Genomic DNA, 72,089 nt, shown 5'->3' with positions numbered 1-72,089 from the left:
ACACTAAGAGTATAACAAATAACAAAAGCTCTCCTGACATTGTCCCATTCTGAAAGAAATGATGTGCTTATATCCCCAAAGGCAGGGGGTTACCCAGAATTGTGTCTAGAGAGAGGAATAATATTTATGGAATTAACCAAAAAATTAGTTATAAATTTTTAAAATTTTTAGCTATGAATTCTTGTTAAAAAATTGGTAGCTCAGTGGTAACAGAGCATTTGCTTCATGATGAAGAAATCATGGTTTCGAACCATGCTAATGTACTTTATTTAGGGTGTAAATGTAGTTAGTGAGGTGAATGCTCCATCGTCATATTTAGCATTCAAAAGAGAAAGTTGCTGGTCTTTCAGATGAGACCTTTAAACACCACATGCATGCGTCTAAATGTGTCGCACTTCATATTACTGAAATATTCTCTACAGGTATTATACTAAAATCAAACAAACACATATAATCATATACATGTTAACAATCTTAATTTTAGAAATTTCTTCTTCTGACAAAATGATGCGCAAGCATATAAATGGAAGCTATGCCACTATATGTCATGACACTGTACAGCTTGATCAGTTTATACATCACATAAACAATCACAGATGTAAACAATCAAGAAAAACTCAGTACACAACATCATCCCTTAATTTTGTATTGTAGCTGAAGATCATTCTTCCAAGATCGAAATGCAGCTTGGGAATGATTAGCGAGGGTTGAATTATTCTTAAAAAGTAGATTGAAAGCAAAAGGTAACTGCCAAAGTTACCAGGAGACAATAATCCATACATCGTTCGAATTTCCTCCACTGCCACCTAAAGTGCACGTGTAAACCACGCGTGTGACACCACAGCCTGACAGGCTACATTGTAAACAAGTAAAACGCATTCAGAGTAATAGTTTTACATATGATATTCTGTTTGGTTTATAGTCTTAGTAGTTACATACCTATGCGGTACGCCTGTACCATGTACGTACTGCAAGCAGTGCGGCGTAATGTACATTTGCATCCTCAGGGATTTCAACCCGGACAAAGTGGAACATGCCAATCCGAATACATATACATCTTTCTTTTTTATTTTTGCATTTTTATTTATTTATCTATTTATTATTTATGTCATGGCGTTGGAAAAAACTTCAAAGTAGGGAGACAGATGTAAAGGGGTATACGTTCCAATCATCCAAAAAATGCGCGTGTGGGGGGTGGGGTAGGGGGGTTGATTCCTAAGGACCTGGCGCAAATCTTTTTGTGAAATTCTATCCAAAATCAATATGAATTCTTAGTATACAGAGTACATTAACTGCAAAGATTATATTTCAAAAAGAAAAAAAAAAACCAAACAGTTCACGCAGATTTATCACTTTTATCATCGAAATTTTCAGTAACTCGGGTACATTTAATCAGTCTATGTAATAAAAAAACCCATTGATAATATGCAAAAAAATTCTTTCAACCGTGTTTACTTACCTCAGATGGGCCAACTTCTTTCCCTGGAAAACTCCATTATGATGATATCACAAATGACGTCATTTAAAACAGAGCATGCGCACTTCGAAAGTGTGTAAGCCATGCTCGCAAGGAAAAAAGATGGACGAGTGCTAAATCTTTACACACCTGTTACACACATCTCATAAATCCTGTTAAGTAAACACTTCAGGATTTTGATGGTAGATGACATATTTGATGATTTTATGCTGATTTTTATAAAAATCCAACTGAACACCACCATTTCCGTGTTCCTTTGGCTGACCCCGTGTTGATTTACACGTGTGCCTTCTTATTCACTGGTTCAATTGACAGGGCTTACAAACACACACACACATACACACCCCCCACACATATATATATAAGCATGCAAATAGAAATGAACTCTTAAATTAACATAACTACACATTGAATTTCAAATTATTTGGATAAACACCCCGGGCAGGGGTGGAAGTGAGTATCCAAATAAAGTGAAAATTGTTATTCAATAAATACATATATATATATATATATATATATATATATATATATATATATATATATATATATATAAACTTATTACATATATATTCCTATACTTTCCATGACTTGATAATATGCATTTTTTAAAAACCATATATTTCATTAAATCTGTAGCAATGTTAAATTCAAAATATAATTTGTATTTAATAAGTGTTCATAATTTATTTCACACGCATCCTGAATTTAAAAACAAGAGGTCCACAGGTCATATCAGTCGCTTGATTATACTGGTTAAAAGTATCATTAGTCCTGAAGGCCTGTGGAATTTAAAAATAATTTCCTGTTCTGAGTATCTTAAGATAAATTCTAATGTTCATCAACAGTATGAAACAGGGTGTGTTCTTAAATCTTTAATGCCCTTAAAGGGATTGGTTCACGTTTTTCCAAAAATATTTTTCGTTTTTAATGTTAAAAATATAACTCATTTAATGTTGGCAACTAAAATTTGGACTGTTTAAATGCAAGGATAAGAGCAGTATCTTTAAGCTTTGATTTTGTGTTGTGTAAACAAAGACTCGAATCTTTTTATGTAAATAAACAAACCAGTGAAACCTGAATTTTGTAATTTAAAGCATCTTCATTTTGTAAAATCATAAATTCTAACTTTGAAATGACACATTTTACCTAAAGTATAATTGAAATGAAATATATCTAATAAACTTGGATAAATATCCATTTATTTTGAAAACTTCGTAAACAATAACACACATTAATCTTTGTTTTCAAAACAAATACTAAACTCTTTATAATGAGCTTCTGTCATGATTAATTAACCTTTAATTTCTCAATATATGAGAGACTATAGATTTTGATCATTTAAAGTGGAAAACAAAATTTGGGGGGAAATTTTGAATCTGTCCCTTTAACATTGCATACATTGATGAACATGTAGCTTTACATTAAAAATATTTGGTGACAGATGGAGAGAAAATATAAAAATGTCTGCCTCTGTAACAGAGAAGCCTCAGAAGGCATATTTTTGACAATAAATAGTTCTTTGGATCTTAAATTAAAAATTTATGTAAATCTGTCATAATTTCAATGTTTCTGAAAATAATCAGAATTTACAAATTTATACATCTCAATGTACTTTTGTTTCAGATCATGGATACGAAATTCATTTTAAATGAAACGGAGAAAAAAGTAATGGAGGAGTTTTATACTCCTCCATTACTTTCTTTGAATGATGCAGCAACAATCGAAAATTATAAAAGAACATCAATAGGGCCAGTGGAAATCCTGGAAGTATGTATTTTGCATATTTCATGCCAATAAATCCCTTATCTGCCATCTTGCAGTGAATTTAAATACAATGACATTATATTCCTTATGATAATGGCTATACTGTTTAACTTCTGTTTTTAATATAATAATAGTTTTTAAAATGTTTATTCCTATGATAAAGAGGTTGACAGACCTCATCTGTTATCCGAGTAATAGATAAAAGCATCATTACTCCTACGGACTATGAAATATTGAGAAAAAAGATTCTTGTTCTGAATATCCAAGTTAAAATTATAGTGATTATAAGAAAAGATTAGTTAATGCCCTTGAAAGTACCTACATGTATATTGATGAAAGGCTTTACATAATATATATAACATAAACATAATATGAAGAAGTTAAAAATGTAAACATACAATGGACATCTCACGACAGATGCAGATTGATTCTGATTGTTTTCTGAGTTTACTCAGATGAGTTAAAAATTAACAGATGACTAAACAGAAATTGACATTAAACAAAGTGCTCACATGAGATAAAATCAGAATAACTACCTATCTTGTATTTTAAAATCAGCAAAGAAAACGGGGTTGGGCCGTTACAACCAGTGGTTTTAACCGTTCCAGTAATACCCAAGTGGTTCATACTGATCAATTGTGATTTAAACTTGTTAATTTTCCTATTTTTGTACATTTCCTGCAGAGATGAAGATAAGTCTTTTCATTATATGGATCAATTGTTGATTAATATTTTTCATTACATTCACAAGTTTAAGCTATCTGATCCATAAAACCCCTAATTATTTTTTCAATAATTGATTGTTTTGTAATGCAAAATTTAGTATTAAATGAAAGATAATTAACATACAGTGATTCACCAAAGGAATTTCCAAAATCGACATGACATATAAGAAATATCTGTTATATAGAGATTAATGTTTTCATAACAATAACATTTCCTCAACTGGATGTTTATTATACATTGGTTTCTCTAATATCCATGATTAATCTATACATATTTATGAATTAGCAGTTTTTTTAAAACTGTTGATATTTAAATTTTGTCATTTCAACAACTTTTTATCTATTCTTATTCTGTTTCACGAAAATGTGTGATTTATACTTCTGTTTTTGTATGTCTGACATATCTTTAAGAAGGTGGTAACATATACATTTTCTTTGGTTATTAATTGAATTAAACTATATTAAGTGGAAATTAATAAGGTTTTTACACTTTTAACCATTAATATTGATAAGTCACATGAGGATGGAGCTACCTTAAATGTTTATTTAACAGTTAAAATGAAGATGTTAAACAATTGTAAGGTAGTTGTAAAACTAAGGAATCTGAACAAAAATCATTACATCTTCTTCAATTAAACATTCATTTACATTATTAATTTTAAATTATGACTTATAAGTATATATCATAAACTAATAGTGCATGTTATGAATTACAGTATTTACCATAATGGCCACTTAAACATTTAAAATAACTAATAATAAAAATAGACTATATACTAATATTAACCAGTATTGACCGCTTTTAACCAGTAATGACCATCAGCCTAGTCAATACTCATATTGACCACTTTTTTGAAACTCTGAAAGGAAAACCTGTTTTCTCACTAATTGATTTATTGTTGACCCTGTAAAAGGACATAACTCATGGTTAATTAAATGTTGATACATGTATTCATTCATTGGACAATAAAAATTTACAATGCTGTGATAAAAATGTCATATTTTTTTTATTTCACAGATTGGAGAACTGCAAACAAAAAACATGGTTAGGAGAGCAGTTCAGATTGGCCATGGTGGGAGAACTGCTCTCCTAACATTATGGGGGAAACCTGCGCAAAATTTGGACATACAGTTGAACAAAACGTACAACGTATTCGCAATAAAGCCCGGAAATGATTTTAATTATCAACGGTCTTATAATTCAACCATATCAATAACTTTCCAGGTAATTAAATAAATCTTTTCAGACAAATAGAAATACAAATAAATTGAGGATTTTAAACATTAGATATAAGGACATTTAACCATTTTCAGTTTTATTTCGGAGGTCTCCGTGGCCATGTGGTTAAAGCATTGCGCTTAAAATCACACGATCTCTTGTCTTTATTGGTGCAGGTTTAAATCCTGCATACGTAGGTAAGTGAGAAAGTATTTTAGTTTACTTTCGGAAGGTCAGTGGTCTTTTCCCAGGTATATTATATCTGGGTTCTCTCTTCCATGAATAAAAACTGGGCGCCACTAGATTAATAAAATGAAATTGTTGAGTGTGGTGAAAAATATCAATCAATTTTGTTTATTTATTTTACAGGAAATATCAGAAGAAGAATGTGCAGAGCTCCAATTTAGTGGCGAGATAGAGTCAGTCTCGTTTGAAAAGTAATTATCACACACACATATATCTTAGTATTTATAAATTTTCTAATTTTTATATATATATATATATAGTGAAATAAGTTTAGTACCAAAGGAAAGATTGTGAAACAAGAAAATGAAAGCCTTATCATTTACAGAGTTATGGCCTATAGCTATAAAGTTTATTCTTTCAGATAAACATACACACACAAACCAAAATGTATACAACTCTAAATTTTAATTATGGGGATAAGAAAATTCTGAATTACATCTTTGAAGTAAACATTGACATAACTGATTTCATTTAAGGCCAATTCAACTTAATTAGTAGATTATCATCCAGGGTCAGCAAAACGTATGGGGCGGGCGAGAGGATTTAATTTTTTATATTTTTATTTTGTGAGAAAAGTATTAAAGAGAAACGAGTGTTTTTTTTTCCAACAGATCTGCATCTTTAATGTCAGATGGATATTAATCTATGCTATTTTCATACACTAATTCCAGGTTAAGCTTTCATTTAAGGATATAACAGAAACATAAATATAAATAAGATTTACGTCTATGAGAACGCGAGAAATTAAGAAAACCATATAAATCTATTTTCTTCACGTGGCTTTTCACGTTCCAATGTAAACAAGAAGTGTAAATACCAGAATCGGACATGAAACTATTCCGGAAATCGCAAGTTTTGCAAAATAAAAAAATTCGGGGCGGGCCAATTTTTGAGGGGCGGGCAGGGATGATAATCTATCAATTAAGTTGAATTGGCCTAATAAGGTGCATATACATGTAATAAATTCTAAATTCTGAAGGTTTCTTTCCAGTAACTTGGTAGAGATTGATGGGGATCTTTTAAAAATATCAAAAGAAAATATAGAGAAACTATTCCCAGAAAATATTTTTATATCTGGAATCAAAATGGAAGGAAAAAGGAAAAGAGACAAAATTGTTGAAATGTAAGTAATATTTAAGTCATCTGAATCACCCAGGTATGCTTCAAATTCATATTTTCGTTTGAGATAATACACCTGTGCAAAAAAATTTCATATTGAGACCATATGGGATATCATACTCATTTGCCTGTTTCATAAGGTTCATAGGCCTATTCTGTAGTAAAAGCAATTTGAATTCCATTAAAATGTGTTTTGAACATTAATCCTTAAGAATCATATTATGGTTAACTACATATCAATTATATTTGTGAATTTTAACTCTTTTTATCAACTTTTTAATAAGATTATAAATTTTATAAAATCTTTTTTAGACAGCCAATAAAGGCTCAGAAATCCATCAAAAAAAGTAAGTACCAGGGGTATATTAATTGCATATTTTTTGTATATTTTTAAAAATGTACATCATAAATGAAATATTATTTTGGTATTTCACTGGTTTTCCTGTAAATCATGATTGCTTACACACACACACACACACACACGTGTGTGTTTGTGTATTATATATGTTATATATATATATATATATATATAAATTTTAAATTTTGGTAAACATCTACATTTTCAGTTTCTTTCATTCATATTTTTTTTTAGGTGCATAACAAGGCAGTAACTGTCAGTGATTGGGATAAGCACGTGCCCTGCGCCATAGTTGCATTTTAAATATGTTTTTCCCAATTTGAAATCTAGGGAAATTAAGCCATTTAAAAAAAAGGTTACCGTATATTGCTGACAAAGAGTAAATACGTTTTTTTTTTCTTCAGTTTTATTCTCTAAACCACTGCATATGCAAAAGCTTTTGTAAAGAATATGTAAAACAATAGAGGCATCCATATTATAGCAGATATGCAGCGAAGTATATGTTTACAGGTACACATTAAGACATATTGTTGACAATTTAATTTGACCGCCATTATATGTAGGGTCAGGCTAATAACAGGAAGTGGCCAACAGTATAGGGTTTTACTAAAATCCGAAAAATACAAAAAGGAGAGACATTCTGGAAACTTGATTATTATAATATTTACAAGATTATGAGTAAAAATGCTGGTGAATTTATAATTTATTATTTTCTTTATGAAATTAGACAATAAGTATTTCTTAGAAAAAATAAATAATATCTATACAAGGTGTGTCTAGTATTAATAATGATAAATAACTTAATAAATAAATCAACATACTCTTGTTGTAGTGATAACATTTGCAAAATGTGACAATGAAAACAAAAATGTGTTGTGATCAACAGAAATTTTTTGGGTAGTTCTGGAAAGTGGAAACATATTTTTTTTTTAGCCTAACTTCATATTTTACTTATTGTTTGCCCCTTTGTCATCATTTAATAATTTGCTTCTTGCTCGTGATTTTTGTTTTTGCGTATATCGTTCATAATGTCATACAAGCACATGTAAATATTCATATTAAATTTTGTGTGATTCATGTATTATCATATATCGTGCCTTTTCTTGTGTAATTCACTGAATTTAGAATTATTCCAGTTGAACCTTTTTTTTCTCTCTATTTTTCAGAATTATCTTTGTTCACTTGCTATTTATTGTCAAAACTATTTTCAGGATTATTTTTGTTCACTTGCTATTTATTGTCACCTTTAGTTAACATATATATGAGAGACGAATTAATATGTATAAGTTTAACTGCATATATGCACTTGTTTTTTAATCTGAAATTCTACAATTCATCATGTTTTTTGTTCAAAATACAGTTAAACTAATGTAAGATAATTATGCTGAGACAGATTTACTCACAAACATATGTACAGTATATTTGAACTTCTTATTTTAAGAGTCCTCCATTATTTTTCATCATTTTTTTAGCATAGATGTACATATAACGCATTGATATGGTTAAATTAAGCACATGGATGCATAATTACATTTTTTTTTATACTAGAAAGAATTCTTGAGGATTTGATTGCTGAATACAGAAACAACATATGATATTGGGCCTATTTGGATACATACTCGATGGTACGGTAAGATAACATACAATTAGGCTACCCTGAGTGCCAAGGTCTAGGAAGTTTATGAAAACCTGGAACCTATAAGATCTATTTATTTATAAATGCGATAGTAAAGAAATATAGTTGATCATCAGCACATTACGGGGAATGGATTTAGTGCCTGTCTTGTTCGTGTATGTTTTTCAAGCAAATTTGAAATGCATACTATATATATACTATATAGATTTAATATAAATTCGTTTACCAGTTTGTTTCACACTACGTCGTGCGTCTGCCAGCTCTGCTTTCCCCTTCATTTGTATATTGTGCCATTTCTTCTCAACCTCCTCCATCGTTCGCTTGGTGGAGGAAGAGGCATTGATGGCATCTGATTTTCCTCCAAATCTCCCGTTTCTTTAACGTCGTAACCCCCGTTCCGAATTTAGCTCGAAGGATACTTTTATGTTCTTCTACACACTTGCTTAAAAAACAAGCATTCATCTGCTGTCCAATTCGGTTTTCTTTTCTTAGTTGTCTGTAATGACACCTTCTCTTTCTGCCATATTTTCAAGGATCAATGCAGATACAGACGATAAAATCGGATATAACGTCATATAAAACGACATTTGATTTTTGGTCTATTTATTTTATTAACCTTGCATAACACAAAAAATTATAGCATTTCATCATTTATTAGCGATACAAGAGACTTATCAAGAAAATGTTCAACTCCATGCAATCTGTGTTTACGGTAAAGTGAAAGCGGAAATGACGTTTGACATAGCAACAATATACTTAAGCAGATTGCGATGTACTTACCACTCAACAGGTATTTATAAAGTTGTAAAATGAAAGAAGGGGCAAGTTCACTTACTAGTAACAAGTTTGACATTTTTTCCATTAAAGAATGTGACAGGGAATACATTTTATCCCTCTGCGACTTGAATTTGTAGGGGATGTAGCTACTTGCTTGTATAAGTATACCTGTGTTTTATCAAGCTTATTACTACACTGTACCCATGTTATGAATAAGGGGAAATTTGGAGGCTATAGGGGGCCCCCTAATCATAATAATAGAAAATTATAATACAATATGTTTTTTTTTTTAAAAAGACACTTTTTTTGTAATTTCTATTCCAATGTTTTGTAGGGGAATCTACCAACTTAGGAGTGGGGAAACGTTTTACCAGTAAATGGGGCAATATTCCTTCCCTGTCAAAAGGGGAAAGGACCAGTCTTACAAAGAGTCTTCATAATGATAACTCCCATGATGACTACATTATAAAGTTCTAAGTCAATTTCAGAACTAGATATATGCATGCACTCGCAATTCAGATTTCATACAGTTATACAATGTATAAGGTCAACAGAGATTTTGGAGTTGAAAGGTCACAGTCATGAATGGGTTTAATAATAAAGTGATGCCATAGAAGGCACATGTTGTACTATTTTATCTCAGAGAGGAAAAAACCTCAAAGTAAAAATATCATTATTGAAAGTTTATGGTTAGAAATGATGGCATTTATAGATTGGAAGTTATAAACAAAGCAGATAAACATTTTGTGTCAGATGGAGAAAGAAGCTTAGTGTTTGGGCCACAGATGATCCATAGTTAATAATGAAATGTAACAGTATTGTGGTTTCAATAAAAAAAAAAAGACATTTTGTCTTTCAACCCCGTATTTCCTACATGAAATGAAAAATACTTATTCTTCACAAGATTTAAAGGTCAAGGTCATATAAATTGATGGCTTTGGAAGATTCCATACCAATCTATCCCGAAAGCACCAGGCCGTCAGATAAAACTGATGAAAATCAATTTAGACCGATTGAATTTTCACCTGTCCAACACTTTTATCATTAATATTGATCATCGACTATTTGTCCGGGAGTGCTACTCTTAAAGGGAAAGGCAACCCTAACCACATTGTTGCCTTTATGAATAAAGTATTACTTACTGTTATCGTAAATGACAGTCTTTAACAACAAAAGTCCTTGCTTAACAATTAAATCAATATTAATCTATCTTACATTTCAAATTACCCACCGTTAAGAGAGCGACCATTGAAGTTTAATTTAATACGTCACACCGTCGGTTCCGTTTTATTTCATTAGCAGCACTGTAAACATGACAATTCACGAACAGTTAAAGGACACCTCGCATGTTTTTAAACTTTTTATTTTTTTCAGCAAAATTAATTCATTTCATGCCTAAAACTACTTTACATGTGTTTTAAATGAAACAGTTTGCGTAGTTTTCTAGTTTGAAAGCGATGAAATTCAAATCTTGCGATATGCATATTTTCTTCGATATTTTACGCGCCATTATCTGTGACGTCATATGCGACCTCGAGCGTGATTTGAAAACAGTTGTTAGGCATTTCATAAACAGATTAGATTTAATTGACAAACAAACAATTATCACTTTATCGGCTTGTAAGTAACACTGTATTAGGGTGTTTTGTGCCGTTTAAGGGTGTACTTGCTGTCAGTAGAGAGGATTTGGACTGTGTTTTTTTCAATTTCACATCTCCCCTTCGCATTCGTGTAATTAACTGCTTGAAGGCATCCATCTCTTTACAATGTATTCGTAAAATCTACCACATGCACATCTTTGATCTCATCAAAACCGGAATCGACGGTGTGACGTTAAAAATTATTGACTTTTGTGGTCGTGAATAAAAAAGAGTTTCGCATCATGGCAGCCTCAATAGATGGCGGGAATTTCATTTTTTTTTTAACGTTTTAAAATTAGTACTGAAGCTTATCTATTAAGGCCGTATATCAAAAGAATAGTATGACAAATCTTTATCAAATAATTAATCCTATCATTTATCATGTAATTTTTTCCCTTTAAGGACAAGAACTCAGTGTTACACCATAAAGAGGGTTATCCTCACCATATCAATAAACATGTCCTCAAATTAATTAAACAATACAAAATATGGAAATACATGTATACGTAAAACTAACTTTTATATAAATGAAGAATTTCCACCCGAGATAGTGGCAGAAAGAAAAGCGCTGGTGCGTACATGTATCATGAAAGAAAAACGCTGGTGCGTATCATCAAAGAAAAGCGTGAGGAAAGTCACCACGTTCAACTGGTTTACAACAAACTTTATATTCATATTGTGTTGTACCGTCCAATTATACCCGCAACCGCCGCGGTGGCCGAGAGATTAGAGCGTTCGCCCCGCATGCGGAAGGCCGGGGTTTGAATCCCGGCCGCGACAGACCTAAGTCATTAAAATAGGTAGTGACAGTTCCATCGCCAAACGCTCGGCATCAGGGCCGGGATTCATAAAGATTCTAAGAAAATTCTTAGATCTCATACTTAAGTTTTTTTCTTAGCTAAGAATTTTTTTACTACTTAAGTATTAATTAATATAAATGTTAAGCATAATTCTTAAGTTTCAATCTTAGAAAAATGAAACACTTAAGTAGAAATTCTATGGCAACGCGAACGATTTCCCGGAATTTTTATCACACTCTCCAGCAAAAAAGGTAAAAAGTTGAGGACAGTTATGTCAACAACAACATTATGGAGTCTAAGCAGACGAAAAGAAAGCCTAAATGGAATTCTGATGAAACGCTTGCCTTGGCTTCGTTAGTAGAAGAGAACAAGCATATCCTGAGGGGGAAATTAGGGCTCACTTTAACCTCCGAGATGAAGCACCGCACTTGGCAAAGTATTGCTGAAAGACTAGCCGCGATGGGGGTGGGTCCAGCTAGGACAGCGGTGGAAGTGGAGAAGAAGTGGCACAACGTCTTCTCCAAATCTTAATCTGAAATCTCAGATCACAGAAGAGTTGTGACTGGGACAGGTTGGTTATTATTGATAGAACTTAGATACTTAAATTGTCTATATATATAAATATCTTCATGATCTTGTGGTCATGGAATGCATCGATCTTTGCAAATGTTATGCAAAATGGCACAGGACAAAATAACCTGACATGCCTTCTCGGGTGACAAGCGGATTTCACCATGTAGTACATGAAATCGCCTCTTCAGTTGTCCGATCCCCCTTTCCACCACAGATCTTGTTTTCTTGTGAGCTCTATAAATCAGTATGGTAAAATCTTCTTGATTGGTTTGGTTATTTTTAAAAAATAAATGGTTGTACACATAATAAATCACATAAATACAACAATCAAGTTATATATGTTAATATTGATATCATTATGTGTAGAGAGAGAAGGGGGGGGGATGTTTTAAGTATGACCAATTGTTATTTGAGAAGCATAATATCTTGGATGCGATTTACAAAAAAAAAATCATTCAGAAGACTTCTATAGTAAATCCCCATTGTAGGCATTAATTGTTAATAGTAAATTAAACAAACAAAAAAAAACACTGTGCCGGGAATGACAAAATTTTCATTAAAGCATTATGTTTCATATGAATTATTGTAGAAAAAAAATCTTCCACCCGCCCCAATAGTCAATGCTCATCTATTTTCAAATTGTTAAAAAAAAAAAAAGAAAAAAAAAAAGAAAATTCCCCACATCTCGTTATGCTATATGTTTATATCGAAATAATTTCTAAGTTTGAATTTTAAGTTTTAAAAAAATATTGGATATCAATATATATTCTGGTACTGTGTTACCTGAGTATGTAATAGTCAGGTGCATGTGACATGTACCACCCTCCCCCTTTTATTTACAAAATAATTAATAATGTACCCTTTATTTACATGTCAGTGAAATATAGCAATCAAAGTAGGTATATATTTTATTATTTTATAGATTACATGCAAGAAAAGGAATTTAAATTCGAAGAATTGCAATAATCAAAAACAGTCAAAGCTGAAATTGCACAGTCTAAAGAATTGACAGCTGTTTACATCACATTTATGTGACATTATATTCTGAATTTGACGTTACCTAACTAATATTATCCATATCCATGATGCAGTGTCTGCATTTGATTTCAATTCATGAAAGTGCCAGTATATACATTTTATAATTTATATGTTGAAACATTTTTACATTCTTATTTTGTCAATCCCACAAAGTTTGTGAACTTAAGAAATTCTGAAAACTTAAGTCTGCTATAGACTACACTTACTTTTAAGAATTGTTTAAGAATTTTCTAAGAATTAAGTTGTTTTATGAATACAACTTAAGATAAAAACTCATTCTTAGTGTTACTTAAGTATTTTATATTGATTTAAGGAATTTCTTATACTTTAGCATAACTTAAACATCTTTATGAATCCCGGCCCAGATGTGAATGTCACGGATCCTCGGAGATGACCTTAAATACGGATGTCCCGTGTCACAGTAGGTGTGGCACGCTAAAGAACCCTCACTGCTCAATGGCCGTAAGCGCCAAGCATAGGCCTAAATTTAAGCCCTTCACCGGTCATCGTGACGTCTCCATATGACTGAAAAATTCTCGAGCGAGACGTTAAGGAGGTATGCTACACCAGAGAAATTTGATGTAGATGAAAAGTGGAGGATATGTACAACAATATTTTGAAATTGAAAATTTTCAAATTTACTTTATTTTGTCAAAAAATACAGTTTTAGTAGAAGGTAATCTGAAAAAAATTTAAAACCCCTGCTGGACTCGAACCTGCGACCTACAGTTCAGCAGTCGGTATTCAAACCTACTGAGCTACTCGGCTAGGTATTTTAATGGAAAAGGAAAAGACAAATATTGCTGATATCGATTTTTTCATCCATGTTTTTAAAGGAAGTCAGCCATTATGACGATGTAGAGTACTACCTTAAGTAAGATGCAATCAATCAATCCAATGATACCCGCAGGCCGAGATTTGGAATTTGTCTGGGATAAACTTCGTGTGTGTTCATGAAACATTAATCGACACATTTATGATAAAATTAAGATCCCTGATTATACCTTGTAATGAAGTTCTTTTGGATTTTGTGTAGGCAATAGAGAAGATGATAAATCGTAAAATAAATAAAAAGAAAATTTATTTAGCAATAAGATAAGAAATATAGAGATGTTTGAAAAACAAAGAAATCACAATTTCACATTCACACACCCATACTCTCTCACCGAGAAAGAAAATATAAATTGGTATAATAAACCTGGCAATATTGACAATCAATATTACGTATAACTGTCAAGACAATTCAATAGTTAATACAACAAATATGTCATTCCAGGCTGAAAATATAACTGGTAATAAATGTATTACATAATGGTTCAAATAGTAGCAAATTCCGCTAACTACAGAAAAGGTTAAACAGTAGTAAATTACGTTTTGTACAAATTTCTTAAATTCCTTTTTGATAAAATGTTAATTTACTGAAACTCAATATGAAAGTTTGGCTTCTCAGCACAATTCAATTTAACGCCACGTCACACTTGGCACAACCAGGCCTCCATACAGCGCGAACAACCCCTCCGCTTCCAGTCCCGGACTCACAGGTCTCTCACTGAACAACGATACTGGGTAACGCCGACTTCAAACCAATGGCAACACTAGGCTCACAAAATAATTGCAGAGTCCACCACGTGGAACACCCATGTACATACAGCACTGTCTCACGTGTTCCGATTCCCACGCCGAGCACCTACTGAAATGCTTAGAGTACTGCCTGATATGGCCCAGATAACTTCTTAAATCCCCTCTGCACTGAAATAGCAATAACTTAACCTAAAACCCATACACAAAGTGACTTGGGTAACAACAAAATAGAAAACACAATACACGAGAAAATTAACCCGAAACCTCGCAAATATTTTCAAACAAAAATAGCTTACCGGCTGGAGAAAACCTATGCCCACACAGTAAAATGTTTGTCTCTCTGGCTACCCATTACCCATACTAACTTCTGGAATTCGCCAAGAAAAGACCCCTGCTGGACAGCATGAAAACGTGGCCGCACGCTTGACAAACAGCCGGTACTCTGACTGACCAAACCGGTATGCTAAAAATAGCCTTATCGACCAACACTCACACTACGGAAACACCTTACAAGCATAAACAACTATTTACAGACAACACCACAAAAACTAACTAAATGAAAATTAACTTCATCACATACCTGCACTTTTTAAAGAAAGTTGGGGTATATTGTTACCCTGTTCCGTCCGTCCGTCCGTCTGTCACACTTTCTTTATCCTCAAATTCCTTCTCCGTCTTAAGAAGTAACCAAATGACCTTTTGCAAGATGATTGGTGTCCTGTAGATGTGCAACAAGGTTTCGAAATTTTCATTTTCACCCTGGGGAAAAAATGGGGGTCAAAAAGACAATTTTTTTTTATGTATACATGTTTTCCAGAATTCCTCTTAAAATTAACACAATAGCAAAATCATTTGTTGGAAGATGAGTGATGGTGTCCTGTAGATGTGCAATAAGCTTTCAGAATTTTCATTTTTACCCTGGGGCCCAAATGGGAGTCGAAAAACGACATTTTTTTCTAAAAAAAAGACCCTGCTTCCCTGAACTCCTCTTACATTTTATGCAGTACTCAAATGATCTTTTGGAAGTTCAATGGTGGTGTCCTGTAGATGTGCAATAAGCTTTCGGAATTTTCATTTTCACCCTAGGGCCCAAATGTTAGTCGAAAAACCACATTTTTTCTAAAAGAAAAAAAATCTTGCTTCGCCGAATTCCTATCCCATTTACATATTACCCAAATGATCTTTAGGAAGATAAGTGGTGGAGTCTTATAGATGTGCACTAAGGTTTCAGAAATGGGAGTCGAAAAACGACGTTTTTTTCTGAAAAACAAATCCTGGTTCCCAGAACTCCTCGAACATTTAAATTATGGGGTATTTAAATGATCTTTTGGAAGGTAATTGGTGGTGTCCTGTAAATGTTCCAAGAAAATTTTGGAACCTCTGTATTGGCCCGGTGGGAGGGTAAGGGGGGGGGGGCTAATAAATGGCATTTTCTGTCATAAAGCTTGTTATTTGATCCAAGGAGTAGTCATATGATATTCTTCAATGACCTTGAAAAGTGTGTCAAGGTCAAACACCCCAGGTTGGAGTGTTAACCTTGAAAGTGGTGTCAAGGTCAAATATCAAAGGGAAAGAAATCATCCACCTTTCAACAGCTGTTTAGACCAAGTACTAGAGACACAGACAGGTGACCGACAATCTACGCATTCCTTTGAGAAAGTCTCCACAGAAAAGCTCAGTCAACGTCAAGGATGACTGCATGCTACCCTTTCGACAGAAACCTGACACAGTGTACAATATCACTCGCATAGATCACTCAAGTGCACATGATCATGGGAAATCACTGTTGACTTAGTCTCACTGTGCACAAGTTATTTCCATTAAAATAGCGAAACAGACCTTGTACAATGAAGATCGGTGTAATTGAACTGAGTGCCAATTTACAAATTTATGGTGCCAATTTACAAATTTATGCCCAACAACAGTAGGGCCCTAGTAGTGATTTTTCAGCAATATTCTACACAATTCTCAACTTCTACCCAAATTTTTTTAATCTTTGTTTATGACATGCCAATTTCCATTTTCTCCTACATCAACTCAAACTGAGCCTCCTTAAATACATCACCCCCCCCCCCAAATTAAAACATGCATTCACACATAAAGATATATAGTTTTAGTATCTAATTAAAGTCATGTTCATTTGACAATACTTCTCATTACCAGCTCGTTGGAGTTATCGCGCTTTGATGACTCTTGTGCGTCATTGGTAAGAAAATGCACAAATCTCGCGAGCAAGTGCGAGATTACGGGGACATAAACGAAACGTTCAGAGCACCCCCCCCCCTCCCTTTTTTTAAGAGTTAAGATACATAGTGTATTTAAATAAAATTACCATTAGTCAAACTGCATTTTTCAAATATTCTAACACTATCTTATTAAAGATGTTACGTGTTTTTTAAACTCCACCACACCTATTTTAAAAATTCCAAACAACGATGTTCTCTGGACATACAAGTCCATCAATATTTTGTAATTTTCAAATTACCATAGATGCAGTTTGGAAACGTATTAGGTGTGTTAATTCGTGTTATAAACGTCTTTAAAAAATGCAGTTTGGGATACAGGGGGGGGGGGGTGTTGGTTTACGTGTACGATTACAAAGTCCACGCCATATGAACCTGTCCTAATTGTATGATAAAATAGAATGTCTTCATAGTCTGACAGAATAACTTCAAAAATATATTCATCACATTAATTACAAGAAAAGTTCTTGTGTTGGATGTGCATGTCGGTTTTCCCCTTCACAGTTCTTCTTGCGATTGACGCTTTATATCGGTCAGGTTTGGCAAGAGTAGCTTCTCTTCCTCACATAGTTTAATAAGTTCGTCTGTTTTCTTGTAAGAATAATCAATTCCTAAATTTGACATTAAAATTTTAATCAGTGTTGTGGTTTGCAGTCGGTTATTATTACGTAAGTAGTAAGGGGGACAGTACACAGTCAGTATACAGTCAAGATGACGTCATGGGTTTTTCCCCACATAGGTCATTGAGGTCAGGGGTGAGTACACAGTCAAGGGGGAGTATACAGTCAAGGGGGAGTATACAGTCAAGGGGGAGTATACAGTCAAAGGGGAGTATACAGTCAGAGGGGGAGTCCACAGTCAAAGGGGAGTATACAGTCAAGGGGAAGTCTACAGTCAAGAGGTAGTCTCACTTACGTCATAAGGGAGTCTTTTTAAAAAATATGAATAAATACCCTGTAAATCTCAGTTGCGTTGGCATAACGATGGCAACTCAGGAAAAGCAGTACAAATGGAAAATTTTGGCCTGGAGTGCTTTAAGAAAAAATGAAAAGAAATGGACTTTACAAGAAAGTCAATGGTTTGACAGAAAAGAAGATTGCATTGTTGATTTTAAGGAAAAAATGAGAAATGGTTATGACATTGCAGACAGCTGGGGATCTGAAGAATACATATTGAAACGTAGAATTATGCCGAAAAAATACTTTCCACAGACCTTGAGAGAATCGGATTTTTACAGTTCAAGATGACATCATAGGGTATTGAAAACCCCGCCCACAGAGGTCATACGTTATGTATATATATAAATGGGAATACGGTGGTTTAGCAAAATCATTTTGATCAAAGATGGCTGAACAAGTGGTAATGATGGAACTTCTAACAAGTGATTGTGGAAATGATTGCAAAGGGATGTTAAAAGAGAAGTTGAAGAAAAAAATCGGGATTGTAGTACCTAGCTTTTTTGCAGTTGTTCTTATTATTTCTTTGTGCATCGCTGTCAGTGTTTTACACGAGAAGAAAAAACCTAATCAGGTAGACTGTGTTTTACGCCCTACTTTGGAAAAAGATGTTATTAAAACATGTTCATACGTGGATCGGTACCCACTCTCGAACGAAGTATATGCAATGATATGCATCAACGACACCATACAGATTGACATACGACGATTTCATGCTGGAAAACCGGGGAACAAAGGAATTACCTTGAGTAAAACACAGTGGCAGTACCTTAAAACATCTGTCGATCATATGGATGAATCTATTTTAAAAGCACAGAATCGTATATAAAGTGATGCATGAATAAAATGTTGAATTGTCAAAGCTTGAAACTATGGGCAAGACTGTGACATTTTCAGACAAGAAAACGATTATCTATATTCCCTATGAAGATCGAAAGGGGGAATGGATGACCATGGCTTTGGACAGATATCGTTTTCAAAGAAGAATACATCATGCATCAAAAGTTTTAAATCCTATACTGGAGAAAAATGTACAAATAATGCGTACTCAATTTCATACACAAAACTTGGAAACCCATAATGTTAAAGATCTGTAATGTCAAAATCTACAGCCAGTGTTTTCTACAGTCAAATTGAAGTCTACAGTCACTGACGTCGTGGGGTAGTATACAGTCAGAGGGTAGTCTACAGTCAGAGGGGAGTCTACAGTCAAGGCGGAGTCTACAGTCACGAACCACGTGATTAAATGATGTATAAATTTGATCGATTTGAATGATTTTCACCAGTCCTGAACAAGTCTCAGAGAGGATACGGGTTAACTTCATTTTTTTTATTGTGAGAGTTTTGATGTGGACAGAGATGGAGGATAAACATCAAAACCTTATTAAGGCAAACTACACTATATTGGTGAAGAAGATGATGGCAATTCGAGTCGCGGAACATTTGTATGCTTCAAACATAATTACCGACGAAATGAGGCAACGCATAGAAGCCGAGAAAACCAGTTACGACCAAAGCAGAAAACTGATTAGTATCATTTTACGTCGAGGATCGAGGGCTTTTGTGGGATTCCGAATGGCCTTAATGAAAGCCAATCAAGCTGATTTATCGAGACTCTTGATGAATAATGACGATGATACGAAGTCTGAATACGAAAAGAAATTAGCTATGGCAAGATCTTTAGTCATTCCTACCAAAGAAAGAGGAGATTCCGGAAACCAATCAAAGAAAGCTACACACCCTCAGTCTCAGGAGCCAAGATGTAGGATAAGTCTGGATGACTTTAATGACCTGTTCCTCACCGTCATGCCTTACAAGGGAACGGTTTACGTTCACATTCGCCATCTCGCAGAATCCCATGGTCGTCTCATTGCCACAAAGAAAGGAGTCACCTTTCCTTTGGCTCGTTGGTTAAAATTTGAATCCCTTCTTCCAGATATCCAAGACTACATAGACAACATTGGAAAGGAGAATGGAGAAGTGCAGTGGCATATTGGCGGAGGCGTGTTCGTCTCATTGTCACCCGGCTACCCTACAGTGGATATAAGACACTTTTGGAAGCCCGACGATGCCCCAGAACCCATACCGACAAAGAAGGGTGTCACTTTGAACGGAAACAAACTAGCCAGACTTAGAGATGCCCTTGAAGAAATGCATGAATCTGTTCCAGAGCTCAAAGACACCGAACTCTGTATGTTCAGCGAATCTCATCAAAATCAACTTGGAATGTTAGACTGTCCCGAATGTACCCCGTTCGGTTACGATGCCCAAGACAATATGTCCAAGGAATGCAATGTGGGAGATTTACAGGACGTGAAATCGATTGAGAGTGATCTTGATTGACCTAATGACCATGAACACTGAATTCAAAATTAATGATGAGAATAATTATATATACACATGTTTGTTTTTCATTCGAAATCTAATAAAAATGAATAGTAATTAGTTGCCTGTCTTAATTGGTTTGTTACTTGAATATAAAAGGTGATAATCAAAGATGGATCATCATTGGAACGCAGTATGTCAAACTACACGGATTACTTGAAGGATCTCTACTACACTCCCGGTAAACCGGGAGCATTTGCTGGTCCCGAAAAATTGTATCAAGCCGTTAAACAGGAAGGCAAATACAAGATTGGCAGAAGGAGAATAAGACAATTTTTAAACAACGAAGACTCATATAGTCTTTATAAGCCTATTCGTAAGACGTTTCCGCGCTCTAAAGTAATAGTGAACACAATCGACTCTATGTGGGATGGTGACTTAGCCGACGTCAGTAATATTGCATCTCACAACGACGGTTACAAATTCTTATTGGTTTTAATTGACATATTTAGTCGATATTTATTTATAGTCCCCTTGACAAATAAACATCATCAAAACATCATCGATGGTTTAAAATCAGTTTTTCAAACTGGACGAAAACCACACACCCTTAGAACAGACAAAGGTAGCGAATTCAAAAATCGTTGGGTAAAGACGTTTCTGAAAAAAGAAGGAATTAACGTGATATACACACAAAATGAAACCAAAGCAAATTATGCGGAGAGAGTGATTCGTACCATGAAGAACCTTATGTATCGCTATTTCATGAAAAACAAAACTTACCGATTTGTGAATGTGTTGCAAGACTTGGTGAAAAGTTACAACAACAGACCTCACAGATCTTTGGGTGGCAATGCTCCCCTTACTGTCAACCAGGGAAATGCTGATGAAATAAGACTCGATGCTTATCTTGCGGGAACAAAACCAAAATCGGATCTGAGAAAAAAGAATGGTAACCAGCATACATCCAAGAAAACAATGAAAAAAAGAGTAAAACCATTTTTCAAGTTAAAAGTTGGAGATAATGTCAGGATATCACAGCTTAAACACCCTTTTCAAAGAGACTATCAACAGAAATGGACAGAAGAATTTTTCAAAGTCGTTAAAAGATACAAAAGGGGTCAAATACCTGTATACAAAGTACAAGATTTGGCAGACGATCCTATAGAAGGCACCTTCTACCAATCTGAGCTTCAAAAAGTTGTCAAGTCTGAAGATGTTGCCTATAGAGTTGAAAAAATTCTTAAAAGGAGGCGTCGTGGAAAAACCAAAGAAGTATTTGTAAAATGGGAAGGATGGCCTAAGAAATTCAATTCTTGGATTCCAGAAAGCTCTCTGGAAAAGCAATAAAAGTCACTAATTTCTACAAGATGTGTTCATTCAAAATGAGCGTTCGGATGGTGTTGACGTCTACGGACAGTTCTGATTATTTTGACAATAAACCAAATTGTTATCGAGTTCAATTGAATAAACAGATTCAATTCGACGGATATTGGACTGTTGCCCTGACAGAATTTTCCTCAGAAAGCTGGATTACATCCAAAAAAGAATCTGAGTTGTTTGTGTGTTGTGATATTTGTGAAGAAACTCTTATTGGTGGAAAAGAAGCACCTCTCCTAAGACGCATATACCTGGGGAAGAAACCAGAAAATATCACTTACCCACTACCGTATTACATTCCAGTAAAAATCGGCCAATTGCAGCAGATTGGCATATATATAACAGACAGAGAAGGAAACTTAGTGTCATTCTTAGACGGACCGGTGACCGTAACACTTCATTTCAAGAAGTTTCCTTACGTTCTGTGAAGATGAATAGCCAAACTTACGTCAGTGATCCCAGAATGTGGGAAATCTTTTACAAGAACATGGCAGAGAAAAAGTTCAACCCTTATAGATACAAGCCTAAACAAATTGGAAGAGGTGTGAAAAGTTATAAGTCTTATGTCATTCCATTGAGACCTCACTCACAATTAGAATCAGTACAACAAACCAGCACTCAAATGACCCCAGTGACTGCGGTGGAGGAAAGAGCTAAGATCGAACATGCCAAGGATGTCAAAGAGGGTGTTCCATTCGTCAAGGTGCAGGGGAGTATAAAAAGGCCACGTTCTCAATCGTCTGTCATTCCTTCCAAGAAATCGAAACGAACAACATCTCAAAGGAAGAAGTCGTCTAAGCCTGCAAAACAACGAAAAAAGTCAGGAAAAACGACACAGAAGACAATTAAGAAAAAGCGAGGAGCACCAGGCAAGAAAACACAATCGAGAAAGAAGAAAGAGTTTAAGATTGACAGTTACAGGAGTATCTTTAAACAGTAGAAATGGCCTTTTTAAGCAGTGATAATAAAGACATAGCTCAACCTATGGAACTGTCTCTTTTTGCGTCTCCAACAAATCAGGTAGCGGTCGAAAAAGTGTACTTTACAGAAGCAAGACCGATTTCTAGCATAGGAGTATCCGATACACCAATCGAAATCGTAGTATCTGGTTCGGGGGCAGAATACATTGATTTAAAAAGGAGTAAATTGTATGTGAAAGCCCGAATTTTGAAAGCAGATGGAACGGCGCTGGCAGAAAATGAAAAAACGGGCATTGTAAATTTACCACTTCAAAGTATGTTTTCCCAGATGGATGTCTACTTGAACAACAAATTAGTTTCTTTCAACACAAACAACTATCCGTGGAAGGCCTATTTCAAGACAATTTTATTCAGCGGGAGAGACGAACTTAGTTCACAGAAACAATCCGAGCTGTTTTTTAAAGAAGAGGGAAACCTGAGTGACGCCAATGCATACAATGGGGGGAATGCTGGACTGGTCCTGCGGTATGGATACACTCAGCAAAGTGCAGTCTTTGAGTTGGAAGGAAACCTGATGGAAGATGTCTTTGATATAGATAAATATTTGATAAACGGGGTAGACATTTACATCAAACTCTTTAGATCCAGTGCCCCGTTTGTCATTATGTCGGCTGAATCTTCACCAGCTTTCAAATTAGAGTTACTGGACGTTGTGTACAAAGTAGCCAAAGTGCGAGTAGACCCCGGCGTTCTACTGAACCATAGTAAACAGATAGAAGCAACCCCCGTGAAGTATACTATCATGCGAAATGAATTGAAAATGAATACTATTCCTAAAGGATCCACAGAGTTTTACTGGGACAACATTTTTCCTCAAGCGGTCCCCGATCGCATCGTGGTGGCCTTGGTGGACCAGAAAGCCGTCAATGGGGACTACACCGCTAACCCCTTTAACTTTGAGCATATGGGGTTAACAGACGTCGGAATATACGTTAACGGAGAAAGTGTACCCGGTAGACCGCTCAAAACAGACTTCTCAGCGGGACTGTATTCAGCAGCTTACGCTCGTTTGTTTGAAGCCTCGGGAAAATGGAACAATGATGCCGGACTGATCATCACTCGTGATAATTTTGGAAGTGGATATTCGCTGTTTGTTTTCACTATTGATTCCTGTGGATTTGGAGAAGAGTATTTAAATCTGATTCGTCGGGGAAACACCAGACTGGAACTGAAATTTAAACAAGCAACAACTAAAGCTGCTAACGCAATTGTATTTGCTACCTTTTCATCTCTACTGGAAGTCGACAAATCACGTGATATCAACTACATTCAACCATGAATTCGACACAGTTGCTAAATATGGTGAAAACGGACCCCTGCTTAAGATGCTATGTGAAAGGTGTATTTGCTAGTAACACATTACCCCAAATCGTTACAAGGTATCCGAGTGCCTTCATCGTCAATACACAACCTTTACCAATGCCTGGAGAACATTGGGTGGCAATAATCGTGCGAAGTCCATCCCAAGCAGAGTTTTTCGACAGCCTTGGGAAATCACCAACTCATTACAATCAAGACATTCAAAACTTTTTGAGGATGAGCAGTGTACAATGTAATTTCAAGTCTATACGACTACAGCCTCGTAATTCCGATTTGTGTGGACTTTATGTATTAGTATTTTTAATTGCAAGATTGTGTTTCAAAAACTCGATAAATGATGTGTATGCTTTATTTTCTAAAGACATTCAATCCAATGATGATTTTGTGAAACGTTTTATGTATGATTATTCTGTCATTAAAATTAATCATGAAACATAGATAGAGAAGTTATTTTTATACTGTCATTGAATAAGTTTGTTAATATATATATATGTGCGCGTAGCATTACGCTGGACTTCAGTATGAGGAAGCCTGGCTACCGAGGAACATGGCAACAGAGAACATAAACGATTGGTGGAACACTCGTTCCTTGCTTCCGTTTTCGGCACCTTCCACTATTCTGATATGTGGAAGTACACAAAGCGGTAAAACGCATTTTACTAAAACACTTTTACAAAACGCCAATGGCATGTTCTCTATGCCTGTTGATAGAATAATTTATGCTTATTCTGAACATCAACCCATGTTTGAGGAAATGAAGCAGACGATACCAAACCTTTCATTACATCAAGGAATGCCTTCAAAAGAAGACATAGAGCAGTACACAGAGGGTGTCAGTCACACTATAGTGGTACTGGATGATCTCATGTTACAAGTTGCGCAATCACAAGATTGTGTGCATCTATTCACGGTGACATCTCATCATAGAAACGTGACCACCGTGATGTTGTCTCAGAACTTATACCCGCCGGGAAAATACGCCAGGACCATTTCACTGAATTGTCTTAATGTCATTTTGTTTAAGAATTACCGCGATTCCCGACAGATCATCACCTTTGGATCTCAGATCTTACCAGGACAAGTTCCTTTTTTCAAAGCAGCCTATGAATCTGCGACTCGACCCAATTTCGGTTACTTACATGTTTGCCTGGAACCTACACAGAACAGAGAGTATCAGTTAAGAACACGCATTCTTCCGGGAGAAGAGATGATTATTTACCAACCTCTATAAATAAGTATGATTTGATGTGTTCGCCTCATTATTCAAAGATGAAGCAAACGGTGAAGAAACACGAGGCTTTTTTAAAGTTTCTTGTCTGTGCAGACAATGCCCAGCAAAAAGTAATCGTTAAAGCCTTGAACAGTGAACAGTACGATGTGCTCAGTGAAATAGCACTTAATATTTACACCGGAACTTATCCTCTGACTAAAAAGTATATAAACCAACTGAAACCTTATGAATCATGCATTCGATCCTTGGGGTCCAGAGAAGTCAGCAACCGAGAGAAACGTCGCATACTATTGAAAAACATTCCTTTAGTGCCGCTTCTACTTAAACCCATTGTTCAACATTTCAAAGGAAAATGGCAAAGGAAATGATACTTGTACCGAAACTGAAATATGAACGTTTACTTCAAAAATTAGAACCTGCTGATACGTCATCCCGAGAAGTCGACCGAACTTCGAAGCAATCCTCAGAAGGTCAAGAACAAACTGCCAGTGACTTAGTGGATAAAACTAATTTGTTACAAACTGGAACAGGTTACGTCGCTAAGAAGATGAAGGTTGGGAAACCTCCTGGAATTTCCAATGTTCGGCGGAAGAAGAAAAACGTACCCTGGCTCACATATTGACAGTGTAATAACAACGAATAATGTCTTTTATCATTTTATTTGTGTATTTATCATTCAATAAAAAAAACAAAAACGTCAAAATATTTCGTTTTATAATCAAAATCCAAATGGCAACGTGTCTAAATTAGGAAGAATTCTCCTTTTAGTGTAAACCATCTTATAATTTTTAGTTTCAACCCTATTTAACAATTTTCGCTTTCTGCTGTCTCTCGATATTTTACAAGGGTTGACAATTTCAATTTGTCGGTCGTGTGAGGTACAGATTATCGACTTGATAGCCTGGAAATTGATAAGTTTCGAGTTGGCCCAGTTAAGTGTAAACCCTCTAACTTTGCATTCTTCTTTTCCCGACAGTGTGCGGTAAGCGTAGTTTTTAGGACCCCCAGAAACGAATTCGACAATGTACCCGTCTTGTGGAGAGATTTCATTAGTCAATTCTCCCAGGTGATTACCTATGGGGAGATAATTCAAGTTGTCCGACTTTTTTGTCTTGAAGATGACACTGTCTGTATCGAAATACAAGACGTTCTCGTTTAATTTGTCGAGAACGCCATACAATTTCAGTCGAGCCCACATGGTGGTAAAAGAGGCCAAGAATATATTAGTTTTATTGTCGAATGACGCGAATAGGGGGTTGTTACTCCATTCTAATTGAAGAATGTCTCTCGAAACAATGTGAAAGTTGTGTGGTACTTTTGTAGGATCTGAGAGCATTTGAAAAAATTTTTCGGCTTCCGATTCGTGAATGAACACGGATTGTTGCATGCCCAACCTCTGACCAAATTTCCCCCAAAAGCTATTCAGACAAAGTTTCGCTAAACATCGCAAACCGGGATTTTTTTTAATTTTTTCATACTCTAATTGGATACCTTCGTTTTCTTTGTATTCCCTAATGTATTTTCTTTTGGTCTCTTCCGTGTCGCATTCGGCCGGAAATCCGGAAGCCTCCTGTTTTATTTTTAAAAACATGTTCACATACTGAGCGAATAATCCCCCCTCACACGACTCGGCAAAATGATAAACTTCATAGATTTTCAAGATTTCGTACCCTTTTGACGTTGCCATTTGAATTTCAGGAGTACACCACGTGCCCGTGATGGATCTCTCTTCAACAGAGCATGTACATTCATTTTGATTTTCACTGTCTGCACACGTTTTACAAAGTGGGAACTTCAATTTTCCATTCGAATTGTATGGAAGTACGGGATGATAAAGTTTTCTAGGGGGGAGAATTTTTATTTTAGCCAGTCCAAAATATTGCGACAAGTCCTGAAAATCGTCCGTTATGATGGTCGGATGGCCGACGGGATACCGACAATACTTGTTGGTCCAGGGATAGAGACTGGTAAAATCGAAATATTGGATTGTTTCGTCTTCTGCAGCTTTATAATGCAGTTTGATGGCATTGGTGCGACCACCGAAAAAACTGTCACGTGGGTCGAGTCTGTCTTGGAGATCTAGGGTGGACACGAATTGTTGCAAAGCTACATTCTTCTCCAATTGAAATTTAAATTGATGCTCCCACACAATGACCAATTTGTATCCCAGATTTTTCAATTCCTTTTCTCTGTGTTTGGTCATGTCGTACAATTCTTTGATGGTCTGATTGGTAGACGGGTGTTTGATGGTATTCCTATCGTCTGGGAAACAGTTGGGACAACCGTGGAATACACAACCTGTACCAAAATGAACAATATCAATCCTCAATACATTCGTAATTAAGTCCAGGTACGCCGCCGCCGCCGCCCCCCCCCCCTCCAGTTTAGGGGGAAAACGGGGGGGCAGAGGTTAAAATAATAAGCTCTTACCATAGAATTCATAAATGGTTCCGTTTCCGCCAGGAATCTTGACAAACCCGTCACATCTGTAATTGGTCCCTGGCACTTGGAATTCACCACCGTTGAGAGCGTGGGAAATGACAATGGGGTTACCCCGCTGACGACTTTTTTCCATCAACCACTCCAGCCACTGGATGGAAATTTTGCTGTAATTGTCGCGCTTCGTGTATCCTTGAGATGGTACTACTGCCACGGGACTTTTGAAATGTCGTTTTCCTATCTGTACATTGTCGTCCTTTCTTAAATCGACGAGAGACGTCCAAGAATCACCGAGATGGACCCCCTCTAAACTCTTATGATGACGAATGTCGTACAAATCCGATTCACCATCTTTGGTGATTTCTATTTTACTTTTTCCCTTCAAAAAGAGCGACTTGAATATCCCCATGCAGACACTTGCAATGGTGACAAAATCAAAGGGGTCGACTCCACCCGAGCTCGTTTACTTGATGATTCCGTTTGCTTGAACCGTTTCCTCTGTTAGAGTTGTCACCTTGATCACCAAGTTTCTAAATTCTAGACACCCCCGCCTCAATATATCAACGTCCGAGCGACAATATTGCAACATTTCTTCTCGAAAGTTAAAGGTTTCGTCTCGTTTCGTTGCATGCCATTCGGCAAGCTTTTTCCGCTCCCCGGCCGACATGAAATCGTATCCGTAGTACTTCAACTCTGGATACGGCCCCACGTAGTTTTGATTGGCTTTAGTATTAAATAAATGGGGAAAGTATCCCTTACAGAGTTCCTGTAGACCGAAGGCATCTGGTATTTTGGCAAGCTTCATGGGCAGGAAATTGAGGGAATCCACAAAAGTCAAATTTAATTTGTGCGCAATGTGCATGTACATGATTTTAGAACCGTTGTAAATGATCTTGCTAGGTCGAATAGAGTGACGGTCTATGAGCACTTCTAAAACCGGATACAAGTCGAAACTTTTGGCATTGTGGGCAATCAAGATCGAATTTTTACAATGTTCACTGGTGACGAAAGCACAGAACTGCTCGGCGGCGTTGTCGCCAGAAAACACCACTTCCCTTTTTCCACAAGTGTCGGGACAAGGGGGGTTCACATATTCACCTTTATGGGTTCGGGAGCATTGCTCACACCGTGTTCCGCAGTAACTACAGGAGGCGCCCTCCACCAGTTCCCTTTTCTCACATATGTGACAGGTGGTCTGCAGCACGGCAAAGTTGACTTTGTGTTGTTGTAGACCACAGGACGGATCACGACAGTTCTGACAGAGTCTACAGTCTACGCACTGGCGTTCTTTTTTGACACATTGGTCGCATCTGATGCAAGACGGTCGATACCCTTGCTCGCAATGAAAGATGTCCTCTTGACGCGTCTCAAAATCGTAGAAAATAAATTTTTTGTCTCTTTTTTCTAAATCACATCCACACGGTTTTTGATAACAATGATGTTCTCCTATTTGATATTCTAGACAGTTAGGGCACTGCCATTCTTGACAAACGTGCAAGTCGGGAGAGCGTTTACAGCAATGTAGAATGACCCTACATTTTTTACATTGGTGAAACAGTTCGCAAGGAGGAGGATAACTCTCTTTCTTGACGACTCTTTGTTTTTTATGACGTTTAAAACACGCCACGGAACGACAGACCCGTCCACAGGTTCGACAACCTATTTGGACATTTGTTTCTGGACAGTGGTCATGTAAGCAAACCTCACACGAGGTGGTACACGTGTGTTTGGATTTATCATTATACGGTTTTAAACAAGTATGGCAAAAATACGATGCCTTAAAAAAGCCTTGTATGCTGGCAATCCCGTGCCAGTGTTTTTCAGTTTCTGTGTCCACGTGATATAAATACAGACGTGGCTTGTCCTCGTCCTCCGTCACCCTGACAAATTTATTCCCTACTCTTGAGGACACAACGTTGATACAGACACCAAGTAAGGTTTCGAATGGTTCGATGTCGTTCAAACCTAAATATCTGTCAGTAGGAACTCCGGCTCTTTCACACAGCCACATCGCCAACTCCGTTTGCATTTTTTTTCTCGAGGTTTTCAAGATATTGTTGTAATAGGATCGAGTAACAGTACGGTGCTTGATGATATGGTCGAACATTGTTCCGGCATCTTTCCCCACTAAATTTGTCCACGTAACGGCATCTACTTTTTCACACGTTTTCAGGTAACAGAGACCAATGGAAATGGCCATACATACGTTGTTATCATTTTGTACGTGAAAAAGCGATCTCTTTCTTTCTACGCTATTTTTAGGACCAAAGAGAGACGTGATGGGTAATTTTCTAGGGTTACCTCCCCCTTTGGGCAAATCGATGGACCCTATGGTGATCAACAGATTTTCGTCCACGGACAAGCTTTCATTCGAATTAAGTACTTTGGTGATCTCGGACAGGACGACATCTGCATTCAGATTTTCCCAGGATTGTAGCGGCACGACGATCGGATTGTTTAAACTCGAATGACTGATGACCACCCTTCCCAGATCCGCATCGTGACCCCGGGCCTCTGACAACAGGTCGTCGAACATATCGTGCAACTTGTTATGTATATCTAACAATTTATCCCCCTTCCACTGCTCGTTAAATTTGACCTTAAACGTGGTGTCGCGGGCCAAGTTTTTCTTAAATGTTCGAGTGTCTCTCTTCCAAATGAAATAGGGTTTTTCTAATGGGTCTTCAGACTCTTCCCCACCCCCAACCTGCCCACTTGTAGAAGGTTGATTACCATCTTCGAGAGATGGTCGGATTTTTTTGGTAGGAGATTCCATATCAGACAGAACCTCTTGCCACAAGTTGTCGATGTGCTTTTCCCATTGGAGTTCATGTAATCGGTCCTTAACCTCAACATCATCGTCTAAACCATTTGCCGTTGCAAATAACCGCACAGAGTCCGGATCCTCCAAGGAATCCAAGATTTCTTTTAATAAGCTACCATCCATCATCTTCTAAATGAATAAAAGTATACATTTACTGGACACTTATACTTATTTTCAAAATTAATGCTGAAGTGTAGTAAGAAGTTGAATAGGTTCAATCTCTAAGAAAAGAAAGAGAGCATGCTATTTCACATTTTTTTTAACTCAATCTCCCCACTTTCATCCGATATTCAAGTAAAAATCAATTCCAAACTTTTGAAAAACCTTTTAATTGGTAATATGAGGTAGATTTAAAACAAATCATTTGTATAATCATATATAAAAAGTAAAATTAAACATCGCTAAAATCACATTTTTTGTTGCATCTAAAAAATATATATGGGTTAAACAACCAGACTTTTTTGTGTCAGGCGTTTTTATAAATCACACAAGTTAATAATTAATAACAAAAATACTTGTCAACAAACATGAAATGCTTTGTAGACAAAAATACATCAAACATGAAATGTTTTGTTGACAAAAATACATAAACCAGTAATCTCAGAATTTTTCAAAAATAAAATAACACGTCATATAATTAAAAAAAATTGTCTAAACTACAGAAAAAATACATCTTCATTTTTTCCAGCATTTTGAAAACACTCATTTGGTAAATCATCAGATATAATGGGAGTGATTTCCCTTTCCTTTTCTTCAAGGAAAAATAAAAAAACAACAAGGTAGTGTAAAATAACTATTAAATGGTTGTATACAAAAAAGACTTCCAACAGTTATTCTGGTACACTAAATTGGAATTAGACCTGTCACATAATTTTTTTTCTAAAATCATTTGCAAATACGCTTTTCAAAAACTGCAAGATATCTATTCCCTTCATAACAAGTATCACTTCATCAAATATGAAATGATTTGCTTTTACAAAAAACCTAAAAACAGTCCTCCCACAATTCTAAAATGAAATTACACCTCTGTCACTTCAGTACAACTGCAGAAAAAATGACATCTACATTTTTTTCCACAACAGTTTAAAAACACTCACTTGATAAATCATACAATACAAATATGGGAGTGATTTCCCTTTCCTTTTCTTCAAGGAAAAATAAAAATCTCCACTTTCACCAATCTCTATTTCAGTCAACAAGGTAGTGTATGTAAAATACCTATTAAATGGTTGTATACAAAGAAGACTTCCAACAGTTACCGGTATTCTGGTACACTAAATTGGAATTAGACCTGTCACATGATTTTTTTTCTAAAATCATTTGCAAATACGCTTTTCAAAAACTGCAAGATATATATTACCTTCATAATAAGTATTACTTCATCAAACATGAAATGATTTGCTTTAACAAAAAACCTAAAAACAGTCCTCCCACAATTCTAAAATGAAATTACACCGCTGTCACTTCAGTACAACTGCAGAAAAATAACATCTACATACATTTTTTTCCACAACAGTTTAAAAACACTCTTTTGATAAATCATACAATACAAATATGGGAACACTTTTTCCTTTCCTTGAAGGAAAAATTTGAAAAAAAATCAGCTGTGTCAAACTCCAATATCAGTTCATTAAAATAACTAAAATAATTTTTTAGCAGTTTGGAATCTTGTGTGAGATGAAACAGGTGATTCAATTAGTGTTTTAGTGCTAGTTGTGGAGGTATCCGTTGTCAGAGTTGTTTCCAGTGAAAGTGTAGGACTAAGGTTTGAGGAGGAGGTTGGTGTCGATGCCGCCTGAGGTGGGGTATGTGGATGGTTAAGAGGAATGTTCTCTGGTGCATTAGGGGGGTTCTCTGGTGCATTAGGGGGATTATTCCTGCATTCACATGGGCAACGGAGCAATTTCTTCTTAATACATTGTTTAACAGCAACTACAATAACTCCCATGGTTGTAATAAGAGCCCACGTTAAGAAACCTTCAAATATAAAATATAATTGGTGTCAACATAAAGTCTAATAATGATGCAATTTTTTCTTTTCTTAATACATATCCAAACATAATCAAAGAATGTACAATGATTCTTAAATTTACTGGATTATATTTCAAATTACAACTCAAATTACTAAAGTGATGTTAAGGTAAAGTGATGCTGTATCTAAAGTTAAATTCTAATAATCAGTACCTTGACCCAAAAAATAAAATAAAATAAAAAAACATTGAAATAATATTTTGATTAAAAACCTGATGCATCAAATACTGTATCATAGTCATTGTCTGAAGATACAGCCTACAGTCTGTTTAATTCAATTTCAGATGCTGAGGGAAGTTTCTTCCTTTTATGATTAAAGATTTTCCGTTCTTAAATATTTGTTTTCTAAACAATGTCTTGTTCTCTTTAGATTTATACACAAGTTTAAATTGTTTCTTTGATGGAAATACAAACACTTACTAAAGTACAAATACACATTCCTATGTTAATGCACAAGCGTATGATAATATGCTGACCTGTTGCTGTTTGTACATCAAACAGTTGGTCATCGTCCTCATCATCATCATGTTTATGGGATCCTAAAATAAAACAATTTTTTCTTTGAATATACTTGTAATATATATTTAGTATACATAATTATCAATTTTCCGTTACACACTGGTACATTTAACACATCATCATCATCATACTCATGGAATAATTTTTTTCTTCATTTTTGAATTTTTTTAAATATTTTATATAAATAATTATTGATTTTTCACTAAGCACTGACCTGCAACAATTTTAGAACCAAGATTTAGGGAGTTGTAGGTCCTGCTTGGTGGTGGTGGTGATGGCAACTTCTGGGTCTCAGCTGTTGTTATTATCGGTGGCGGTGATGGCAACTTCTGGGTCTCAGCTGTTGTTATTATCGGTGGCGGTGATGGCAACTTGTGGGCCTCAGCTGTAGTTGTTAACGGTGGTGGTGATGACAACTTCTGTGTCTCAGCTGTTTTTGGTATCGGTGGCGGTGATGGCAACTTCTGGGCTTCAGCTGTTGTTGTTATCGGTGGCGGTGAGGACACATTCGATTCTGTAAAAAAAAATAGTAACTTGCAATGTCTGCTTATTGTCGGTAATAGTCATATTTTGCTTGCATTGAAGAAGTCAATTAAATAATGTTTATATTCTATGTTTTATGGGGTGAGCTTTGTATGAATTGGTAATAGCCTTCTCCTCATAAAGATGATTATGGAAGTGTAAATAACTTGTTTACTTTTTTTTTTTTAAAAAGTGGGATAAGAAAAGACAACAATTTCAATACATGTACACAACCTCATAAAATAAAATATCATTTTTAAATCAAATATATTTTAAAAATTAAGTGATGATCCTTTTGTATCAACGCTTTCTCCATACCATCTTATTGACCTATTACCATTGCATTCGGAACACCTCGTATTTCATTCAACGGTTACATTTCCGGTAAGAGTTATCTTTCTTGTTTATGTAGTGATTATGAATCCGCCACTTTTTTTAATATAACCCCCCCCCCCTTTTTTCTTCTGTTGCCATAACAATCTGATTTGTATGATGTAAAATATATGTACGCTAAGCATGTACATTATCTTTCTTTATCATTATGTATATGTATATTTACACTTCAAGTTCCATATTACTGGTAATATCATATGGCCGATGTATAACATGAACACAGTCATATTCTAATCATATTGTAGTATGTACACCAAATAAAATTTTACTTACGTGGGCACCTGTTGAAATTTCGGTCTCTTATTACTGGCCAATTTGTTACCACCCTGTCGGTCACAAGCTGGACTTCACAGTTGAAAACCCGTATTTCACGTACAGTGTCTATATAGGCGGAGCGCATCATCCGAACACAGCGGCTCCCAGATTTAGTACAATCATAAATTCCTTCAATGGGCCAGCACAGTTTCTTACAATTATCTGAAGCACCATTAATCAGGAATATCCACATCAAACATAACCATAGGTCTAACGGTCTCGCCATCATGCCGTGATGGGTGCGCGGGTAAATCCTGCACGGGTTTTTGATCACATGACCTCCCTCCATCTCCTCTCTCTCTCTCTCTCTCTCTCTCTCTTAACAAAATCAGAAAAGGGGGGTATAAGCCTAACACCTTGATCTGTAAATGTAATAGAAGCAAAAAAAAAAAAAAAAAAAAAATCCAAAAAACTCGGATAGAGAAAATTGATTTAATTTATAAATAACATCCTTTATTACAAAGTTGTTGACTGATTTGTCCAAAGATTTAAGTAAATCACATTTAGCCCTCGTTTACTACATTTAATGTTATATATAAAATGTCAGTTTTGTATATCAGTGTCAGACTTGCGGTAGGTGAACCTCACTGATAAAATTTAAACAGCAATTTAATCGAATGGTTAATTACATAGCAAATGCGAGGTTAACGCTTTATCTTCTTTGAAATGAATAATTTACATCATAACCTGCTAGACTAGTATACTTTACGATCACGAGTTAAAAATCACTCTTTTTTAACATAACTTAAATAGAGAACAAGTCATAATCATAATATGCTGTAACACCCCTGCGCTGATGTTGCAAGATAGATTGATAGCGCTAAGATTAATATCATGATTAAATCAAAAGGACACATTGAATAAAGAATACAAAGAACTAGATACTGTACATATTCTCTTACATAGTTGAATAAAGATGCTACATTGGATTGAAACGAGGTGACATGAATTCCTTTTTTTTCTTACAATACCTGTGTTTACAGGTGTAGAAAAAAAATAGAGCAACCATGAATTAATTAACATAATTTCACCTCATTAGAGACCTTCCAGGTATGCGCATATCACTCCTGTCAGGGGTGTCGCGCAGATATGTCACGACACAGCGGTATTTTTAAAAAGGGAATATAATTCAGTTACTGGAGTAGAGCACCTGCGTCATTATCGTGATGTATTTTTTTCTTTGACCCGTCAAACTCGTACCCACGGAGAAGGCGCGGATTGGGTGGTAAACTGTCCCAACCCACTTAATTTTGTTTGTATTATTTCCTCATTTCCTCACCGAATTTTTCATTCAAGACATATAAATACAACGGAGTTTTGCATTACGTTATCACCTTGAGAAAATGGCAGAAGAATATCTACAGTTTCTGTAAGTAATTTTTTTATTTAAACTTTTCAAAATTAATTAAATAAACTTAGGGAAATAACAGCTAATTCGTTTTAAAGAACAACATATCTTACATGCTAACTTTTAAGGAATCTTTTATTCATATTTTATTCTCACTTCATAAAACAAAGAATTTAGATTTTAATAAAACTATGTTTTCCCCCTAAAATCTTGATATTTTTTTTATTATTAATGCAATATTAATGATTAAAAACTATTTTACCGTAAAAATCTTGGTCCACATACAATCTAGTAGCATATCATGACATTAGTAATGGTATTTTATACGTATTATTATATATTTTTCTTTATATTTCCACAAATTCATTCAATTAAAATAACATATGAAAACAATTATAGTTCGTCGTTTTTTTCCTATGCTGTTTTGCTGTCTTGTCTAGTCATTAACATATTTTTAAATGTTCCTTAAAAATAATTTTGGTATAAATTTACATTATCACAGTGACGCAACCAAATCCACAGATTCGTTTTCGGAGTTTGAGGAGATGTGGTTACAAATGGGGGAGGACTTAGAAAAGTCAGCATTCGGACCTCCGTAAGCAATGTTGTTAACTCTGGTCAAATCAGTTTTCATGCCATTTAAGAGTTATCCCTCTTTTCATATTTTAGTAAAAGGCCAGTGTTCAAGCATCTAATTTTACATTTTTAATTGAAGTTACATTCCAACCCCTCCCTCTCCAAGCTACCATACAACATTTAGGACAATTGCTAAAGAAGATGAGTCATTAAAAAGGTAAAGATTGGATTTTTGTGTACTATGAAATGTACCAAAATGTTTTGTATGTATATTTAGTATAACTATTTTATATGTATTTACCGAATACTCGTTCAGAAAAGGTAGGTTTAAATAATGTCTAGAATTTAGTTTGAACATATTAGAAAGTGTTTTCACCCTCTCTTTGTCTCTTTAGACCCTCAAGTCCTACACCAGAAAACCAGGTTGACAGCAGTAGTTCTGATGCAGGCAGATTCAGTCACGTGGAAGACTCCATTCTGACTAATCTGAGGTGATGAATATTGCAAAACTTTTTATGTAATAATAACAATTCATGTTCATAATTGAATTATAACATTTAAAGTATTATCAAATTATTTGCTCATGCTTATGTTTTTTTTTGTTTGTTTTTTTTTTTGTTTTTTTTTTTTGTTTTTTACAAAAGGGTAAACATAAATTCTTAAAACAAAACTGCAAATCATAAGTTTGTATGATGTACATTGAATTGCAACATGGTAACTGACACCCTGTATGGTAAATTTCTTAAACAGGAGAACAAACCCTGTAAAATTACAACAGCTGGAAAACAGAATGAGGGAACCAGGCCTAGGACAAGTCACGGTCTCAGATTTTAAAGAACAGTTTGAAATTGTACAGAGTCTGATGACCAGAGTTGAAAACGATTGTGCGCAAATGAAGATAATCATGAACTTCATTGAAGACACCTTGATTAAAAAAAGAGCTGTGTAAAAAGGGTCAAGTTCACGACCTTGTAGTTCGGTTTGAAGTTTGTGTAAATGTATGCGACTTTTGTCTTAAACCGTTGAAATCAGTGGTCTAAGAAAAGTCTTAAGAACTTCTGAGGATTGTTCACACATTAAAATTATCAAGAACTCTGTGGAAGAAAAAACGAGTAAGGGAATTCCAACAACAGTGACTGTGAATATAATGAAATAATATTTAACCCTTTTAAAGGAAATAGAAATATTTGTGAAAAAGTATATTGTAGTAACACAGATTTATGTACCTATAGTGTTTGAGTTTATCTTTTGTGTGTACATGTGCTTGACACTTATACAAATAAATTAATGTCTTGTTTTATGATAGTGTTGAGACATTGGAAAACTTTTTTTAAAAGAAAAAACCATAATGATGTGTAAATGCATAATCTTTTCATGTGATAGAAAATATTATTAAACTTTTACTTACTTATTCAGTTGACTTGTATCTTAAGATTGTGAACAGAATATAAAAATTGACGTTTTTATAGCAGAGAAAAAGTCACGAAAGTGTGATTTATAGCAACATCCTTTAACTGTTGCTATGAGAACTAAGGTCTGATAGTAGATATTTATAAAAGCATCCTTCAACTGTTGCTATGCGAACTTAGGTGACCTTGATAGTAGATATTTATAAAAGCATCCTTCAACTGTTGCTATGCGAACTGAGGTGACCCTGATAGTAGATATCTATAAAAGCATCCTTCAGCTGTTGCTATGCGAACTAAGGTGACCCTGACAATAGATATTTATGGTATCATCCTTCGACTGTTGCTATGTGAATTAATCCTTTAAGTGTTGCTAATCACCTCCTCACCTACCCTTGACTGTGGACTCACCCTTGGACTGTGGACTCCCCCTCTGACTGTAGACTCCCCTTTGACTGTATACTCCCCCTTGACTGTATACTCCCCCTTGACTGTATACTCCCCCTTGACTGTATACTCCCCCTTGACTGTGTACTCACCCCTGACCTCAATGACCTATGTGGGGAAAAACCCATGACGTCATCTTGACTGTATACTGACTGTGTACTGTCCCCCTTACTACTTACGTATGCCTAAGTAACGTGTTTACATTATGTTGTCCCGGTAGTAGGACTTTACGCGCCTTTAATTTGAAGAGTTCCATTAATGGAAATTATAAGTATTGTAAACTAAAAATGATAATGATACTTAATGATATACATAGACTTCAGGTGGCCGTTTCACTAAACGATCGTAGATCGTAAACGTAGACTTAAATGTGAACGTAGCACGCAAGACCGTTTCACTAAAAGTTACGATTTGCGATTTACGATCAATATTGATCGTAACCCTACGAGTGGTCTAAGGCTATCGTAAATGCTCCTACATGCACGTAAATGAGCAATATGGACGCCATGCTGGCCCGCCTGAGATCATTTCGTGGTAGTATTTAGCCTACCTGACTGAGTTTGTTTATACTTTGTAGGAAGAAAACAATCACGATGACTTGCAGTCTGCTTTTGCACAAAAATATTGTACAGTCCGAGCCCGAATCTTAAATCAACATTAGAGTTGTCCTTCTTTGTTACGCGTCAGTCTCACAGAGGTCAAGCCCGTTTTGGGTCCGGGCTCTGTGATACCACAGATATAGTAAATTCATTGTGATAAAGAGTTCGGGTCCAAAACGGGCCTAGCCCCTGTGACCAGTCTGCTAAAGTAAATGTAAAGGCAATGAATTCATATTTTAAAAAGTGAGGAGGGGGGTGTGTAGTCCATATATCAAACTTTGCATGTAATGATAACGAGAACAGTTGCTAGAAAAGTAATTTGGGGAGGGGGTATAGCTACATGTGCCTGCATCACCGTTAGTGTATATGTATATTTAACATTAGGCAAAATTCAAGTAATTCTCATAGACATGTTCAGAAATTAAGTTTTTTTTAGAATCAGTTCATTTAAACCCAAGACGTTGCGATTCGACTTACTCAGTTATTATTTTCTCGTCAGATCAATACATTTGATGCAACTGACTAACTGCATAATACATGAACATTCGCATGATAAACATTACAAATTTTAAGGAAAGTATGATAACATGATTTGGTAATGGGAGAGGGGTTAAAATCCCAATTTTGCAAGTGGAACGTTTCTGTAGTTTTATGAAGGTCGTTAGAAATTAAACATACAAACCTAGACCTATATGTATATACAGAAAAGGGATGGGTCATTATCGGATCCTTGGGGTTCCGAACCCTTGTTATAAAGTGCAATCCCGTGGGGATCCAGGATAGAATAGGTCCTCAGTACCTCTTGCTTGTCGTAAGAGGCGACTAAATGGGGTGGTCCTTCGGATGAGACTACATAAGTAGTATAACCCGGCTCGATGGGTGGTTCAACTGAGTGCACTTTTGAGGTCAAAAGGTCAAGTTTTAGAACGCACTGGAGAGCGGCCGAGGTAGGGCGTTGCTAAGGCGGGGCGTGCCTAGCGCGTGCTGTGCAGGGCTAGGTTGGTATGAACTAGAGAGGAGATAGGAGCGGGTGTTATGACGCAACAATGGGTCGATAGTGCTATGACGCAACAATGGGTCGATAGTGGTATGACGCAACAATGGGGTAGAATCGATAACACTAAAGTCGAGATCGCTATGACGACGAGGCCTGAGCCGTGTGTGAATCCTTTAAAATCCACAATGAATAATAAACGCATGATGTGAAGTTTACACATTTATTAAATAAACAATTTGAATAACAATTGAACACAATTTTATACAGTTAAACATTAAAATTGTCAGAATAAAGTCCACACCAGTTTTATCACACATTCATTCCTTATTCTTTCGGCTCAGCTTTCTCTTCTTTTTAGGGGGTTCTCCTTCACTCATCTCTTTGCTCGTTTTCTTAGGGGGTGGTGGGTTCCACTTCTCCGATGGGGTGTACTCTCTTATGACCGGAGGTTTTGTGCCGGGTACCTCGCCAATCATAGCCATCAATTCGTCTTCATCTCTCGGGCAGTCGCTGATCCAGTGGCCTAATTTCCCACACTTGTAACAAGGGTCCTTTTCTACAGTTTTCTTGACTTTCTGAGGGCAATCTGGTGACCAATGTCCCGTTTCTCCACATGTGAAACAGGGGTTAGTGGCTGGGTCCTTCCTTCTTCTGGTGGTGATGTCCTTACGGGTTGCTGCTAATTCCTCGATTTTTTTCACCAGCACCGCGGTGTGATTGGCGATTTCATCAGCCATCACGTTGATCCGGTTGACAATACCGTCCAGTGTGGTCGTGATGATGGCGAAATCGGCCCTGCTCATGCGGGAATCTTCTCCACCGAAGGGGGGTTTATTGTATAAGCCCATCTCCAGTCCCGTAGCATCCTGTGAATCGGGAAAATAGAAGCCTAATCCCGGGTCTGTCAGATTCTGGCTAGGGAGGTAATCCGAGGTCTGGGCCATCTTCTCTTGTTGAGCAATGTAGTCTGAAGGCGTGAGATTGAAGCTCGTGGTCTGGTTCGACGGGGAGAGATTGAAGCTCGAGGTCTGGGGCATCTTCACTTGTTGACCAACGTAGTCTGGAGACTTGAGATAGAAGTTCGAGGTCTTCCCCAGTTCAGTCTTCTGATCGTCAGTCTTAGCTTTCTTCAGTTCAATGTAGTCTTTCTGTGGCGCTATCTGCTTCTGTACCAGCTGATCTATTTTCTTCTGAGCTTTGTCCACAAATTCTAGTTGTTTCTGAGCCATGTCTTCTGGAAGGTGATTGAAGATCGAATGAGGACTGACACTTGGGCTCCGCTTTTATAGCCAGCAAAATGTCTAGACTATTCTGTCTCGTGGGGAGCACGTGGTTGCAGCATCTTTTCTGGAAAAACCGGTTTCATTTAGAACATCTCGCGACCAGCGCGTGCTAGTGCACTAATTGAACTTGAAAAACCGGTTTCATCTAGAACATCTCGCGACCAGCGCGTGCTAGTGCACATTGCTACACATTGACTTTAGTGGAATGGAACTTATATTGGTGTTTAAAATAGCCCTGAAAAGGGCTGTTTTGTGTGTGTGTGTTTTTAATAATCTCTTAAGCCAAATTCGTAGGGATAATCTACATCATAAAAGTTATAACTGTGATCTGGTGAGGTAATGGCGTTTTCTATTTTTTGAGCTCTGCTACCTCGGAAATTCATCACGTTGATTGTTTCCAGCCAATAAATGTTTGCACAAAAAAGCTGCCGCCATGCACCACCTCTGTTACGACGTTTTTTCAAACGCATGAATCCCGACACTTTTCTGGTTCCGTTAGACAGCGTGTAAAACTGGGCAATCATAAACTGTATTACAGTATTGTCGCGGTAGCAATCTTCCAAATCGATCAGAATGGCATGTTCCGTTTCCCTCTCTTGTAAGACATATTCAAAACACCAATTTTTAGATCTTCTCCTACGATTTCTCATTCGACGCATCTCTTTCAATTCTTCCCATACGTTGTCGTCCATGACTAACAGTGTAATGGTCGAGAATGTTAGCGCGTGCTACTGTACAACAGGTTATTGCATCATCGGAAAAACCGGTTTCATCTAGAACATCTCGCGACCGGCGCGTGCGAGTGCACTAATTGAACTTGAAAAACTCTATTGTATCAAATCTAGAATATTCTCTGCACTCCACGACCTTTTCCCTATAAATACGAATGTTTTCTTAACTTATTTATTCACTATGGGTGGAACTTCCAACACTAGGTTAGACGGTCATACTTGTATTATAGATTTTGTCAAGATTGTTGAAAATTCGTCTTGGTATAAATCTGCTAAAGCCTATGTACAATCGGTGATACACGAGTTGGGGAATCTTGACAGTTTTCAGAGGATTGGTAGATCGTTAGTTAAAGACACGAATCCCGGGCGATTGATCATGATCTATTTGTATGCTGAGGAACTGAAGAAAATCATCCCCGATCAAATCCGAGACATTGAGATCATTCTACGAGAATGTTTACAAGAAGGATTCATGGAAATAATCCGTTTTAACTAGTTTTCCTTCATTATCGAATCATGGCTGGAAGTGACAACATCGTAGAAAAAGCGGATACTTGTATTCATTTTAGTCATTTACAAATCATGGCTGAAAGTGACAACATCGCAGAAAAAGCGCATAACCATGCATTAGAATGGGTCGAGAAAATGCAAGACGATGTGGTGTTTCAATTCGCTAAAAAATTTCTGATAGCGGGAGTGTTTCCATTGACTCTGGACCAATATACAGATCTACGGAACCAAGTGTACATCAATCTCTATAACGATGCGGGGTTGATGTTAATTTATGTCGTGGGGGAAGAATTCAAGAAACGCATGCCAGAAAAAACCGCCGAGATTGAAAGTATCACCAAGGACTGGCTTCGAGAAGTATACATAAAGTGTGAAGAACTTAATTCATTTCATTTATGAAATCATGACTGCCAGGGATAACATTGAAAAAACATTTGTCCTACAGTGTATTGAGGAAATAGAAAACTTGCCAGATTTTCAAAAATTGAAATCCTATCTTCGTGCGGTATTATTTCCAATCACTTTAGACGAATATTGGTGGATATGCAGACATTTGCTCGAGAACCGTATCAACACCGAGTCATTGGTGTTGATTCATTTAGTAGCCGAGGAGTTAAAGAGAACAAAGCCGCACATCAGTGGCGTGATCGAGACCCTTCGAGTGCGGTATCTTCATCACATGTACAACAAAATACAAGAAAATGTGTAACTTTTAATCTGGACAATAATGAAGTGTATCTGTTACCCGAAGAAGACCGGAAAAGTATCTGGATGACAGTAGCCGCTGATCGATATCGATTTCAACGCAGGATTCGAGAAATGGAAAAATTGTTGGACCCAATTTTAAAAAGACATGTGTATTGGTGTTGTGTATGGGAGTTATGTATTTGAAATATGTGACATGAATAAAATTGTTTACACGAAAGCTGTGTTTAGTTGAGTCTCTCAGAGAAGGGTTTATTTGTTGAGGAATCCAGAAAATCCTAAAGGTAGAGTGAAAATCGAATCAAATAAGGTGTTTTCTATCGAATAGACCTTATGAGATGTTTTTATGGATGTACATGGTCGAGAAATAAATTTTAAAAAAAAACCCGGTGAAGAAACATTGAACCTCGACTCGACCTCTTTGACCTCTGTTTCTTTGAAAACTATGCGACGTAGCAAAATAAAAATAAGACTATTGAATTCCGCGCCCCAGAATCTATCAGATTAAATCTACCATGCACAGATATCGAATGTCTAGAAAAAGAAAATGAGAAAAAACTCTCTTCTCGAAAGCACAAATCCGCCATTTTGACGGCCGCCATCTTGGCTTCGTCTCCGAAGCGAGGGATGTTTTCGAGGAGGTCCGCGCTTTCCTGATATATACCGGCGCGCTCGCCAGTTCGCTTCACTGGTGATCCAGCACTGATTTTATGATTTTTGAAGAAAGAAGATAGAAGATTTTAAGAAGTTATAGAAGAATGGCTGAAGGAAGAAGAGACCTAATCTACAATTTCCAGACCCTGCCTGGCTTTCGGTACCGGCTGGTAGTGGTGGCTGAGGAGCGGGTAGGGGAGAATTGGGTCGTCCGTTCTCAGAACGACCTGAGTACCTTCTCCCCTTTCGACCGGAGTGGGGCCCGTGAGATCATCGACCGGGTGCGGCAAGAGTATGAAGGGAGGAGTCGCCGCCGCACCGCTCGGATGTCCACGGCTACGAGACCGCGCCGACGGGCCCCACAGCCACCCTCACCACCACCACCTTACTCCCCGGCGACGCCTACAGCACCACCACCACCAGCGATACCATCGGCACCTGAGGAATACAGCCCGGTGCCGATGAGCGAGTCGCCAGCGTCACCGGTGGAGTACTCACCGAGGTCACCGTCCCCCGCGCCACCTCCAAGCCCAGCCCAGAGTCCGTCGCTGTTGGTCGTAAACACGCCACCACCATCACCACCGAGACCAGCAGCCCCTGCAAGACCCCCACCACCTACCATCCGGTCTGCAGGGAGGACTCCGCCACCGAGACCAACCCACGCACCTGTGGCAAGTCATCCCCCGAGGAACCACCCTATGACTGTCCCTGGGTGGGCAGATAGGGCGGTTCCTATCTGGTTTAAGTGCCCTGTCTGCTGGCAAGACAGGGTACACTCCGGTATTACGTGCAGGGGATGTAGGCAGCGCCCAGCTTGCTGCCTGTGCGTGGAGCGGATAGAGGAGCGGCGACACACCCGGGGACGGTGCCCGTTATGCCGGTTTATCGGAGCCAGGCATTGAAAGTCGGTCCTTAGGACCAAACGGCCCTTTTTAGGGCCACCCACATGTTACGAAAAGATGCTTTTATGACAATGATTGAGAAACAAATTAACACCAGTTGCACTTTATTAAGAAATACATGATTTAATGACAATATACACTTGTTGATCATACCTATAAGCAAAATCATGAATACATTGTCTGTAATGAGTCCAATTTCCTCCCGCTAACCCACACCCAATCTTATAAGGGAAGGCTAAAGTCTTGTACGATAATGTGGCCAATTCACGTAAACATTGTTGAAACCATAGTTCTCGCTGTTCGGGTGTATCTCGATAGCGGGGAATACGCTGAGTTCCTTTTCCGTAATCCCACTGGGCTAAGAAACAAATCACATCAGGGTATGTAGCATTTGATAAGATGCGTAACGTGCCGGGTATTCCTCGATCGGGTTCTATAGCTAGATTTCTACGGCCTAAGGGTCTCCGTGTAGCATACAAGTTGCCCCATGGATATTTGTCGGCAATACTTTGACTTAATCCATGAGGTTTCACCGTTAAACAATTACATTGTTGTACAATACCATCGACTTTCATAGTGAGTAAATCTCCCTGCACATAAGTCACACTCATGATGTGAATGATGCGTGTCGAGGCTACAGCTTTCGTTTTTATAAGTCACATTCACGCGGTGTGTTTGTTGAGTGTCAATCATGGGGTTTCTTTGTCAAAGGTTCACTACCCCATTCAAAGTGGCATTAAAATAGGATGAAATAGGTTTTTCTCTATCGATCTAACTATCATTGAGGTTTCTACTACCTCACAGACGTGAGAAATGAAGTTTTAAAGAGGCGGAGAAGAAACATCGAGCCTCGACTCGACCTCTTTGACCTTTGATTCTTTGAAAACTATGCGACGTAGCAAAATAAAAGTAAGTTTAACGAATTCCACGCCCTAGAATCTATCAGATTAAATCTACCATGCACAGACATCGAATGTCTAGAAAAAGAAAATGAGAAAAAACACTCTGCTCGAAAGCACAAATCCGCCATTTTGACGACCGCCATCTTGGCTTCGTCTCCGAAGCGAGGGATGTTTTCGAGGAGGTCCGCGCTTTCCTGATATATACCGGCGCGCTCGCCAGTTCGCTTCACTGGTGATCCAGCAAGCGAATTGAGGATTTTTAAGATATAGAAGAAAGAAGAAGATGAGTCAAGTACCGAGCCCACCCATCACGAACCACAACCTGGTCCCGGAGGATCAGCGTGAGGACTGGGATGCCGAGCTGGAACTGGTACAGCGGCCCCCGGGGCGCATTGTGTTCCAACCCGACGACTCATTTGAGTGGCACTTCTTCTATGAAGGAGTGCCAGATGCCCCCAAGAAGCCGCTCAAGAGACGCCGCCGCCGCCAGCGGAAGAACAAGGCCGCCAGACAGTAAGGGGTAGACAACCCCATAGACAGTGTGGGGGGCTTTCATAGTCCCCCCGGCCCTTTTAAGGGCCACCCACATCTTATGAAAAGATGCTGTTTATCACAATGCTTGAGAAACGTACAAAAACTAACACCAGTTGCACTTTTTTTTTTTTTTTTTTTTTTTTTTAAGAAACACTTTTTGATGATCGATAAAGTTACACAGTGTTGATAGTTAATAACTTGCCGTGTTCTTCATAGTCTCCCGTCATGTAACGTAGTCTTTCGGATGCGAGACTATTCTCATATGCTTTCCAACAACATAGGAGATGAACGAAATACCGCATGTTACGCTTCGTTCTCCAGTGTTTCATTTGAATCAATCCTTTTAACGTTTGTTGATCTCGGGTCATGATCAAATACTGGTATTCACTCTGAACGATTTTAGTGATATCCTCCGGTCCTGCATTGTCTAAGATAAAAGTCCATGCCATACTTTGAGGAGTTTCTCTCACGCCTTTGACTCTTCTATAAACTGGCACGTATTCCATGTCTAAGTAGACTGATTTTTTATTGTGGCAAACCTGTCTTATATAGGTACACACAACACAGATTTTTTTTTTGATTTTTTTTTTAATTTTTATTTTGTAAACAATTAAACATTTGAACAATTAAACATTTGAACAATTACATCAGTGACAAGTTAATACCATGACATTGACAACTTTGTCCTTTATGGGTTCTAGGTTTACGAAATGTCTCTTTAAACCATTGGGCTACATAACGATCTCGTTGTAACGCCGTGCCTTTCCAAGGAAGTAACCAATCTTGAACCGTTTTTCTTTTACGATGGCGTTGATGTAGATAATACACACAATATTGTCCACAGACATCCGTGTTTAACGCTTGATAACAATTTGTGTTATGAATCCAAGTGTCGCCGTGGCGTCGCATAAACGCTTTGATTTCTTGATGCATCGGGGGTAATCCGTAAGAATCAAAATATTCTATGATGGGGCTGTTCAAATACAAACACACCCAGTGGGCTCCGGGGCGATGATGAGGGTCTGTATTGATCACGATCGCTTTTTGGTGGGGTAAGATCTCCGGTAATACATCTCTAGGATACACACCTCCAAACGCAGGGCCTAAATCTCGAGATAAGACCTCTCTCAATTGATACGTGTCCATCAGTAATCGATGCTGACTTCTCGTTGTTTGTTGATTTCTAACAAATTGTCAAAGACGGCATACACCACGCAGTTTAAGGTCGTCGCTATGCTGTCGGCAAATTGTACTTCTACTCTCAGGTTCCCCGTCTGTATGAGATGAAATTTATCCGTCTGAGCTTCTTGATCTTTGGTGAAATCCATACACCATAGGGTGTAACCGTTTTTATACTCTTCCAGAGTAATGTCGGGAGCCCAATCTTGCCCTAATTTTCCCAATCCTTTGTACAGACTTAAATACGATCTCAGATACTGATCGGCCGTGAAATTCGGTTCCAGGGGACGAGTTTCCATCATGTCTCCATTGATACTGACTTCTAATTTTTTGATTTTCTGATTTTGGAAATTAAACGGATTTTTAGCATCATCCCCGTTAAAGGCGGCGTTTTCCACAAACCCCAAGAGGATGAGTTTGGGCATCTGGCCTTGGAATAGGTGATCAGTGATTTTCGATTGGGTCCCGGTGGGGATCGTGAACGTTTTCACTTCCACTCTTCTCAATGGGTATTTAGCTGTTTGAGTACTCAGCTGTTGATTGATCAGATTGATGATCGTTGGAGTCGGTTTGACTTTTCTCACCCACAACACCATACTTTGAATGGCTACTTTCCCAGTACTTCCGGCATCGGTCATCATGTAGAATTGAGGTCTGGTACGATTGAATCGGAGACGGACGTCTACTCCGTTCGGTAGACATTTCTCTTGCTGAAACAAATCCAGATGTAAACGGTCCATCAAGACAATTTCCTTACTGTTATTTATTTTGTGGTGACGTTTTCTCAACCCCACATTCTGAGAATCGTCGGGATATATTGGGGTGGGTAACACTTCATTGATGGTGACTTTATCATTAGCTACGGGAAATTCCTTTGGAGGTTGAACCAGACCAGAATACTCTCGATCTTCCATTTGACCGGCGGTATCTTTTTCCCACAAGGTACAGGCTCTCATCTGAGTTTTCAGAGTTTTGGGGGCATAAGACAGTAATTTTTCCAAGTAGGCTTTGTACGGATAAGTATCCGTTCCGGGGGTAATGACTTTGTCATTGAGACTCACATCGATTTCACTGAATAAGGAATGTAAGATGTTATTGACCGGGGTAGAAGTAGAACCCGCTCCCGTGAGAGCCGTCCCGTCTGCTTTGGTGAATTTACAGACCATCTGGAGATACGATTGAGATAAATCCAGATATTCATCTCCTTGACCTTTGATTTCAAATTCAATGGGAGCCGTATCCGAATTTAACGTACTGGAAATCGGATAATATTCCATCCATTTAGAGTCTTCTAAAGTGACGTTTGTCGGGGGAACTTTAAACAGTTCCAAACTGTCGGTCCCGCACGCGCAGGATTCTCTGTGCATCATTTTTGAACGATGTGTTACTGATCGTTGTTAGGAATCAAATGGGTTCACCCCTCCCTCACATCTCCTTTTTATAGGTTCAGTCGAAAATGTCGAGAGATCGTTTCTTCTTACCCCGGACCGGTGCCTGGGGCTTTCTTTTACGCGGTCCTCCTAAGAGACGTTGTTGAGAGGGGGTCTTGGACTGTCTCTTACGATGTCCTCGTGCACCGGTCTGTCTTGTACGGGGTCCCCCTCTTGCTAAGAGACGATGTTTGGCCATACCAGCTGTATTCTTAGCGGCTCGTATACCATGTGTCTTAAGAGCGTCTTTGAGAGATCTCTTATTTTCTAAAACATCTAACCCCGTCTTTGCGGCGGCCGTCAAAGCTTGTTTAGCTCCCGTTTTGAGTAAATCGGTAAAAAAGCCTTTTCCTCTCTGTTTTCTTTTCTTTCTCCTCATAGCGGTTGCTAACGCCTCCCTATCGGAAAAAAAAGCCTTTTCCTCCCTGTTTTCTTCTTTTCTTTCTCCTCATAGTGGTTGCTAACGCCTGTCTTCCGTGAGTTCTGAGCGCTTGTTTGAGAGATCGTTTATTTTCTAAGACATCTAACCCCGTCCGGTACCCGGCTTTCATGGATTGTCGTGCTCCTCGTTTCACCATCCCCGCTAAAACACTATCCCCTTGACGGGATCTTAATTTTTGTTGAATTCTCGGCATGGCCATACGACCCGTATTTTTGATGGCTTGTCTTCCGTGTGTCTTGATGGCATCTTTGAGAGACCGTTTATTTTCTAAGACATCTAATCCCGTTTTAGCGACTGCTGATAAAGCACTTTTAGCTCCCGATTTGAGCAAATCGGTGAATAAACCTTTTCCCCATTGCGTGGGGTTAACCTTTTTGAGGAAATCGACGAAACCTGCCCTCCCTTTGCCCCCTTGTGGTGGCGGTATTATATTGGGCAAGGAAAATCCTCCGATGACTTTAGCGGCCGTGTTAACAAGCCCACGAGCCAAACTCTTGGACCAATCTCCAAAATATCCATCGCCTGTTTGTGGTGCGGGGCTCCCTCCCAGTAACCCTCCAACGACCTGACCGATCACGGGAGCCGCTAGTTTACCGACTGTTTTTAAGAGACTACCCCACCCGTGACCCCGCTGGTGTAATAAACCTCGTTGATACTGCATCTTTGTCGAGACTGACCCCTTTCAGAGCCTTACCCGCTTTTTATACTTTTTGCGACCCCTCTTTTTTCTTTTCATACCTTTGCCTCCTTGGACGGCTCCGGCTATGGCACTAGCAATCAAAGGGAGGAGAATGGTGAATAATCCGTGTCCTTTCTGTCGTCTGACTCCACGATGATACTTCATCGTCACACGACTTTTCTCTTCAATACACTTTTCGGAAATGAAGTTTCACGATCGTTCTTCCATTTAAAAAGGGCATGGGGGTCCCCAGAGAGGTCATGATGTGAATATCGATGGTATCGAAATGTTTTTTACTCAGTTTCAAATATTCTGCACGGATAGGTTCCCATTTGGCTTGTTGTCTATCATCTTGATGAAAGGTACAAGGAACCACTCTTAATAATTTCAATTCGTTGGACCCCACCACCTGTGGATCCACCACATCGCAATACACGTACATGGATTTCAGATTTTCGTACAAATCCAAGGTATGGTTGGCTAAGTAAGTCACGTTCAACCACGTAGTCATGGGTTCATTGGGAATGATGAGTTTCTCACTCCCTATTCCGAGTTTGTAAGCTAAGCCAGTGGGAAAACGGATGGCTAAGGCTGTTTTTTTAAGTATACTACCATGAAACTGATACATGACTCGATCATATTTCTCGAAGTACACTAATTTCATAGAATTCTCTTCTCGCGGATCGCCGGCTGTTTTCCATATCTTTGCGAATGTTCTGCGCAAGGCTTCATTGATTTCATCGATTAAAGCCGTGGAATGAATGTACGCCCCAGGTCTAAAGTGAATTCGGTAAATAGTCATCATAGCATTGAGTGGAATGACATCCCCCCAATCCGTATGGGTCCAATCAACCACTACAGCACACCGATTTAATGGGATCGAGGTTTTTTTGGTCAGTGTAAATCGCCCCCATTTAAACGTATCTGGATTTTTAATCTGTTGGGCGTAAGCTGTAGGGATAAGGATGTCAAAATAAGCCTCTTCCTTTGTAATGTTTTTCAAGGCATTGGTATACATCATTTCGGTTAGCCCTACTTCCCATTCTCCGTCCGTTAAATCCACGGTTTGTGGTAATAAGGTTTTAAATTGAGCAGTCGTATTATTTGAAAAAGCTTCCATAGACCCATCACTGAGGAGAGTCATGTAAAACCCTTCTCGGTGAGCCATGATGATTCAAATGATGACCATGTTTCCGTTCCTTCTCTATTTATACTCATAACACAATGAACATTTTCATATTTTATTGAACATACAACATAATGTTAATACACAATTTTACATGTCATTCTTCTTGATCGCGACCACCACCGCAAGTCAACGATTGTAGAAAGGAGTCTTCCAACTCTAGTGTTCCTCTCTCGACTAAACGGCGGCGCATCATCAGATAGTGTCGGGTTCCCCAGCAATCGGCCACATCATACCCCTCCTGTAATCTGTCTTTGAAATGTCGGAAACAGTCCTCGGAATTGTCAAACCAAGGACTCTCAATCAATGTCTATTCCGATTCGTGTTGTCGTCCGAAACATCCCCAATGGGCTTTCACTTTCCAACGAAAATCTTGATACTTGGTCTTCATGATAAAGGCTGACCAACCGTGAGGTATAAGTATACGTTTGTACAAGTACACCGGTTGATCTAACACTTTGTGTTGTTTACAATGTCTCAAACACATCTTCTTATCCGCAAACCATGCCGTTTTCTTTCCCTCTTGTTTCCATGCGTACTGTGTGTTAGCCATGGTGAACTGGTGAATCTGAAGAAGATCGTTCCTGTTTTATACTCGGGGTCGCTAATGTCATTTGTGGACTAGGCATGACGTAGCCTACGAGAGAACTTAATGTGACCATCCAAAAATCACGATTGGAATCGCCTAAGGCTAACATCACGACCGACGTAATAATGATTGTTTAACACAGGAATAATTGTGCAAAATACACAATTTCTGCTCGAGGGACTTTTTCACCCAAGAATTCCCATTGGACGGTCATGGCAGAATGAGATCCGCTTGCGGAATCCATGAGTCAAAACTAGGGGGATATCCTTTCCAACGCACTTTGACTTCTGAAATGACTTTTTTCCTCACGCGGCGCTTTTTATACCCTAAGATCTCCTCCACTTCGTAGACATCGTCTTTTTTAATTACTGCTTGTAATTCTTTATCGTAAAACGTTCCTTCTAATTCTTCTCCATGGTCGTCTTTAATTCGATATACGTTGCGTCCTGGAACTTTTCTGGAAATGGTAAACAATTCTGTCGTCCAATTCGGTAAATAACCTTTTTTCAAATGTACGTTTCGCTTTACTGATCCGTACACGATCTCCCGCTTGTAATGAAGAGGTCGATGATAGTCTCTGTTTTCCGTACAAGATTTTCCATACCTTCAAGACGTTCTTGGCATTGACTTGAGCAGGAGCTCTCTGAATACTACGATGATACGTGTGATTGTAACCGTGTACCAGATCGGGTAAAACATCCACATACCGTCGTGTTTTATGACGTGTAAAATATCGCCACATACGTGCTTTCAGGGTGCGTTGAAAACGCTCCACGATACTGGCTTTGGTTTCGGCATTACGCGTCGTAAAGAAATGAATGGATTTGAAGGCTTGCAGAAATTCTTTATTTGTGAATTCTCTCCCTTGATCCGATTGAATGCGAACGGGGCGACGTCCGTCTCGAAATATCCATTTGAGGCCTCGTATCATTTCTTTCCCCGTTTTCTGTTTTAAAGGCACCACCCACGCATATTTCGACAACACGTCAATCGCACACAATAAAAACGTATACCCATCATTGTATTTCTTCAAGTTCGAGACGTCGGCTAAATCTAACTGCCATTGTTCATCTATATCCGTCACTCGCGTGTGTTGTCTTTTAAATTTCCGACGTATGGGCTTATGTAGGGTATACGTATCCTGTTCTTTGAACCATTCTCGAATTTGAGCAAGAGTAATCTTATGACCTAATTTACGCACTTGACGGTATAAAGCCTGTACTCCTCCATACCCCGTCTTAGGGTCGTAATAAAGTCGCTGTAAGATCTGATTCCTAGATTTTTTCATGGTAGCGTTAACCATTTTCCAATTTCACGTGATGTCTTTTTACCAGCCTCCCTGATATTTTTAGGGGTCATCATTCGTCTGGGAGTTTCATAGAAAGATTGGTCAAAACCCGAGATTTCTTGAAATCCGCTCTCATCTTCATCTATAGGTTTAGGAGTACTGATTTTTCCGGGCTTGTCCATCGCTTTTATAACATCCCGATTGGTCACATATCCTTTAGGGGCATTCGTTTCTTTTAAAGCTTGGGCAAATTGCTGTAACCCTGCAGGGGGTTCACGATGTTTTAAAGGTTTTTGTCTCTGGGACTCGGTGATTAAATCCACGATATTGGAATTGGGGACCTTATGTCCTCTATAACTGATTTCTCCTTCTTTACTCCAAGTTAAGACTTTGGATTTCTTGAGATGATCGAGTAATAAACCCGCTTTCTTTTGACCCGGTTTACTGACACTTTTGATAATCTGATCTTCTAATGCAATGGTATCTGCGGCTGTGGCACCTCCAGGCGTTGGTATTCCCACAGGTGGTGTCGGTGGTAAAGGTTTAGACGGAGTCTGTTGTCGTGCTTGTTGTAAATATTGTCGATATCGATGAAGTTGATGGCCATACAAAGCTACTTTTTCCCCCTCGGTTAAATCATCTCGATGTTGGATGTCATCTAATTCACTGCGTAACCCCACGGTCGATTGAAATTCGGGAGGCTTGGGTAATTTTCCCATCAACTCATTCAGCATGGCTTCGGGTACTAATACCATTTTACGACTCATCTTCTATTGGGATATTTGCAAATTTTGTTAATTCCACAAACGAATGAAGCCAAACCTCCTTTCTGATTGAGTAACGCTCGTCGTTTTTTCACGGGTTGCGGCTGCACCATGCGTCTTAAGATGTGCTTCTTCGGAGCAAGTTGTCGCTTCTGAGCGGGAGTGAGAGGAATCACCCCTTTTAATATATTGTACACGATCTCACAAATCTTTAGAATGCAGTCATTGGAACAATATTTGATGACCTCTCTCTTTAATTTGAAGGAATAATGAGGAGCCGCTAAGGTTTGCAAGAGGGGTAAATGAGGTCTTAATCGGGATTCACACTTCTTCGTATCAGCCATAGTGTAATAATGAAGGTCTGTGCACATTCCCCCTGCTTTTTATAGTGTTACGCGCTCGGGTGCTGGGGATTGAAACGCCCGTGATGAACGGTCTCCTCGTGACGATCGCGGCTACTTTTCAAATTGTATTGCAGAGGACAATATCGACATTTGTATTTCTGCTTAGGGGTCGATGTGGTTAAGGGAGTAAAATGTGTCATACCCCCAAAGGCTTGACCAAAACTGGGTAAGGCTGTATCGGTGGTTCTGGAAGTTCCTATGGGTCCTCGCATGGCTCGTTCCATTTTCTTTTCAGCTAATCCTTGTTTCAGTTCTGCTAAAGTCTTCGTTTTCCTGGGTGGGGTATTTTGAGGTGTCATATATTTCGAAAAAGGGATTTTCACGATGAGTTTAGGGGTCTTCTTCTTCTTAGGAAATTTAGTCATGCGCAAGAGATAAGGAGCCAGGACACTGGTTTTAGGATCGTGGGTCTTCCGGTGAATGATGAGTTTCGGAACTTTAGGAACTTTCTTTTTTCTTTTCTTGGCTAAGGCTAAGAGGGAAGGGGGTAACACACGTGTTTTCTTTTGCTTCACGACTCTCGCCACACTACGGGGACGTCTTTTACGTTTTTGCCCCGTTTCCCATTTGAACAAATGACGAATGATGGTCCCTCCTAAGAATCCGGCTCCACCCCGTTTCAAAATGGCTTTTTTACGATCTTCTTCATTCGCATTCTTATTGGCAATGACATTCAAGTCGTGACGATGTGCTTGAATGAAACGCCCCGTGAGTTTATTCACGGGTAAGACTCCTCGTAATAAATTTTTAGCGCCCATGGCAAACCAGTTGAGTAAGGCTTTACGCCCTAATTCAATGAGATGGGCTCGTTGAACGGGATCCCGTTCCCGCTGTAAACGTCGTAACGTTTTCACTAATTTACTCTTGGCTGTAGGTCTACCCATGATGAAAGATGTTTGTGAAATGAAATGAATAGTCATTCATAATGATATTTATACTCTCGGTGGCATGTGCACCGCTAAGGTAGAAAAGAGTTGACTTCTTAATCTTAAATCCTCGGGTGTCTGAGGACTTAAATCGACTAGTAAATACCCGTGAGGAATACTGGTGGCTTCATCATACGCGGGTAATAAATGAGGCATTTGTAATTGGCGACTTAATACCCCAATCTGAGATTTATCTCTAGGATTTTTAAACAACACGAGATAGTGGGCATTCAGACTGATAGTACGATGTTGCACGGCGCGATCAAATAGATTTTGCGTGATATATATAACACTGGTATTACGATGATGCGCTTTGCGCGTAAACCAATCTACAATAGATTCTATGGCTTTACCGCCAATCATATCATCAAAAATGAGTAAATGGCGAGTAGTGAGATCGGCGACTAATTTCTCATCGTCTTGGGGAATGTTGTGAACGAATGTCACCGACTCTTGTAATGATTCGTAAGCCGGTTGCCATTCTCGATAACACCATACTATTTTTTCTGGGGGTGGTGATATCCACTGCGTATTTTGTACCAGTTGCTTCACAAATTCCGTTTTACCCGATTTAGAGGGACCCGCCACCACCATAGTAAATTCATGTTTCAATTGAAACGGGGCCAGTGTCTCGTAGGCATACATCTTGATAAATGACACAAGTTCATGGAATCATACATATTTATTAACAAGTAAAAATACGAACCGTTTCTACAAAAGAATCTCTACAAATAGGACATGTTCTAAGTCCTGAAGCACACATAGCACAAGTACATAAATGACCACAAGGTAAAAAAGCAATTCTCAAGTCTCGTTCTAAACAAATGTGACATTTCTGGGTACACATTGGATTCCCTGCCCCGTCTAAGGGTAAGTCTCCCCAATCGCGATCACTGTCTTTAGCGCGGGCATAGGCATTGAAGGCTTGTCGTACCCATTTGACACTTTTATTGCACAACACGTAAGCACAATGAGGGCTCCAATAGGCATGTTCTATCCAAGGATCGTCCCCGGGTTCCCAATGTTTGAGAGACAATGTGCAATGAAAACAACGCACATGATCATCCATTCCTTTGTAAAAGAATCCGGCTTCTGCAATGTTAGGTAATAAGTTCAACAGAATATCGGGGGCTGTATGAAATGACGCTAGACGAGCCGATAATTCACCATAGGAAGGCACTGAAGGATTCTGTAGTGATCCGTATTTACTCATTTTGCAGACTGATGTTTTTCTCAAGACGCGTTTCCTTTTTTATACCTAATATCCATAAGGAAGCGTGTTGTAATGGTGAACCCGATGTCGCTTGTCGTACACTACGCGGTATTTCTTTACTAAAGGGATGGTGCGAACATCGTGCTGGCGCGTTCTCTGAATGTAGTGAGGATAACGCACATTAACTTCTTCTTCTTCTCCTTTTAACATTTTTTCTAAGGTAGCGAGTGAGACGATCTTAGAAGCGCGATAATTGAGCGTCAGTCCTTTAACTTTGCACATTGATTTTTCCCCCTGGGTCTCGTATGCATAATTTTTAGGGCCTCCCGACATGTACTTGATGATACGATCTCCACTCAATTCATCGGTCCAGCCGCCTAAACTGTTGACAATGGTAGGGTTAAATTGGGTCTCGTCATGTTGATAGATAATACTATCCGTATCAAAATAGAGGACACGATCCCCCAAAGGCTCTAGAGTCTCGTAGAGATGTAAACGAGCATGCGCTGTGGTAAAACAAGCCAGCACTACGTTTCCAAAAGGACAGTCTTCTAGGAATTCTTCTTTCTCTTGATAATTGATTAGCATCATGTCAGTTTCCGGATGATCTCGATTTTCCAGCAGCTCGACTCCTTTGATTTCTAGAGTGGCATCTTGTAATTTTTTCTGTAATTCTTCTTCTTCGGTTAAATACTGTGTTTGTGGTAGTTGTAATCGTTGTGCAAATTTTCCCCAGAGACAATTTAAAAAGAGTTGGGCAATGGTTCTACGGACGGGGTTTTTCTCGATGTCTATTAGATTCATGAAGATGCCTTCCCGGCGCCGGATCTCATCGATGTAGTCTTGTTTTTGTTCGCTCGTTTGACATTCATCGGGGAATCCGGAAGCTTCTTGTTTAATTTTTAAAAAAGTATCGATGTAAGATCGAAACAAGTCCTGACTGGTCTTTTCAAAATGCCAGACTTCATAGATGCGGTCGAGCCGATAACCGAGATCTAGAGCTTTGTGTACTTCTACGGTCACCCAGGTGCCAGTCAGACTGCGTTCTGAATCGCTGTGACTGCATCGATCGTCGGGTCCTAAGTTGCGATGTTCGGCATAAGGGGAAAAGTAATTTTCCTCCCGTCTTATAGGGTAGCACGGGATGATACAGCCCTCGTGGTGGTAAGACACGACAATGAATGAGACCAAAGTACTCTCTCACATTCTTGAAATCGCTGGTGATGACTTGAGGATGATCGATGGGAAACGTTCTGTATTTCAACACGTAAGGATACAGAGAACACACATCGACGTATCGCATGTCTCCCTCCTCGCAATACAGGCGAGTAGCATTGGTACGACCTCCGTATAAGGCATCGCGGGGATTTAAGGGGTCCTGAATATCGAGGTCTCGTAGTAATGTTTGTAACTCTGGATTGTTTTTCACTTGTCGATCAAACTCGTGTTCCCAGATGCTCACGACGGTATATCCTTGTTGCTCTAAGGCGGCGGCGCGTTTCAAGGTTTGCTCGTACAGGGTCTGCTGGACTCGATGAGGGTGGGTTTCCGTCAACAGATTCGGATAACAGGTGGGGCACCCGTGCCAGTAGCAGCCGTAAAATTCGTACACGGTGCGGGATTCCTCCTCGTACCCGTCCACCGTATAAGGGCCTATGGTAATTTCGCCCCCGTTCTTAGCATGACGTATGTTGCGGTCCAGGGAGGTGAGCCAGCGACAGGCCTTGGCCGAGTAGCGGCGCGACGGTTGATATCCCATATTGGGGATGATGGCTATGGTGTCCTGTGCCATGAATCCTCGGCGATACGCTAAATTAGCCGTGCTAGCAAAAGTGATGGATTCCTGAAACGGGTCGACGCGGACGAGTCCGTAGAGTGTCGCCTTAAATTGCGCACAACAACGGCGTAAAATATCCACATCCGAGATACAGTAAGCCAGGAATTCCTTCTGGAAATCGAACACTTTCCCGGCCTGTTGAGTGTACCAGGTATAGAAGGCTGCACGATTAGCGATCGACATGTCGTCAGGATTGTAGTAGTGAGCATCGGGATAAGGCCCCACGTAATTCTGGTTCTGTTCCGTGTTGAAAAAGTGAGGGAAATAACCTTTTTTCAGTTCTGTTAATCCAAACGCAGAGGGCATCTTGGCGAGGGCAAAGGGGAGGAAATTGTATGAATCGATGAATCTCAAGCCGAACACTCCCATGCACAAGATTTTACTGCCGTTGAGGATGACTGCGGGTTTGATACAGGCCGTATGCACTAGATAGTTCAAGATGAACTGCCCATCGTATCCCTTGAAATTGTGCGCAATGACGGTCGTTTCATCGTGTTTGAAGCTCACATTACCCTTCTCATCCGTCTCGGATTGTAACAACCAGTCCATAAACTGTTTTAAGGTGTCGGGGCCTTGAAATACGAAGCGGCGTTGCGAGCCAAACGCATGACAGTGATCACAGCGCGTGTCAATGTCTAAACTGTCGCAATGTTGACACACGCGTTCGGCCACACAGAGATTAGGGGTGTGAATTCCGTTTTCCTGGGTACATTCAAAATCGAAATAAATGTACATTTTCAATTCCTTGTTGCGTTTGGGCTTGGGTTTCTGTTGAACGAAGCAGAGATGTGGGGTGGTGACGAGTTTCTTGCAGATGCGGCATTGTGTTTTTCCCCCGCACGCGTGTCCCTTTAATAATTGCTTAGACATCCATTTCTGACACTGGTCGCAACGTCCCATTAAATTACACACGGTTGTCGCGGTATTGCTACTGTAAGGTTTCAAGTGGGTCTGGTAACACGCAGCATTTCTAAAAAAATCCCTTACAATGAGCACATTCCGTGCGGGTGCCGTCCGGGGTACAGGGAGAATCGGCTAAACAAAACGAACAGCGGTGAGGGCAGACGGTACGGTGCTCTTCGATGTGGCTATATCCAACATCACAGTAATCACAATAATATGTGTTTTCCGTCACTCCCGGCATCGATGTTATGGTATCGTAATGCTCGTTATCCATCAGGATGTTCAAACATTTTCCCCTCCCCTGACCTCTGTAGATGGGGTCTAATCGTAATCGCTGCGTGTTTGTCTTAAATTGAAATATTTTCAAGCGATACTCGGGAGCCAAGACCTGATGTAATTTCTCCCATTCCTGAGGCCCACACGGTTGGTCGTTTGCACACCCGGCGAGTTCCATGAGCGCTAAGGCCTGTCGTTTCTGGTCGAAAGCTTGTGTATCCCCTTTTCTCATCTTTAACCATTTTTTCTCCCATTCGGGGTCCGGAACCTCAGGTTTTTGACTGTGTAACTGTGCCACGGCAATAGCTCGGGGTAGACACAGGAAATCCTCGGGGTTGTTAATACGAACGATAGCTCTCTTGGAGATCTTAAATTTCTTTTTATCGACTTGTAGATGCTTTTTCTTCATACCGCCGCCACTCCCTTGAGGATATTTGACATGAAAAAAAATCTAACTGTCTGTCATCAGGAACTCTTTTTTAGATTGCTGTACGGCTTCTATTTTGTTTAAAATTTTCTCCTCGTTGAGGTTTTTAGACTGGGTAAATTCAACCCAAATCTCGGAATCCAAAGACGGGTGTCGAATGTTGAGCCGTACATAATCATTGGGGTTACACTGCATTTCCCGTTTCACATTTTTGAGCATATCTTTGAATAATCGCCGAATAAAGGAAGAATCTGGAAGCTCTTTGAAAGTAACGTTGTACACATTTTGTTTCACTTTAAATTTCCTGGAATGGCGGCCTCTGTCGAGCTTGATTCGATAATATTCCGACACTAACTGGCGTTTTTCTCTGGCTATCCCCCCTCCCCGCTGTAAAAATCTCACTCGTTGCCAGTTTTCTCTGCGGAGTTCTAATTCACGCTCTCGCTGTATGTGTAGTTGTTCCTCTAAAAATCTCAATCGCTGTTCAATATAATTGGTTGCGAGCCCATTTCTGCTATTCCGTAAGTCGTTGGGTATTCGCTCAGACATGGTGATGAAAGTGACAACGCGAATTGTGTATTGCATTTATATACTTATTGTGACGTCATAGAAAAGCAGGTTTTTCCACAACGCCAATAACACTCTAAATTAAATTGTTTATTTAATAAATGTGTAAACTTCACATCATGCGTTTATTATTCATTGTGGATTTTAAAGGATTCACACACGGCTCAGGCCTCGTCGTCATAGCGATCTCGACATAAGTGATATCGAATCTACCCCATTGTTGCGTCATAGCACTATCGACCCATTGTTGCGTCATAGCACTATCGACCCATTGTTGCGTCATAACACCCGCTCCTATCTCCGCTCTAGTTCATACCAACCTAGCCCTGCACAGCACGCGCTAGGCACGCCCCGCCTTAGCAACGCCCTACCTCGGCCGCTCTCCAGTGCGTTCTAAAACTTGACCTTTTGACCTCAAAAGTGCACTCAGTTGAACCACCCATCGAGCCGGGTTATACTACTTACATACACTGAAGTCCCGTGTCACAGCAGGTGTGGCACGATAAAGATCCCTCCCTGCTCAATGGCCGTAAGCGCCGAGTATAGGCCTAAATTTTGCAGCCCTTCGCCGGCAGTGCAATATTAATAATAATTCTTAATAAATGATCTGGAATATACATCACTGAAGAGACATTATTTGTCGAAATACGCATCTGGTGCATCAAAATTGGTACCGTATAAGTTTTACATCATCACGTAAAGATGGAAGTTAGCATATGCTTACATGCCTAAACGGAAAATATATATGAATCCTGGTCAATTTCCATACTTGCACAATAACGTCTAGATGTGAACTAATATCCCAACAAATATTTTAGCGAAATATTTTAAATAATATATCATCCCAGTGCCTTTAAATGATAATTATTCAAATAGCTAAACTCACGGCAATGCGGCTTTCATTAGTCTGGTCCGGTCTCTATTGCTGCCACACGAGTGTTAAGGACTTTAGTCGCATTTTCATGAATCAAGAGCTTATTTTACCTTTAGAAAAACTTTATCTTTTTAATTTCTATAAATTATTCGTAAATGATAATAAATGAAGAGCGAATACATAACATATAACGAATTTTATGAATAGATACCAACATCAACATGGTACGAATTGACCGGCTACCTAACATGGCTAGGTCAACAAACGAAATCATTTGAAGCTGGGAGTTTTCAGGTCGTATGGGGCTTTAATGAATATTTGAAGGTATGTTTAGACACAAGTATAGTAGGAAAATATGTTAAGAATTATTTGATATGAAATTTATGAGACAGCAACTCAAGAATAAAACGATATAAGGCCTCAACCGTCCGCAGCTTTTTGTGCGCCGTAAATCGAAGGTTTTTATAAAGGGTGGCTCTGTAGCTCTCTGTTATGTCAAAATATTTTTTCAGAGAGCTACAGTTCTGCAGCTACATATTTACTGAAATATAGGCTGCCAAAGGTTAAGATATTTCAATGACGTTACAAAAAAATGACGTTGAAATGACGTTAATCATTGTCGGAAACAATTGAAACTTTCACTTATTCTTCATGAAATTCTGGACATGTTGTGTCCCTGAAACATTCCCGGACATGAGGTCTGATATGTTTGTATAAATATTCCTGTCGTTCTCTACTGAGTCCGCCCGGCATTATCTCTAGTGGTAGATTTACATTGATTTGGTCGTGATTACTGAGGATTACTGGGACCTTGTCGCCATCTACATCAACGCTGCATAATACAACTCCAGGCAGCAGTGCTGAAAAAGTGAAGTGATGAAACTAGCGTATCCCTTTCAAAGGCTGAAAAGTTGTTTTTATATACTCTTTCCATTCATAGTATTTCACATTTCCATCCACTATTATCACAGCCTCATTACTTTTGGAGGACTTGGAGACTACGTCAGCAACACGTTATTTCTTATATCATTTTTTCCAAACTTTTAGTTACATGAATAAAAATCATCCTATCAATTGTTTAAACGTTACACTAGAGATCGGGCTCAAAATTTCCATTATTTTTGTTGACAACTTGCATGGGTTACTGCAGACGATAAGGATATGTTTAATACCATGAGAAAATAATGAATGGACATTTCTTTCCATGGTAGGATTAATTTTAAATCTACCTCCATAGAGAAAAGAGTTCTAAAAAGTCAGACATAAATCGCAATCGTAAGTATTACGACTACGATAGGTTTCGTGAAACGCTCGTATACGTGCGAGTCAAATGATCTTAAACGTAATCGTACGTTTGCGATCTATGATTGGTTAGTGAAACGGCCGCCAGACTTGTCTGATCAGCCCTTGTTCAAATTGTTTACTAACTACTAAGGAAACTCTGCTCTGCCTCTTCAATCCAAATGAAATCTCTGAAATGACGCCCACACACAGACAGAGACACACACATCATCTAACCGCCCTGTTGTCTGTTTTAAGTGTTTAACGCGTTCTTAAAAGTTAGAGTTTAAATCCCTGCCAATTCCTTTCCCTGTTTCCCGTGGGGATCCGGGTTAGAATAGGTCCTTTAGTACCCCTTGCTTGTCGTAGACGGCGTCTAAATGGGGGCGGTCCTTCGGATGAGATCGCTAAAACGGAGGTCCCGTGTTACAGCAGGTGTGGCACGATAAAGATTCCTCCCTGCTCAAAGGCCATAAGCGACGAGCATAGGCCTAAATTTTGCAGCCCTGAACCAGCAGTAGGAACTTCTCCATATGAGTGAAATATTCTCGAGGGGGACGTTAAACAATATTCAATCAATCAATCAATTGGATCTTTAAATCAAATGCCACTTTATCAATGCACAATGACTACCATTATGCATGCAAGCAAATAAACAGCATAGAAACTATTCAATTTACGTTAGATGTTCTCTATGAATTATCCAGCATTTTAACCCTGGTCAGTTTAACTTCGTATATGTTTTGTCCAGTCATGTTGGGTCAAAAGGCCATAGAGGAAAATATTTTTAATCCATGTTGTTTAAGGATGCAAGTTGATAAAATTATACTGGTCGTAAAAATTACACATTGAAGTTGATTCTTAGTGTTGCAGATAATAATGTTTCACCCATACAGACTATAGCTGAAGTAGATTTTGAAAGATGTCTGATAGGGCCTAGCTACTTTCATTTCTAGACCGATTACAGTCACTCGCCCTCTGAAACTATCTCCAAGAAATAAGTCATTAGATCTGTAAGCTTACCTCTCCATCTGATAAAAGTCCTAACTCTGTTATGTTACCTGTGATATCTAAAAATATCCGGACTCTCACGGCGATAAGTTGTTTACTATAAAGATCCAGACATGAGGCAAATTGTGCACGTGAAATAATGACGTAACGTCAGTATAAAAAAAGATTGGGGTCAAACTCCCCGTCCAGGCCTCATCTACGTATAGTGAGGAATCGTTAGATTCATTGCTTTTACAATGTTATTTGTAATCAATTTATTCGGGGTGAAATTTCAGCGATCATATGATAGTAATGACAAGGCCTAGGCAATGCCATGATGCACATGTAGTGATAGTATACAGAGAAGTTCCAACCCCCGCCACTGTTTTGGGGGTGTTGCTAAAACGCGGAACGGAAAACGGAACAGAATTTAAGAATTAGAATGATTAATGTAGCTGAGATAAAACCAAAAATCGGAAAATACTATTATTATGATTAAAATCTAAATTATGAGAATTTGTTTACAAGCGGTAAAACAATTTTATCTTAAAATTCTGCATCATAAATTGAATGTGGGCATTAACAAATGTGTTAACTAGCGAGCAGCGACATCTATGGGTAGGGAATGGAAAGAACACGCGTACTTTATATGCCCCCCTTCCCGGTGGCAAAACGTTATTAATGCATATTTGTAAACATGTTAATTTACACATAATACAGTGTATGTGTGTACCTACATGAGGGAGTGTGGTATGTATATATAATACAGTGTATGTGAGTACCTACAACAGGGAGTGTGGTATGTATATATAATACAGTGTATGTGTGTACCTACAACAGGGAGTGTGGTATGTATATATAATACAGTGTATGTGAGTACCTACAACAGGGAGTGTGGTATGTATATAACAACGACAATTCAGGATCTTATTAAGTCAACAAGTTAAACACTGCGAGGCTCTGTGACTGCAGTGCTCCAATCCTAAATAGGGAGGACTTCTAACAGCTCATTTTTTAAAACCAAATACTTGTATTTTGAACATTTAGATTAAATTCCATTCAAGCATAAATTGTCTGTTACCGGTAGTCATATCTGTTAATTTCTCATACTATGGGTTGTAAACTTCACCCTAGTTTTCATTGGTTCTGTTTCAATCTTTCTTTCACGCTGTATCCCCGTTGGATCCGGGTTAGAATAGATCCTCAGTACCCTTTTCCTTGTCATAAGAGGCAACTAACTGGGGCGGTCCTTCAGATGATCCTGCAAAAACCGAGTTCCCGTGTCACAGCAGGTGTGGCACGATAAAGATCCCTCCCTTCTCAATGGCCATAAGCGCCGAGCATAGGCCTATATTTTGCAACCCTTCACCGGCAGTGGTGACATCTCCGTATGATTAAGTGAAATATTCTCGAGAGGGACGTTAGACAATATTCAATCAATCAATCCCGCTGTATCTCTTTGGGTTCAACACTTATCCGCAGGATGTCAGTAAATGTACAAACTTTCACTTAAAATCATCCCATATCCTTTATACACACTGGGTTCGTTCGATTTGAAATTTGATGTGATACATAAATTAATACATTTCTTATGTACTTTCAATTTCATCTCGTCTTTTTTCTTTAAAAGTTTGCGGTCATATATCACACGATATATGCCCGCAAAAATTCCGGCCCGCAAACATTACGTCACAATCAATGCACAAGCCGGAACTAAAGCGTTAATTTTCAAATTCTTCGTGTTTTTCATCTTCTACCCCGTTAAACCAATAAAGAAATTGTTAAAACTAAAATTATTTTTAGTCTCTAAATGAAATTGAAAGTATATAATAAAAAGGTTATAGACTTAGCACTGTCGGATTTAGAGGGGCGTGGTAGCCGCACACACCCCCCCCCCCTAAAATTTTCAAAGTTTAGGATACAAATCAGTGCGTACTATTAAAAACAGGGAAAATAAAATCATATCTATAATAATTGATTCTAAAAGGTGAATGTCAAAATACATAAAGTCTCTAACTCCGTCACTTTCAGGAAACCCTGCGCAGTTTGTAAACGAATGTGATTGTGAAGTTGTGGGTTTTTATGCTAAAAAGTTTTACATGCTGTCATGAGACATTAATACCCGCACGCATGTGTTTGCCTTTAAATATACTCTCCGTCCCATTGGTGGATCTAGAGGGGTTTGGGGTTCCGGGGGGGGGGGGGTGTTGGAGTTGGAGTTTTTCAACATACTGCTAATTTGTATGCCATTTATTTTTCATGTCGAAGTTAAATAAAAGATTAATTAGCACTGAAAAATATATATACTTATTTTTATCGAATCATAGGATAAGATATAGTGCAATGTCTAGATCATCTTTCTGGACCACCCCCTACCTCCTGTATTTTACAGATTTTATAGGGCTTGAAATGTGTATCCTATTTAGTCATTTGTACTATTTTCTATCATTTTTTATCAGGTGAAATTAATAAAATTTTAAGGGTCCTCCAAAATAAAGTACAAATGTAATTTATGAAATCAACAGATTTTGTCATATATTTCTCAGGGAGTGGAAGAAAGTATTGCTTCTTTTATCGTTTAGTGCATTTTTCTAAACAATATACCACGATTTACCTTAACTTTGAAAATTTTAATGGGCTGCGCCCTTAAATCCGCCACTGATAAATATAGCTAACAGTTCATATACATAAATACACATTTGACATGTACGTGTAACGTCAAACTGTATAGCTGTACATATGCAATTTAATATTGTATATAACATCATTATAAGTTATAGATTTTGCATGGGAAAATATGACGACCGAGCTTTTTTGGTGCGTAGACGGACCGAGCTTGCGAGCTTTTCCCATACAAAGCAGGGGCGGAAACAGGAATTCTGGTGGTAGTGGGGGTGGGGGGGGGGGCGTGGATATTTTTCCAGAGGCAGGGGGTCTGGGGGCTCCCGAATTTTAGTGATTTTAAGAGTAAACTTTGACCATATAATAAGCCTTCGTAGGTGAAGTTACATGTACATCCCCTCTTACAAACAGAAACACACCTTTTTCAACACTACTCAAATGAGGCAGAATTTATCATCAGTAAATTTCTTTTAGTCAAACTTATTTGCTCGTCATTGAGCTGTTATTTGAGTCCATCTATTTGTATTTCTTGGATTTGAATCCCCCTTACACACACCTCTTTTCATCACATATTACACCTATTGCCTCAACAGATGTTTCTCGTATTTGAAATAAGAAGTATATATTTCTTTTAAATCATAATAGCCAAAAAATATTAATGCATGATTTTTTTTCGGGGGGGGGGGGGGGGGGGAGCGAGGGGCTGCAAAAAAATTAAACCAAGGTATATATAAACAATTCTCAAAAAACGCATACTAGGATTTCTAATGAAAAAATATATTAAACTAGGAATCTCTATACCATTATTCATTAATATGTATGTACAGTATTAGAGCAATATATAATGCTTATTTCTCCTACTTATGTAAAATATTGTAAGTGATAAAATATTCCCCCAAACAACTTCAGCATTATTTTAGCCACATAGCAATATCGTATATCGACATCTTTAACCCTTGACATAGACCTTCTTAAACGTAGCTGTCAGGTGAAAATAAGTATGTTGATGCAGGATTCGATATGATAGCGCATGAAAGGGAAAGTGCTTACTGATTTCACATAGAATATGATAGGTATTATAGAGTACATGTAAAACTTATACGGTATCAATTTTGATGCACCAGATGCGCATTTCGACAAATAATGTCTCTTCAGTGATGCTCAACCGAAATGTTTGAAATCCGAAATAACTATGAAGTTTTAGATCTAAATATAGCCAAAAACAGCGTGCCAAACAAGTGGAGCCAAATTCGTCCAAGGATAAGAGCTATGCATGAGGGAGATAATCCTTAATTTTGAAATGTATTTCTAAATTTTATAACAGCAATTAAATATACATCCTTATTTTCATCTAGTTTCTAGTTTCATTTCTTTGTCAATCAGATTTTGATATTTGTGAGAAAGTGAAAACTTTTCATCATTCATATCATTATGTACAGCATTGGTACAAACTGGTATTTACACGAAGAAATATACACATTGGGGGTCACACTGACAAGAAGTTAATAACACGAATATATGTAAGTATAAGCTGGCACATAATTTTAAGCTAACTAAAACATAGACAGTTTTTTTTTCTCATTACAAAATTCGTTTACTGCTCTTTATTGTCAACTGCCGACTCCAATTATCTACTTATCAAATTAAGTAGTTTCATATCTAAAATATGTTACCACATCTGTCCTATATAATTCATTTCAATCACCTAAAATTACTCTGTTACTTTTACGTGTATCTTGTATAAGGTCTTTATTATGGGCCGGCCCGAGACGTTTAGGAAACGTACAGTAGTAAGTATGAAATTGTAATTTGAATATTTCTTCGGAATTCTTGGTCTATGGAAACCCAAAAATTACTTTATCCTTTGTTAATTATTATTAAGAGTTATGGGTTATTTCGATATTAATTACCGCTTATATATTCATACGATAGTACAGTGCAACAATATGGCGTTAGATACTGTACTCATTCAATATGGTCATTTATTATATACTTTCAATTTCATCTCTTCTTTTTTCTTTAAAAGTTTGCGAGCATATATCACACGATATATGCCCGGAAACATTCCGGCCCGCAAACATTACGTCACAATCAAATTTCTACGCCGTTAATTTTCAAATTTTTCTTGTTTTTCATCTTTTACTCAGTTAAACCGATAAAGTTATTGTTAAAAATAAAATTATTATTAGTTTCTAAATGAAATTGAAAGTATATAATAAAAAGGTTATAGACTTTGTATGGGAAATATGACGACCTCCCTTTTTGTCGCGAACGGACCTCACAAGCTCGGTCCGTCTACGTGCTAAAAAAATCCCGTTGGTCATATTTTCCCATACAAAGTCTATAACCTATGAATATGTTTTTTACATTTTCTACAGAATTTGTAAGGGTCACTTGGATGAGCCAATTGTCATTTAATACCCTTGACAACACAGGTAAAACAGAGAGTATGGAGGCAGCTTGTGTTTTTCACACCTCAGGTCGATAATTACCCACTTGGCCGATTTTGATCACTCATTTGGCCAAAATTTTCTCGTCTTCAAAATGTGGCCGATATTATAGGGGTAAATTACAAATGACTGTTAACAAATGTTCATTAAAAAGTGGCCGGCGTCAAAATTTTCAGGGATATCCGTTTTTGTTAGAATTTCAGAAATTCTATCTTCGTAACGAAATGTTAAGATTTCTGCCGTGACTTTCAAAATCGGCCGATATTCAGGGAGAACCGGTTTTCTTAGGGGCCGATTTGGAGAAGATTCACTGTATTGTTTGTTATAATTGTATAAATCCGTAAACATAGTCCTGCATCCATTAAAAAAAAACCCACTGCACATCGTTTTTGTATTTCATGAATGAATAGAATAAAAGTAATACCTGTAAATGAAATAATCAAACCCAAATCAGACGCAATGAAAATTGACAGCTCTAATATTGATGAGAATATTTATGTTAATAAGCTTGATTTGTTTTTAGAGATTATACAACTTTAAGGCTATAATAAGGACATGAAATGCAATCCCAAATTAAGTATGTTTTACATTAATTTAGGAAATAATTTTTCAAAAAATACATTCACATCACACCGGGATTACCACAGAAATGAATAAAATTTATTTCGCAGAAACACACTTGGTTTGAAAATCAGTATCAAAAACAGATAGCGCTCTTGTGCAGCCGATAAATATTATATAAACAACATTAAAAGGGGACAATACTCTAAAAACACAGCAACTCAGCGGGAAATTCTGATATCCTGTATACATATAAATAGACAATATTACCGTTGCAATGAAAGCTTGTTCATTAAAAAATCTTTAATCTACGTGTTTGGTGTGCTAAGCTTATTTTTCTTATTCATATTTTTTCTGGCTCTCCGATGCGAAGGGGGTGGGGGATATATGTTGATGTTTTGAAATACAATTTTAGACGATTACGAATTAATTTCATTTTAAATATAAAACAAATACATCACTCATCTAGAGATGTTTTCCCGGAAGGCATACGTTGTCGGCATTAGGGTTTATTAATTATTTCAGTTAGTGGCAGTGATCCTCGAGATATTTTTTTAATCGACCTAATTGCTGACATTTAATTACAAGGATCACTCAGTCTGCCACCAGTCCGATGTTTATCCAGTACTACTCCAGGTGGGACGCCCGTCAAGTAATTAACGAGTACTCCTACAGGTAAGACATCGGCTTTATGAGTCGTGATAATTATCGGGTTTGAGTCCTTGGATGAGCGTTTTCTAATTGGCCGTGACTACATATAACTGGCACGGCTTTGAATTTCCTCAGTTGACGGTTACTTTCCACCAGGAGAACTTCCCTGCAGTCTTGTAAGTATCTGACCAAAACCCTCAATTGGATTTGTATAATTTTTCATTCAAATACAAGAAATAATTCAATGTGTTAGAATAGCTACATTGTATCTGACCAAAACCCTCAATTGGATTTGTATAATTCTTCATTCATTATATAAGAAATAATTAAATGTGTTAGAATAACTATCAATTTATGAATTTAACACCGAGACTTAAATTTCAAAATACAGCCTAAAGTTAATTAAAGTTAATTAATTTTACTTCATAATGCAAACTCAAATACACTGAAATATTACTGATCATTATGTTTTATGTACATTAGAATGCGTAAATTTTAAATAAGTACTATTTCTTAAACTGATTATTTTAAAAAAAGAATATATAGAACGTTGTATGTTTTATTTATCAAACATAAAGTTATTGATATTCCGGACTTGGTGACTATTATATAGATAAAACATCGTATTGTCCAACAAAATGTCAATTGACTCGTTTTACTACGTTTGAATAATTTAAAACATTGAAGCAGGATATTAGAACTACGATTAAGAAACAATACCTTCCCTGTCATCTTTGTAAACATAGAGAGTGAATGTACTAGGTTCTAGGTAAATAGAGATTTTTTTTGTTTTGTTTACTCTATTTCCAAACAATAGTAAATATCGAAACCGGCTTCTAATAATTTCGAATTTTCCAAAGTACATTTAGAGCTGTATGACCCGATGTTCATGTATTATTTTTGTACATAATTACTTTATAAACCTTCCCTTAATTACATGCTTGAAAACATCTGCATGTAAAAGAAAACAGTGCGAATATTATGTAGAAAGTAAATATAGTGGTTACAGATATAAACCATCCCATAAATAGACCCACGAGCGTCAGGGGAATCCCAACATGATGTATTAACTCATACGCAACTGTCTAGTTTTAAGGCTGAAAGAGCGTAAAACAACGAATTACTAAGAGGTATTTGATATTTTTATTTCTATTAAACTTATGGTACGGTACTGTTATAACAAAATACACAGATACGACCACCGATGATCTGAAAGTTTGAACTGGTCACGTGACTGTCACTTGAAATGGCAGAGTGACGCGGTTATTTGTAAACATCGATTTAAAATCAAATTATTTGGGTTAAAACAGGTGAAATAATTTATGATATGTCGTACAGCCTCATAACTACATACATGCGATGATTTAATAGCGTTTTTACGAGGTAGAAATAAATATTGTAATTCGGACCATACAGCTTTAACACAATAATCAATTATGGTGTATGTGTATATTTTATATGTCTCTTTTATTACTGTGTGTTAATACTACATGTAGTTACATGCAGTTAATATAAAGGACTGAAACCCCCGACCCCATGCGACACCAGTGATCCCCAAAACGCCAAACCTGTTTATTTCCATGTGTTAATACTAGTTATATACATTTGCAACCGTGTGAATGATAGTTGTATGCAGTTCATAGAAAGGGCACGAGTGAAGAAGGCATAATAATCCTTGAATGCCCTCGGTGTTGAAGGTCTTTAGTTTTCAGTGCGTGTACAGTCAGTGTATCTGAAGGACATCAGTGAACAAGGCATAATAATCCTTGTTTGTCCTAAAACTTCATTATGTTCCTTTGTGAATAGTTACATTCAATTCATGAAAAAGCGGCCAACAGCCTGCCTCTACTGAAACAAACACAGACCACACAGAAAACACGAATCCCACCAAAATCTGTGTATTTTGATGTGTCAATACTAGTTGCGTGTGAATATTGTTTACATTCAGTTGATATAAAGGGAAGTCTGAACAAGGCATAATAATCCTTGTATGCCCTCGGTGTTAAAGGTCTTTATTTTTCAGTGCGTGTACAGTCAGTGTATGTGAAGGACATCGTGAACAAGGCATAATAATCCTTGTTTGTCCTAAGACTTCATTATGTTCCTTTGTAAATAGTTACATTCAATTCACGATAAAGCGGCCAACAGCCTGCCTCTACTGAAACAAACACCGACCACACACAAAACACGAATCCCACCAAAATCTGTGTATTTTGATGTGTCAATACTAGTTGCGTGTGAATATTGTTTACATTCAGTTGATATAAAGGGCAAGTGTGAACAAGGCATAATAATCCTTGTATGCCCTCGGTGTTAAAGGTCTTTATTTTTCAGTGCGTGTACAGACAGTGTATGTGAAGGACATCAGTGAACAAGGCATAATAATCCTTGTTTGTCCTAAAACTTCATTATGTTCCTTTGTCAATAGTTACATTCAATTCATGAAAAAGCGGCCAACAGCCTGCCTCTACTGAAACAAACACCGACCACAAAGAAAACACGCATTCAATGAAATTCTCTGTATT

At 38.0% G+C, this 72,089-nt stretch overlaps 6 protein-coding genes across 7 annotated transcripts; 4 read left to right on the top strand and 2 right to left on the bottom strand.

Moving 5' to 3' along the window:
• The first annotated feature begins 19,357 nt into the window (after positions 1–19,357).
• On the top strand, positions 19,358–22,755 carry LOC125661350 (uncharacterized). Its single transcript, XM_048893335.2, has one exon. The coding sequence runs from the start codon at positions 19,425–19,427 to the stop codon at positions 20,493–20,495; it is 1,071 nt and encodes a 356-aa protein (XP_048749292.1). The 5' UTR covers positions 19,358–19,424; the 3' UTR covers positions 20,496–22,755.
• LOC130049704 (uncharacterized) lies at positions 20,673–21,827 on the top strand. The gene has a single exon (XM_056147643.1). The coding sequence runs from the start codon at positions 20,673–20,675 to the stop codon at positions 21,825–21,827; it is 1,155 nt and encodes a 384-aa protein (XP_056003618.1).
• Positions 22,756–22,799: 44 nt separating the features above from the next.
• LOC130049703 (uncharacterized protein F54H12.2-like) lies at positions 22,800–24,116 on the top strand. The gene has a single exon (XM_056147642.1). It carries the CDS (start codon positions 22,800–22,802, stop codon positions 24,114–24,116), a length of 1,317 nt encoding a protein of 438 aa, XP_056003617.1.
• Positions 24,117–26,867: 2,751 nt separating this feature from the next.
• LOC125663345 (uncharacterized) lies at positions 26,868–28,236 on the bottom strand. The gene is made up of 3 exons (XM_056147641.1): positions 27,819–28,236; positions 27,059–27,686; positions 26,868–26,958 (listed from the first exon to the last, which is right to left on the bottom strand). The coding sequence occupies exons 1-3, from the start codon at positions 28,234–28,236 to the stop codon at positions 26,868–26,870; spliced, it is 1,137 nt and encodes a 378-aa protein (XP_056003616.1).
• Positions 28,237–30,964: 2,728 nt separating this feature from the next.
• LOC130049098 (arp2/3 complex-activating protein rickA-like) lies at positions 30,965–34,843 on the bottom strand. Of its 2 annotated transcripts, XM_056146226.1 has the most exons (4): positions 34,390–34,843; positions 33,416–33,715; positions 33,159–33,221; positions 30,965–32,628 (listed from the first exon to the last, which is right to left on the bottom strand). In XM_056146226.1, the coding sequence occupies exons 1-4, from the start codon at positions 34,718–34,720 to the stop codon at positions 32,291–32,293; spliced, it is 1,032 nt and encodes a 343-aa protein (XP_056002201.1). In that variant the 5' UTR covers positions 34,721–34,843; the 3' UTR covers positions 30,965–32,290. The 2 variants fall into 2 exon arrangements, with proteins under 2 accessions (XP_056002201.1, XP_056002202.1); XM_056146227.1 differs by lacking the exon at positions 33,159–33,221.
• Positions 34,532–37,767, top strand: LOC130049099 (uncharacterized). Its single transcript, XM_056146228.1, has 4 exons — positions 34,532–36,374; positions 36,495–36,572; positions 36,751–36,846; positions 37,106–37,767. The coding sequence occupies exons 1-4, from the start codon at positions 36,238–36,240 to the stop codon at positions 37,302–37,304; spliced, it is 510 nt and encodes a 169-aa protein (XP_056002203.1). The 5' UTR covers positions 34,532–36,237; the 3' UTR covers positions 37,305–37,767.
• The last annotated feature ends 34,322 nt before the right edge of the window (positions 37,768–72,089 follow it).

Source organism: Ostrea edulis, chromosome 8 (genome assembly GCF_947568905.1).
Source record: "Ostrea edulis chromosome 8, xbOstEdul1.1, whole genome shotgun sequence".
NCBI lineage: Eukaryota > Metazoa > Mollusca > Bivalvia > Ostreida > Ostreidae > Ostrea > Ostrea edulis.
This window is presented reverse-complemented; position numbering and strand designations above follow the sequence as displayed.

What these genes read in the sequence shown, in the direction of transcription:
- LOC130049704 (XM_056147643.1), top strand. Translation starts at nt 20,673, where the DNA reads ATGTCAAACTACACGGATTACTTGAAGGATCTCTACTACACTCCCGGT.
- LOC125663345 (XM_056147641.1), bottom strand. Translation starts at nt 28,236, where the DNA reads ATGGGGATATTCAAGTCGCTCTTTTTGAAGGGAAAAAGTAAAATAGAA. An exon ending in AACCATTTATGAATTCTATG is followed by an intron (nt 27,687 to 27,818) that starts GTAAGAGCTTAT and finishes ATTTTGGTACAG; the next exon opens with GTTGTGTATTCCACGGTTGT. An exon ending in CAAATGGCAACGTCAAAAGG is followed by an intron (nt 26,959 to 27,058) that starts GTACGAAATCTT and finishes AAAATAAAACAG; the next exon opens with GAGGCTTCCGGATTTCCGGC.
- LOC130049099 (XM_056146228.1), top strand. Translation starts at nt 36,238, where the DNA reads ATGTTCCTTAAAAATAATTTTGGTATAAATTTACATTATCACAGTGAC. An exon ending in GAAGATGAGTCATTAAAAAG is followed by an intron (nt 36,573 to 36,750) that starts GTAAAGATTGGA and finishes TTGTCTCTTTAG; the next exon opens with ACCCTCAAGTCCTACACCAG. An exon ending in TCCATTCTGACTAATCTGAG is followed by an intron (nt 36,847 to 37,105) that starts GTGATGAATATT and finishes TTTCTTAAACAG; the next exon opens with GAGAACAAACCCTGTAAAAT.
- LOC125661350 (XM_048893335.2), top strand. Translation starts at nt 19,425, where the DNA reads ATGATTTTCACCAGTCCTGAACAAGTCTCAGAGAGGATACGGGTTAAC.
- LOC130049703 (XM_056147642.1), top strand. Translation starts at nt 22,800, where the DNA reads ATGGCCTTTTTAAGCAGTGATAATAAAGACATAGCTCAACCTATGGAA.
- LOC130049098 (XM_056146226.1), bottom strand. Translation starts at nt 34,720, where the DNA reads ATGGAGGGAGGTCATGTGATCAAAAACCCGTGCAGGATTTACCCGCGC. An exon ending in AAATTTCAACAGGTGCCCAC is followed by an intron (nt 33,716 to 34,389) that starts GTAAGTAAAATT and finishes TTTTTTTTACAG; the next exon opens with AATCGAATGTGTCCTCACCG. An exon ending in TGATGTACAAACAGCAACAG is followed by an intron (nt 32,629 to 33,158) that starts GTCAGCATATTA and finishes TTATATTTGAAG; the next exon opens with GTTTCTTAACGTGGGCTCTT.